Raw genomic sequence first — 70,334 nt, 5'->3', positions numbered from 1 at the left:
TATGTGTTTGAAGGAGGGGATCTGCTGTATGCCGACCAGTGCGGTGCCCGTACGGCACCGCACATCCCACGCACGCCCGACGCGGTTTACTGGCCCGGCCCAACAACATCAGGTAAACGATTTTCTTTTTTCGTTTCTTTTCTGTCTATTAATTTTTTACAATTTGAATATTTTTCTAATTTGAACAATTTTCTACTTTGAACAAATTTTAAATTTGAACAAATTTTAGATTTGAACATTTTTCAAATTGAACAAATTTTAAAATTGAACAAATTTTAAATTTGAACAAATTTTAAATTTGAACATTTTTAAATTTTAAACAATTTTTAATTTATTTTTCCCGAATTTGAAAAAAATTGAAAAATAAAGAAACAAAAAAGAAAATAGAAAAACAAACAAAAAAAGAAAAGAAAACGAATAAACAGAAAACGAAAACAAAATGGAAAAACGAAAATGGGCCGGGCCCTATACCCGACCAGGGTGTGCGGTGCTTGGTAAGCACCGACCTGGTCGGTGTATAGGATTCGCCCTGAAGGAGCGTAAAAAATGAGCTCCTTCCATGCACTGCCTCCCTAATACTGGGCCACCACTCGCGGCGGGGGTGTAGTGGCCCATTGGAAGGTTGAACGAGCCCACACACCCAACCAAGGGAAAAAAGGCTCGCTCAGATCCCTTCAGTCTTCTTCCTGCCGAGTCCCATCCCGTGCTTCTGCTGCCTTGCAGAACCTTCCGCCGACGATTCTCCAAGGGGGCTCGGGGTAGACCTCCCCAATCAACAATACATAGTGCTGGCGGCGCGTACCTGCTCCCGACCAGCGGCCCCCCTCTCCCTCAAATAAATAAGTATTAGTTGTTCTGATACTACTTTATAGTAATTTAGTGAAACTGATTTTACTGTCCAAAGTTTTCGTTATCCTTCCTGTGTATCTGTTGGTAGCATCTCATTTTTCGTCATGCTTATTTGGTTGGTCAAATTACTCAAGTCTTTCAGTATGTCATGTTTTGTTTTATTTTACGATTTTTCGGTTGCTTTCTGCTGGACAAGGGTTCTATAGGATTGGTTCTTATATTTTCTTTTTGCAATGATTGATGTTACATATTTGTTGTTAGAATTTGCCATGATCTTTATGTACTGCATGCATTGTGAACCTGGCAATAATTCCTTTGCACGTGAAAATAGGGTCAAATATAGCTTAGAGGGACTGGGAAAATGGTCATACGGGAAAATTGGATGGATTGGAGAGAGGTGTTGGTGGTGAGTGTTGAATGTCTGGTTGCTCTCACATTTCTAATTCTTCCCTATGTATATTATCATACTGAGTAGTTCTTGGGATGTTGTCAAAGGACTGTGTTATGTGTTGGTCTTCTCTTTCAACTTACTGGAAGAATATTTGTAACCTTGCCTGAGAAAAAAATAGTAGTTACCATGTATAATGTGTTTTGTTGTCTGGTAATCGAGGATTCGAGGCATGGCATAAAAGTTAGAGAATCTTACCTAGCCGGTAATATATCACTGACAACGTAGAAGAAGTGTTCTCTTCTGCATGTTCATGTTATCTCTTAAGGTCTGTTCTATGCCACGCTTGTAGATTGAATCTAGCATATTTATCTTACATCATTTCAAAATTTCAATTGTGGCATTACATTCAGATATGATGCTAAAAGTAAACCTGATCCTGTTCAATAGTCGCGAGGTAGGCACGTGCATAGGCAATTCCCTCCTCACCCCTGCGTCGATTTAACCCGATTGGAGGGAGTACTAGTATTAGTGCGATACCGACTTGAAAGTTTCCGTTTTGCGCTTTACTGCAGAAATATGTTTTTGCAAGATGCTTGCAACTAAATTTGTACCGATGGAAGTGTTAAACCACGCTACACAGCTTGGTGTTATCAGAAACCTATCCCGCTGCCAGTGGCGGAGCGTGACCGAAAGTAAAGCGGGGGCAAAATTTAATTTTCACCCCTAAAATTGTTGTAATTTTAACTTGTTCTGTTGACGATGTTCAAGAATGAAATTACACTTAATTTCTTGATTTAAATAGGTGTTAACATATCAATTAAGAGAAGACTATTTTACATACCGATGGCCAACAATTTTTTTTTTGAGGAAATGAGGACTATGTGGGATTTTATTAATTGTCAACAATAGTTATATAAATGAAGCTTGAGGATTCATTAACCAAATTATAAGAATCTTTACTTGAAGAACACTTTCTAGCAAAATCATGAGTAACTTTTTTGGCTTCGCTTGAGCAATGCTTGAACATGACATTTTCAATAAGCCATGCCAAATCAACACAATATATCTGCAGAAATAGCGGAGACTTCACCCCGCCACGCTTCGTCACCAAAGCATGCTTCAATTTTTTTTGTAAAGTCAAACTCCATTTGCACATTGTTACAGCCTAGGCAATTAGTTGTTTTATATGGGAATTGGCATAGTATGCAGATTCTGTTTTTATCAAGGAGAAAAAAAAACAAGAGGAAGCTAACCCCCATCAAGAAGAAACCCTCCAGAATAACTGAATAAGTCCGGCCCAAGCTATTAACCTATTGCCATCCGGCCCAGCAGGCTGATCTGGGCACACAGCCAACGAACTACACACCAGCCACCTAATACGCCCAGGCCTTTTTCACGTTGCTCGCTTTTACACAGGACTAGCAGAATGCCCGTGCGTTGCATCGGAAAACAAACACTCAAAAGCTCCATCAAACCATTCTATATTACGTTTTTTATGGGAAACTAACACTTTTTCCGATCTAAATTAATTGACTCAACTTTATTTAAATACGCATGTACCTAAAGCTAAAACACATCTACATACATCCGTATCTAGATAAAGTTGAAAATTTGAATTGGAGGGAATATTTTATTTTGCCTCATTCATATTGACAATGAAAATAAATTTCCCATTAACTAAAGTTTGGCTGGTTAATAAAAATACCCTAACATTAAGAGCTAGAGCATGAATCTATTGTTCATAAAAAATTCAATTAAATGTAGACAAAAGGTCAAGAAGTTTTAAAATTTCACTGAAATTATTTACGTTGGGCTTCCTAGGCTGGTTCACGGTTGGGACCTCCTGATTAAAATTAAATATTTTCCAAATGATTTGTATATTTTTAAATGTTTAGTTTAAATTAAGTAAGCAAGATTTAAAAAAATCTTGAGTAATCAAAAACCTTTTTTTAACCCCTAAGCTTGCTATGTTTTTCTCAAAATGAAAAATAAAAATAATTTTAAGAATATAAAGGGAGAAGCGCTCACTGTATGTTTGGATGGCTACCAAGTGCTGCCCTACCTATTTTTTGGAGTTGACTGAGAGCGTTGGCGCCCGTTTGGATTGAAGCCAAAACTTTCCATCTGCGCCAATAATTTGGTCGCCGCGTTCAGTTTTGTGGCCAACGCCTTGGCTAGCCAGCGGCGGCAAAAACCTGCGCCAATATATTGGCACGCCCCGATTTGGCAGGGCTCACACGGGCACAAACCAAACAGCCCCTAAACTTGCCGCCCTAGCAGCCTACCTAACCCAAGCGCGCCTCGGTCGTCTCTCCTCCAAGCGTCGGCCGGCCATCTCAGGCATCAAATCAAGGCCGCGCCTCCCGAACGGCCGTCACGCCACAGACCTTCTTGTGGAAGCGGGCGGCTGCTTGATTGATTTTCCTCTGATTTTGCTTTAGATTCCCCTTCCTTCCCTTTCCATATCAGGATGGAGATTTTGGTTGCGTGCTCGCTTCCCTTCCTTCGTATCAATCAATGGTACCTTCCTGATTTCCTTCTTCCATCTAATTCCTTTCTCATTGCATCCTTCCTTCTTTATTTCCCCTCCTTCCCCAAATTCTCCGGGACCTTGCTTTAATCCGGGTCTCCCAGCAGCGTCCAATTCATGGGCTCCATATTTAGAGATGCTTGTTGTTCCTAATCAGCTTGTTATAACCCAGAAAATTTAGGCATATAAATCAATGGAACTCGTTATATGCAAGCGAGGTGAGACTATTGATACAAAATTCCGTGCGTCAGCCAGCGCCGGCGCCCTGATATTTTGTCCAAAGAAGCCCAACACATCGAAGGAAATACAGGGCCGCAATGCAATTTATCACCGGCTGAGCTGGCGAAGTTTCCCCAACTGCGATGTTATCTGTCGAAACTGAACTTGTTCAGTAGATGGCGCGGCGGCTGGAATACCGGCGTCGACCACGAGCGAGCGGCGCGGCAAACGGGGAAGAAAAGGGGAAAGCAGAGGGGAGCTCACCCGCCTTCGATGGAGTGGACGAAGAGGGTTAGGGGCGGCCGGAGGCGAGGAAGAGGCGGCAGGTGCGCGCGGCGTCCGCGTCGGAGGAGCTGCAGGTTGAGCACGGACTTGTCGTCTCCGAGCGAGCCAGGGCGGGGGATTGGCGCACGAGGATGCGCCTCACTGCAGAGAACCAGGAGATGGCGGCGCTGGGCGCGGGCGCCAAAGGAAGGTCGCCAGCGTCGAACATCTGCAGCACCAAGGCAGTCCCGTGGCTCCTTTCTCTCTTTGCTCACCCTCCTCCTACTCTGCCCGCAAGCAATCCCAGGACATGGTCGAGGATCTGTTGGATGGGTGGCGAATCGGCGAGGCATGACCCTCCCGGCTAGGACCTCGGAGGCGCGGGTGCTCGCTGAAGCAGGACATGGGAGGGACGAGGAGCGCAATAGGGCACGGCCGGGCGGGACTGGCAGTTTTGTCCGACCTTGCATTCCGCGAGCCCGAGGGCTTCTCCTCGGTGGCCTCCTCAAGGCGCGCGTTGGCCTCGTCCCCCGCCGCCGCCTGGTCTCCCGTCGGGTTCGAGCTTCTCTAGGAGGAGGCTCCGTCGGCAGGGCACGGCGAGCAACGCTGCTGCACCGGGATGTGGCCGCGGCGAGCCCTGCGCCCTTGCATACGCTCGACGGCGTCGCGCACGGCCTTGGCAGGGCGAAGCCCGCCTGGGCAGCGGGCGGCGTTGACCCGCGGCAAGCAAGCTGCTGCGCCGGGATGTGGTCGCGGCGAGCGACGCTGCTGCGCCGGGATGTGGCCGCGGCGAGTTCTTCCGTGCGCCCGCGCCCTTGCAGACGGCGACTTCCGTGCGCCAGAGCCCCTGCAGACGCTCGACGACGTTGCGGCCGCGGCGAGTTCTTCCGTGCGCCCGCGCCCTTGCAGATGGCGAGTTCCGTGCGCCAGCGTGTGGAAATGGACGCGGTGGATGAGGAAAAGGAAAAAAACAGACCAACCGGTACCCTGGTATTAGTGTGTTATATGTGATTTGGTGAGAGGGTAACCTCTCTACGGGGCGACTAGGGTTTGTGGAGTTCGTGGCGGCGCCTGTCGATCTCACCGGCGGGAAGGCAAGAGTAGACCGGCTCCACATGTCGTCGGAGCGCGGGAAGGAGAAGGTAGCGGAGACCATGTCGCCAAGGGCGGCGCGGGCAAAGCTAGAGGAACAACTGGGGAAACTTGATATTACAGATGAAGAGGCGACTCCCCTGGTTTTGGATGATCGTGAGGAGGATGAGGTGCAGAAGTGGATGCTGGCGGGTAAGGTGCTGCATCGCAATGTTTTTCACATACAAACCATTGCTAGTGCTCTACGTCCTGCTTGGGGAAACCCTAAGGGTTTGGCCTTCCGATCAGTGGGGGCCAACATGTTTGTGGCTGAATTTTCCACTGCAAGAGATAGGGAGAGAGTTTGGGAGGGATCGCCATGGCATGTCAGCAATAATGCGGTGATTCTATCGGAATATGAAGAATGTATGAAGCCCTCCGAACTGAAGTTTGATAGGCTGTCAATTTGGGTTAGAGTTTTGAATCTGCCGTTTAACCTGCGGGAGAAGAAGTGGTGGTTGCCGATCGCGCAACAGATTGATAAGCAAGTTAAAGAGGTTCAGTTTGATCATACTGGTGGTTTCTTAAGGGCGAGAGTGACTGTTGCTATTGCTAATCCCTTGAGACGTTGGGTCCTGATTGAATCTGCAAGGAGGAAAGACATGGATTTGTATGAGATCCAGTATGAACATGCCCCGCATTTTTGCTTCTCCTGTGGCAGATTTGGACATTCGGACTTGGTATGTCCGACACCTGGCACTCGTGATCAGAATGGTGGTCTTCCCTTTGGGAAGGATTTGAGGGCACCAGATGTGTGGAAGAAAACGACTTATAGTGAAGGTTCCTCTGGTCAGGGATCTTTCAAGAATTACAAAGCTGAAACACGAAGCTCGAGTAATGCAGCAGAGAAGGGTCCAAAGGCGACTTCACCTCTGAAAAATAGTGTAAATAAGAGAAAAGCTGCAAATGCGAAGCTGGTTTATAGGAGAGTGGAAGGGCCATGCTTAGAGGCTGTAAGGGAGGAAGAGAACAATAGAGCACTGGTTCTTTTCTCAGATCCTGCTGAGGGTGTTCCCACAGCTGGGGAGGATGGTAAAGAGGGGGAGAGGAGTGCAAAAAAGAATAAGCCTACCCCACCTAATTCTGATAACTCGGCAGCGGCTGCAATGCAGCCCTGCCCGGGACAATGAGTTGCTTATCTTGGAACGGCAGGGGGCTTGGGAACCCCATGTCCGTTCGTGAGCTTCGCAATGTGCTGAAGCAGGAAGGGCCCTGTCTCCTATTTATTATGGAGACAAAAATTTCGGCGAAGAGAATGGAGGATCTGCAAGTCTCTTTGGGGTTTGGAGGTTGCTTCGCGGTTGATAGTGAGGGTTTGAGTGGAGGGATAGCTCTCTATTGGTCAGCAGAGATGGATGTTGACGTTAAAAACTTTAGTCCTTGCCATATTGATGCTATGGTGAAGAGGAATAATAGCAGTGATCTTATATGGAGATTAACTTGCTTCTATGGAGCTCCGAAGGCTGGCGATCGGCATCATAGTTGGAGAGCCTTGCGGAATCTGAATGCTGTTGAGCACCCGGCATGGTTGTGTGTTGGAGATTTCAATGAAACATTGTATGCGACTGAGCACTTCTCCAGGGCAGCAAGACCAGAGTGGCAAATGAGAGCATTTAGGGAGGTAGTAGAGGATTGCTCTTTCAATGACCTGGGATGGTCAGGTGTAGAGTATACATGGGATAATGGTCAAGCGGGTGAGGCGAATGTTAAAGCCCGGTTGGACAGAGCCTTTGGTGATGAGGCGTTTGTAAACAAATTTCCCCATTATAGAGTTCGACACATTGTCTCGACGGAATCCGACCATTGCTTTGTTCTTGTTCAGTTCAGAGAGGATGGGGTTGAGGAGAGAGCAAGAGGGAGAAAACAATTCAGATATGAAGATGTTTGGCAAACTCATGTCGAGTATGATCGGTTGATTCTTGATTCCTGGCAAAAAGGAGCAGGGATGCAAGGGTTGGAGGGTGTGGTACAAGCGCTAAAATCTGTCCAAGAAAAACTTAGTGTTTGGGGATCCAAGGAGTTTGGAGATTTGTCACGTAAAGTGAGAAAACTTCGAGAGCGATTGAACAATTTACGTCGTCGCTCAGTGGGACGTGGGCCGAATGAGGAGGAGAAAGCTATTGTTAAACAGCTCCGTGAGGCTCTTAGGCAGGAGGAAATTTGGATCCGACAGAGATCTAGAGTGCAATGGCTACGGGACGGTGACCGTAACACTGCTTATTTTCACGCTCAAGCTGCTCATCGTAAACGTATTAACAAAATTGAGAACCTACAGCGTGATGATGGTTCGAGTTGTGTAACTTGGGAAGATAATTGTATGGAGGTTCAAGGTTTCTACCAAAATCTGTACATGTCTCAAGGTTACAGGCAGATGAATGATCTAATTGATTTAGTCCCTGTAAGGGTATCTGATGCCATGAATGAGGGGCTGGATAAGACCTATACAGAGGAGGAAGTGAGATGTGCTCTTTTCCAAATGGCGCCATCAAAAGCTCCCGGGATTGATGGATTTACTGCAGGTTTTTTCCAAAGGCATTGGTTGGTTGTGAAGGATGATATTGTTCCGGCTATTCTGGGTTTTCTAAACGGTGGTGAGCTGCCTCCAAGGTTGAATGACACGTGCATCACTCTGATCCCTAAGGTACAACATCCACAAAAGATTTCTCAATATCGACCTATTTCTCTCTGTTCAGTTCTATACAAAATTGCTGCTAAATGTATTGCTAACCGAGCACGAGGTTTAATGGGTGAGATTATTGGAGAGGAGCAAAGTGCTTTTGTTCCAGGTCGCTTGATAACTGACAATGTACTAATTGCTTATGAGAGTGTACATGCGATGAAGAAAAGGAAGAAAGGGAAGAATTGTGTTTGTGCAGTAAAATTAGACATGATGAAGGCCTATGACCGAGTGGAATGGCATTATCTTCAGGCAATCATGATTAAACTTGGGTTTAGTACCAACTTTGTGAGATTGGTGATGAAATGTGTAACTTCGGTCAGATTTTCAGTGAGGGTGAACGGTGAACTGTTGCCATTCTTTGTACCAACCAGGGGACTTCGTCAAGGCGACCCCATGTCCCCGTACTTGTTCCTACTATGTGGGGAAGGTTTCACCTCTCTCTTGAATTTTTTTGGTGGTGCAAATATTGATAGAGGCATTAGAGTGAGTACTCGATCACCATGGGTGAATCATCTTCTTTTTGCGGACGACAGTCTAATCTTCTTGAAAGCAAAGGAAGGAAGTGTTCGGAGACTCAATGATATTTTAAGAATCTATGAGGATGGTTCTGGCCAGCGAGTGAATAGGGAGAAGAGTTCAGTTTATTTCTCTCCTAATACCCCTCTCACTGATCGGCAACATGTGAAGAACTTATTGGGCATTGCAATGGAAGCTTTTACTGAAAGATATTTGGGCCTTCCTACTGCTGTTGGTCGCATCACGAGTGGTACGTTCGATCATATTGGTGAGCATATACGGAGCAAGCTAAATGGTGGGTCTGAGCGCATGGTGTCCTGCGCCGGCCGGGAGATCTTTCTAAAAGCTGTGATTCAGGCGATTCCTACTTTTAGCATGGGTTGTTTTAAGCTGACCAAAAAAGTGTGCAAAACTATTATTTCTTATATGGCAAGGTATTGGTGGAGCAGCTCGATTGATCGGCGATCTATACACTGGATTGCATGGGATCAATTGGTCAAAACAAAGAGCCGGGGGGGCATGGGCTTTAGAGAGTTGGAGCTCTTTAATTTGGCTTTACTTGGAAAGCATGGATGGAGGCTTATGACTGATCCGGAATCTCTGTGTGGCCGGATTTTGAAAACAAAATATTTTCCAGATTCTGATTTTATGCAAGCGTCAGTTCCTGGGAGTGCGTCTGCTACCTGGCGTGCTATTGTGGCTGGGCGCGAGGCTTTATCTTTGGGCTTGATTAAGCGTATCGGGGATGGCACATCAGTGTCGATATGGACCGATAAGTGGATACCGGGAGTGCGATCGATGACACCGTCGGTGCACATTGGCAATACATCGTTGAATACTGTCTCAGAGCTGATTGACTTTGAAAACTGGACATGGAAGGATACGGTGATCAGAAATAATTTTATTGCCCCTGAAGCGGATGCTATAATGAATATCCCTTTGCGCTTAGGTGGTGGAGAAGATTTCTGGGCGTGGAATTTTGAAAAGTCGGGAAACTACACTGTTAAAACTTCGTATCGTGCTCTGATGACGCGGAACGAGCAGTCAGCTCTAGCGGAAGGGATGATTACGGGATCTTCAGTATGTGAAAAACAGTTGTGGGATCGACTTTGGAAGTTGAAGGTGGTGCCTAAAGTGAGGGTTTTTTGGTGGCGAGTTTTACGTGGTATCTTGCCAGTGGAACAGACGCTGCAGTACCGTCACATAACCACACTTGCGAGATGCAAAGTTTGCTTAGCTGCAGACGAAGATATGAGACATGCTTTATTAAGATGTACACATGCGATGAGGTTCTGGAGCGAGGCGAGAGTTTTACTCGATGTCAAAATTCCAGACTTGCATCCTGTTACTTGGGCAAAGGATGTTCTGATTGATCCGATTGTTCCAGAGGAGGATAGAGCAAAGGTGATTACTATAATGTGGGCGATATGGACGTCCAGGAATAATATCACACATGATCGGGCTGGTTTGAATCCTGTTCAGTCGATGAAGAGGATGAGGGATGATTTGGCTTTGCTAGAGATTCCGAGGCACCAGGCTCTTATACTACCAGGTTATGGGTGGCGACCACCAGATGACACCTGGGTGAAAATAAATACGGATGCAGGAGTATCTGTTGAAGATAGGAAGAGTGGAGCGGGGGGCATTGTTCGTAACCCATCCGGCTTCGTGGCAGCTTGGAGTAAGCCACTCCCAGGGATTACAAATCCGCTGATTGCTGAGGCTATGGCCCTTCGGGAGGGGGTTTTCTTCGCCAAGCTCAGGGGTTTTTCGCGAGTGATTATTGAAGTTGATTGCTTAGAGATTGTGAATCTCTGGAACTCGCGCGCTGGTTCTCGCGCAGTTGTTGCGCCGATTCTACAGGATATCGAAGGGCACTCTAGTTCTTTTGTTTCGTTTGTTATTCGTCATGTAATAAGATCGTCCAATACTGTCGCTCACCTCTGTGCCAAGCACGCTTGCACTTTGGAGTCGACGGATGCTTGGATGGATCATCCCCCTAGTTTTATTGTTGCCAGCCTTCAGGCAGACATTGTAAGTGCTGTTGATGAAGGTTAATAAAGCCCTGAGATTCTAAGCAAAAAAAAAAACGGTCCAATAAAAAGTTGGACGAAAAAAATCTGGCAGAAACCTTAGCTCCTTTATTATTAGGTATAGATTAGCCACTAGAAAACAAACGACGACTGACGTGGAGTATGGCCAGTACTATGTTTGCAAATTTGGAAGGGGGGGGTCGTAGCCCAGGTTCGCCTCCAAGGCGCTCCGCCAGTGCCGACGGCGTGTGTACACTGCGCGGGCTTAGACTGCCCGGACGCGTGCCTATCATTGTCATCGCTTGCACTCTTGCCGCCAATGAAGATGTCCAAATGGCTCAAGAAGACCGCCAACGACCACGAGGCTGGGTCGTCATCCCGCCGCCGCCAGGAGTTTCCGCCCCGCCGCAACCTTGCGTGCACCTGGAATCTGTTGTGCCTCCACGATCGGCATATTTCGTCGGGCCTCAAGTCGCGGCAGCGATGGCGCTCTAGTAGCCTCCCTAGCAACAGGAGCGCAAGAGGCACTATGTGCCTTTGTTGGAGTGCCAGCGATGGCGGGCGCATGTTGACGCATGCCTTCACCCATTGGCGGATCTAGGATTATAAATCAGGGTGGTCCATCTTGAAAAAAATATTTTTTGACACAAACAAACCAATATAAACATACTAGCATATAATGTGACAGTAACACTATGATATTACACATATATAGTAGTTCACAACATTTCACAATTCAGTTTGATTTTGCATAAAATAGACCTACATACCTTCAAAAGCTCAAAGAAAAGACTACTTTTGATGGGGCCTCCGCCTTGTCATGGCCATGAAAGTCTCAATTACATCTTCTTCATCCACTTTGGAGAAAGTATCTCTCTCAATGTATGTGACTAGACAATCATCCAAAAGACTATCGCCCATCTTATTTCTCAGCTTGCTCTTGACAAAACTCATTCCAGAAAATTGTTCAACATATTTTAGTATGTGGCTACACTTAACTGGACATCAATCCTAAATTCCTAATTGCTAAACAATCCATTATCCATCTTCCATCATTTTACATTTAGACCAGTGACAAAAATCTGAAATTACCTAAATGGTTGGAGGACGAACTGGGGGCTGCTCAGCTGCTGGCCTTCTCCACGCCGCCGGAGCAACGTAGCCGGGCCGGAACGAACGCCGGTCTCCGGCGCCGGCGGCCTCCCTGCTCGGCTGCTCTGCCTATGGTTCAGGGGAGGGGAATTGGGGAAGGGCGGCCGTGACTGGCTGTTGCGGCGGCGGCCGGATGAAGGTTGGCTGGAAGGTGGAGGCGAGCCGACGGCGAGGGCGCGAGGCGGGCGGGGCGGCGGGCACCTAGGGCGAGGTGGGGGCGCGGGGCAGCAGGGCGACGCAGTCTCGGCTCCGTGTCTCCCGTCGCTCGTCCAGTCCAGAAAGGCAAAAACGAATGGGTTTGGGGCTTTTCATTTTTTTTTTCCTACATGCTATATGGGCCGAATCAAAATTCCAGGGTGGTCCATGGACCACCCTGGCCACCCTCTAGATCCGCCAACGCCTTCACCGCGACGTCTGGTGCCAGTGCCGCTTGCGCCGATAGACTGAGCGACACTTAAGGAGGAGATGCACCACCACATCCAGTAGTTACCGCTGGCGCTGCAGTATGCACATGCCTACTTGTGCGCCGATTTCTAGCGCGCATTTCTAATGTGGAAGCACAAGATGCAGCGGGCAATCCGCGATGTGTGGGACTTTCAGCCCGGCGAGGACTACGGTATCCTTGCCACCACGACTGGCGAGGACAAGGAGGAACATGACGATGATGAGGAGGACTCCTGCTCAGGGCCTATGATGAGGCCACCATGGAGCAGTCCAGGGCCTAGGAGGAGACCAAGTGGTCCTAGCCTGGCCTGGACGAGGTCATCCAGCTCATGGCCATGGTGATGGATCACATAGCCTCCTTTCACCGCCACCACCGATGTCACCTGTGGAGAAAAGGCTGGTCCATTTGGTTGTTCGTACGGTTCTTAAAGCAGTGTCAGCCCCGAAAACTGTCGAATCTGCAGTTTTTCTCAGCCAGGCGCAGGAGCTCCACGGATGCAACCTGGTTACAAGTGGCTCGGGATTAAGTAAACATTGACCTAAACTGCCTTTCTGCACATGAATTTTCTTCTAAAGGTACGCAACTCTCTTATGGACTATATAAAAGAAAATACATCACCATTATCATAACAAACTTCTGCCGACAGCAGCACACTGCAGATATCATACAGTCAGAAATCAGAATATAACACTAACCGAACACTACACTGGGCATGTAGTACTACGGTAGTTAGAGGTGACTAGGTGACCACAGTTCTGACTGACGTCCAGGGAAAAAAGATGATGACGTCAACAAAGCAAACAGAAGAAAAGGTCAGTGGAAAGGATGCTTTTTTTCAAATGGGGGTTGCCGCATAGAAGGGGTCGTACACTCAGAACTCTTTTTGCACATAAGAATGTCGTTACGAGTCTGCGCAGCGAAATCTGGGAATGCATTCCGCATGCCAATATCCACCACCAAGAATCCAGCTGAAGCAAGGAGAGCATGAGACGTCTCTCCCAGCCTTTAATACATCCTACACCTTCTTCAGTTCTCTCGATCGGACCTGCACGTTGTCAAAAGGCGAGACAACCGTAGAAATTAACAGCATGCCGCTATATACCACTGTACCCTCCAATACAAAAGAAGAGTTCTGCTAAGAAGAGATGTGCTTAACTCAGATTGCTACCCTTTTCAGTCTCTGCTTCCTAATCCTGAGAAGATATGGCACCACCTTGACTTCAAGTGTGTTCTTGTTGTAGCCCTGTGGCCGTTGCTAGATCTGCAAAACAAGAAAACTATGCTGCAGTTGTAAACAAAATGACTATTATTTACTACTTTCTACATTATAATCTCTAATTCTGTATCCCATTCTTTGAATATTCCAGGCACCACATCTCTTCTCTTGGTAGTTTCAGCTTTTTTCCTTTTCTGTTTTCTTCAGTTCTTATTTAAAATGGGATTTCTGGCACCCTTCCTTCCCTAACCTGATGTTGGCTACAGAAACCTTGATCATTTTCATCCAACAACTAATCAGAAGGCTGCACCAATTGCCAAATATGTTCCTGTCTCCTTGGGTATGTACATTTTGTAAGTGATCCTAAATATCAGCACTTGTTCTCTGCAGCCTGACAGAGCCTCTTTTCCGGAGGTGATATCACACACATCTAGTTGAGGAGCTCACCACTGGAACATTGGAACATTACTATATCCAGGTTTGAAAGATAACCACAAGAACTTGACACCATGTACACCAGTCTAAAAAATATATAATTTCTAGAATCGTGAGGTGTGTAAATAGCGTAAGCTTAAAGTCCCACCTATGCACAACTAAACTAAACACGTCACTGCTAGCTGCTAGTTGCTTCACACAGTTCAGTAGTCCATTGGTTGAGAAGTTAGGTCAAACTAATGTGCTCAAAATACCCAATGAATGACAATTGGCATGATTAATCGATCTTCAACTTTCAAACTTGCGTGTGTTACATAAATAGAACTAACATGTTGCAACCATGAGATCTCACTGCATGACTGAAAGTTCTGCTGATATCTGCTGTGCATGCTACCTCCCACAACCTAAGGAGGATTTGCAACTTCATTGTTTTCTTCTAGAAGCGGTACTGACTATGTTCCGAATGACGTAATTAAGATGACAAACACACCATGTAGCATTGTTTGCCACAATAAGGTGCTAGAAGTTGAGAAAGCAATGGTGTTTGTAAGTACAGATAACTGTGATATACCAGAGAACCTATAGCCTCAGTTCTTACTTCAGAGAAGTTTTTGAAGGTGGGCTATAAGCACAATATTAACTCTAGTGAAAATGCGGAATATATAAAGGCTTAGTATTTAAATACCACATCTCCGTAAATTCTACAAACGTACAACAGCATCCGAAAATATGACGCCATATAGTGAAATCATAGGAGAGATATCCAGTCAAACAAATTTATAGGTAAAAGAACAATCAATTCTAACAAATCATATCCTACCATAAAACCAGATATTCTAACAGACATGCAATTGTTATCATGCTCATCCCTCAGTTTTACATTTTTCTTCAAGTGGCAGGTACTAGAAAAACAGTTTAATGTTGCATATATTTTGATACTTTTTTTTAATGTAACTAGAAACCTAGTACTTGACCCATCAAGTATCTATCTATTCAACCCCATTAACTGGTACTCAAGGATCAGCACCATGCAGGCAAAAATGTTAAATTTCTCAAGTTTCAGCGAACCAAGAACATCACACTGATATATAAAGAAACATGCAAGCTCAAATGACTAAGGCTCGTACATATATTCAATAATCCAAGATTATGCGCTCTTTGGAAATTTGCTATCTTGCAGGTAGTTGTACCTCTAGTTTCTCAAAGCATAACTACACCAGTACATTCATAAAATATGGTAAGGAGGCAGAAGGCATGACCTACATTTCTCAACTTCCTATGGGTGAATAACATCAAAGATGCCAAATTCAAAGGGTGTGAGCTTTCCTTCTTTCTCGTTTGTGTATCCCAATAATAACAGTTACCATAATAATCATATGATAGTACTTCACCTGAACTTTAGTATGCAAGCATTCTGTTATTTTCTGGTCCACCAAACTTGTGTGACAACAAAATTATAGTTTCATGACTTACCACTAGACCACTATAATATTCTTGGCATAGCACAGAAGCTAGGTTTCATGAGTCCTCGAGTTGCAACTTCGTGAACGAAGTCTCGTTCATTCAATCATCAGTTGTGCCAAGAAAATAGGTATATGCTCTCTTCTAGTGCTTCCTCCTTAACATTTTTTTGCTTCCTTAACTCTTATTTGGCAAGATTAAAAACATTTTTCCACCATGGATTTCTTGTGCTTCATTTTCCTGATCATCTTGCACTTACGTAGATGTATTTATCATTACAAATTACTTTGTGCTACTCAATATTTTGCTGATTGGTTAATGAGCATGCGGTAGTTGAAGCACATTGTATCAAACATCAATATGAATAGGATTAGAGAAAAGAAAAAGATGGTAAGGAGTTTGTTAGGTCAGGATGAAACAAAGTTGCTTCATGTCTTATTAATCATGCTATGCAACTTCTCTACACGGAAGAACAGACAACCATGTTGCGTAGCTTAAAACTCCACGGCTCCACCTCTTTTGCAACAACCAAGCCAACTGCAATTTCCATATCCAATTGAATTCTATCTGCTGCTGCATTCCTGTCGAGTCATCTTTTCCTCTTAGTATGTGCACTGCAAGTCTGCAAGTAATTACCATTTCTATTTTGGCTGAAGATTAGTTCACATCTAAGATGCTATTTGCCATTCTATTTCCTCTTGCATTTGATTCTCTGTCAAATTTGAGTTCTTCCAAACATTTATTTCTATGCTCATCAGTCTTCTATTGTGTTGGTTTTAGATTTGGATTGAAGGTGCCAGGCGCTGCATCGTCAAAATGATTGTTGGGGGTGACTATTTTCAAGGTTCACATGATCATAATCTCATGGCAGAATCTTTGATCCATGATTCTTCAAGAGCTCCTAGATGCAATGACAACACAAATATTGAGATACAGAAATACAAAGCGCCGTCGTTTGAAGTCCTTTCTGATTCAATTAATCTTTCCTCTGAAGCTGCAAGAGCAATCAACCACCTTCAGCATCAACTAGGAATAGATTTGGAGCAAGATATACCACCAATGGAAACTGCGGCGTGGGGTACTTCTATCTGCACTATGCAAGACCACATCATCAACCATCAGATTAGCGAAGATCCACAAGACATATTGGTGGAACAACAGATTCGACAGTATGATGCTGCACTTTATCCAAACAGTACTTACACACCAGCACCGGATCTCTTGAATCTACTCCATTGCACTGTGGCTCCAGGATTCCCTGCAACATCTGCCTTTGGTGATACAGGACTGAATGGTACCACCTATCTGGATCTTAATGGTGAGTTGACAGGAGTGGCAGCAATTCCCGACAGCGGCTTAATGTTCACTAGTGATTCAGCCTTGCAGTTAGGGTATCATGCTACCCAGTCTCATACACTAAAGGATATCTGCCACTCACTGCCGCAAACTTATGGGTTATTCCCCAATGAAGATGAAAAGGATGCCATGATTGGGGTTGGAAGTGTGGGAGATCTTTTTCAGGACATAGATGACAGGCCATTCGATACTGTACTAGAATGCAGAAGAGGAAAGGGTGAGTTTGCGAAGGGCAAAGGAAAAGCTAACTTTGCAACTGAGAGGGAGAGGAGGGAACAGCTAAATGTGAAGTACAAGACGTTAAGAACGCTCTTCCCCAACCCTACCAAGGTTTGTCTTGTTCATCATTTTGCAAATGTAGGTGATTTGATGATTCTCATCATTTTGCAAATGTAGCTAAATGTGAAGTGCTAGAAACTAACCACTCAAATGTTCAGTGAAATGCTAGATGTACAGAATACTTACAAGAAGCTATTACCTAAATTTTCAGAAATAGTTTCCAGTTTTCATTGGTTTTGGAAAGATAATTGAAATTCTAAATAACTATATCCATTTCTTCTCAATGTGGTAAGAAGCTAAAAAGTGCAACATTGAAATACAATGCAGTCTAATAAACCTGTGTTCTAGAAAAGATCAATTAGAACCCATTTGCACAACTGTTATCTGTCTAAAGTAGGTTCCAAGAAACATGAGTTAAGTGATATGCTTCTGCTGGACTCTTCGATCGAATACTTATCCAAGCTCTGTTGCTACATTATATTTAGTCTGATATGATATTCTAATAAACATGATTACCATGAAATATTCCTCTTTGTGGTGCTCTCTACATATACTTAATAGTGGCATATCTATTTATTTCCATCGAGCGAGTCAGTACCTTCTGAATTATGAGAGAGCAATGGAAGTAATCGATATTTCATATGTACTTTGAATTTTTTAGTAACCGTATATACTTTGATCTTTCATAAGACAATGCTGTCAGCCTCATCACATTACTCCAACAAAAGTATTCGCCTCTCTAGTGATTTAATCTCAACCAATTAGACAACACTTTTTGATTTACTCAATCAAAAGTAAACAACGTGACAGAAGCACAAAAATCTCCATTGTACGTGATGGGGCTGCTCATATATGTTTCATATGGGATTAATGTTCTATAGAACTTTTCTCTAGAATGACAGGGCCTCAATAGTAGGGGATGCCATTGAATACATAGATGAGCTGAATCGTACAGTGAAGGAACTGAAGATCCTAGTGGAGCAGAAGTGGCATGGAACTAATAGGAGAAAGATAATAAAGTTGGATGAAGAGGCAACTGCTGATGGAGAAAGCTCGTCGATGAGACCAATGAGGGATGAGCAAGACAATCAGCTCAATGGGGTCATAAGAAGCTCCTGGGTTCAGAGGAGGTCAAAGGAATGCCATGTTGATGTCCGCATAGTGGAAAATGAAGTAAACATCAAGCTCACTGAAAAGAAGAAGGCCAACTCCCTGCTTCATGCTGCAAAGGTTATTGATGAGTTCCATCTTGAGCTCATCCATGTGGTTGGAGGGACTATTGGAGATCACCACATATTCATGTTTAATACTAAGGTATTGACGGTATTCTTTATTTTAAACAACATAAGGAGCTACTATCCCAACATTGTCAATGATCATTGATAAGAATGTTCCATCGTCCACAATAATGCAGGTATCTGAAGGCTCCTCGGTTTATGCTTGCGCGGTGGCTAAGAGGCTCCTTCAAGCAGTGGATGCACAACACCAGGCCCTTAACATATTCAACTAAGCTTTGGCAATCATAGTAACTACTTGAAGAAGTCCCTAGTCTGCTACTCCCCTGGAGCAGCAACTTTCTGATTGTTCTCTCATTCGGCAAAAATATTAGATTGGGCTTGGAGAGAACTTTGTCTTTAGAATTAGATAGCTCGCAAAACTTAAGAATCTGGCCATGTCTGAACTGTTTACTGCTATCACTTATCTATCCTTGCTAGAAATGCTTTGATAATTTTATCTCGGTGTTTGCTTGCATTATCTCCTCTGCTCATTGCAATTGGAGTTGATATCAAACTCTAGTAGATGAAGATGTGATCAGGGCCGTACCTGAAAAATCGGAGGCCCGGTGCAAAACTAAAAAAAAACTTAGTTACCCAAACATACTTTTAATTTATGTTTTTACAAATTTTAAGACAAGTTAGCAAGTCATTTAATAATACTCCCACCATATCGGTTTACTATTCTTGTGTGGGTACCTAGGTCGCCAATTTAACTCATATAATATAAATTAATAATATAAAACTATATATATGTATTACACTGGGTATTTTCTAGGGCTCGATATTAGGCCAATGCAAATGCGACATCCGTTAGCCCAACATTACTTTAATATATTAAATCACACTTTTAAGATAAATGAGTCTACTAATTATACTTTAATACAATATAGTACACATTGGAGATCTCTCCTCATTAGAGTAGGTGAACAGAAGGCACCATGGTGAAACACAGGGAGCAATGGAGCATTAACATGCAATAACTTGAACTGGACCAAATAATTAAAGTCATCACCAGTGAGCTACAAGTCTGCTGACGGACGAAAGTTTGTATGGGGGTGCAGATTCCTAGAAAGGAGTAAGTGCTACATATTTTTATTGCCTACGCTTGATTATTTACATGTAATCTAAGGATTAACACAGCTAAGTTGCAAAAATTGGGGCCCTCAAATATTAGGAGGCCCTGTGCGAGTGCACACTCTGCACATGCTCCAGATACGGGCCTGGATGTGATTTACGTGTGTGGATAGCTTACTGTGTTCAGGTTCACAGAAAATGGCTTAGTGCATTCGCTGGTATCACAGCTTAGAGGGCTCTGCATGACTATCAAAACTTCACAAAAATCCTAAATCCGTGCGAAGATTTTACATGTTGGATCAAATTGTTAGGAAATCGACCCACACATTGTATTGCACATGCTAATTCTATATACAGGTCGATTGCTTTCCAACAGTTGTCCTACATACCTGAATCGTATTGTCGTAACAGAACCATGGTCTTTGGCTCTTTGCTACAAGACTACCTATCGACAAGAATCTTATATTTAGAATGTGATCTTACATTCTCAGTCCCATGCCGTGCCAGAGTTAGCCTACAAACAAACAAAAAATTCCCGATAAAGGGCGCGTTATTAAACTCATAAGTTAGTCAACTAGCAAATACACACCCAACAATGCAAATCTGTAACAATCCAACTCTGTGAGGAAAGGAGACACATCAAGAGCTTAGCATCGCTTACCTCACACCGATGTCGCCCCTCCATCCATGCCAAGGGAGACCGCTCTGGTTGACTCGTGCAATGCCCCGAACACCTCGCGTGCACGACACAACAACCCTGCGGCCACACGCCAGCGCCCGGCATAGGCTGCCACCCAGTCGCAGCCCACGCAGAATCAACACGGGCGCGATGCGATGCGGTCCGTGGTACTCTGCACCAGATCAGAATCAGATAACCGGATTGAGCATTTCCAAATTAGAACCATCTACTTGCGCACCACACTTTGCCGGTGAGATCTGCAGGGGTCGCGGGCACTCCCATTGCTTGCTTCGACAGCTCCCACACCGTCGAGGATGCTCGAGTGGGAGACTCGGAGAGCAACAGCCCTGGCTGGAAGGTGCTCGCGAGGGAGGATTGGGAATTTGGGAGGAAACAGTGCGGCACACTCAGTACTCGACTCGAGCCCTACGTACCTGTTCAAATGTGAGATCGAAGTACGTGCTGAGTTGAAATTACCTTATGATTCTTATTTTTAAGTGGCTGGATTTGAACGAGTTTTCTATTTTCAAAGTGAAATCAAACCAAATTATTTTTTTAGATCAAAGGCACTCAAGTGCCCGACTTTGAATTAACAAAGCCACCAACGGCGAGAATGATACAAAGTGCTGAACCCAGCTTACAGAACGACACCACACACCCACACGAACTACCAAAGAAGCTACATCCGGAAGCGCGACCAACAAGGTCAGCCAAAGCGCCTACGAGGACTCGGAGAAGAACTGGAGTCTACAGTGTCGGGCCGGAGCTCACTCGAGAGCGAGCCATTTTCACGCGCGCCTCAACAGAACTCCTCCGTCGCAAAGCTTGTGTGGTTTCCATGAAAGTGCGGAAGCTGGGTATCTCTTTAATATTAGTATAATTTTTTTTTTTGCGAGAAACATTAGTATAATTTATTGATCTCTAATAGGAGCCACGAAGGGTTGAACCGGCCGTTTTCATGGAGCCACTCTTCTCGCGTGATATTTCGAGAACGTGGGATGCAAGCGGCGGATGCACGATCTTTAAAAAATATTAGGGTGCTCGGTAAACTTGACATCCCACCACGTATATTTTACGACTAAACCGAGGGTGGCCTCTATCCCTAGCAAGGCGTTGGCGCGAGGATAATTGCAGCATGTCCAATGCATTTTAGCCCGCCTGCCCCAGGCTCCTCCGCCACTACTGCGCGCCGTCTTGGATACCGGCTATATCCTAGATCTTCCTCTTGATTTCGGTCGGTAGAAATACCCCAACGCCTTATGCATATGTTCCCCACCCGCGGGAGGCCACCGCTCACCTCATCGTCGAGTTCATGCATGTGGTCGTCGTCGCCATGGATCCCGCTCGAAGCTCGAGCATGCCGGCCAGCTAGGCTCCCTGCTATGTCCACGGTGGAGTAGAAGTTGCATGCGCCGCCCCGAATCTGAAGGAGTTATGCCCTAGAGGAAACAACAACAGCAGCAGCATCAGCAACAACAACAACAACAGCAGCAGCAGCAACAACAGCAGCAACAACAACAACAATAATAATAATAAGAGTTCTTTATTATCTATAACTTCATGTTTGTTATTAATTTTATCCTTAATGCTATAACGGTGGTGTTCCTCGAATTTGAGATTCGAAGAAAAGCTTAAATAATTCCTAGTTATGACTCTAATCCATGGTACTTCTTGATGGGTGTATGTGTGCAAGGTATGGTTAGCTGATCGGTATCATTGTCTCACTCACATGAACAATGAGGAGGACCGACGGTGTGTCGCCGCATGCGTCGTGAAAAGCACTTACATCCTCGAGAACGACAGGACCATGTGCAGGATGGAAGCGGTGGAGGCGCTTGCTCCGACGTGGTGGGAGAGCTTCCACTTCCGCCTGGTGGATGTGCTGAAGGAAGAATCCTTCACGCACAAGTGCGAGAAGCTAACCTTTGGCGCCATATAGGAGCATGTATGTACTATGTATAGGATATTTGTCTGCTACTTATGCAATGTTGCTTTACTTGTGTGTAGATATCCATGCTTTAACTTTTGTATGCCATAATTGTCTCCTAAAGATATTGGGAGCTTTCTATACTCTCTATTTTTGCACTTCACATTCAAAGACAAATTCAACCAAGTGCATACATTAGGGGGAGCTTGCTTAATATCTTCTATGGAAACAATTTTATAAGCTCATCATAATATCTGTATGCGAATCTAGCTCGGTTTGTCATTATTCACCAAAACAGGGGAAATTGCAAGGGCATTTTACCCTTGACCATTATTTTAGTTAATGATGACACCGAAGTTAAAGTGTGGACTAACGTTACCTATGAGTGTATATTCAGGTTTTAGTTCACAAGTGTTCTTGGAAGGTGGTTGGAGGCCCCCCATTTGCTATACAAGAGAAGTGTCGGTGTTTTGCTTCTCTTGATTTATGTTTGAGTCAGTAGGAAACAGTGCACTATTAAGATGGGTGGTCTCGATGAGATTGACAGGGATGTTGCAGTAGCCATACACACACATCCTACCCCCAAATATACCCATCACACAAAGTGGGAGAGATTAGTTTTTGGAAAAATACAGGTTGAAATACCTAAGCGCATACTGGCGTACAAACAGGCGGCACCGGCCTCACCGCTGAACGCATGGTGCTCGCCAGACCATACACCGGCGGCCGCTGGTTTCATACATAGAATCAAACTAGCTTCGGATCAACGTCTAAACCGGCGGTCGCCGAACATACCGGATTAGATCCTAGTGTAAGACCGATGCACCGAGGCAGTCTCGGCAGGCCACCGGTCGGCTGCAAGCCAAACCGACGTGGGAGCTGACGTCGTCGGTCTGTACGCCGACCAGTTCGACGGCTGGACCGGTACGCCGACCAACCACCGAATGCTGCGCAGGGGCTTCGTCCAAATGGCTACTTTTCTCGTTGGACTGTATATAGCCTTCTTCCAGCTTAAGAAGGTTAGGTCAACCATTCATTCGTATCATCGAGCTCTCTTTCTCTCACTCCATTGTTGAATACAAATTATTGAGGACCTCCCATTATACCCAATCAAAGGCAAATTCCTTTGGCAGAAAGCAAGAAGAGTACCTGATCTACGATCCCACCAAGCCAAACCCCCCCCCCCCCCCCCCCAGTTCATCGAGCAAGGTTCTTACTCTTGGGTTTTTGGGAAATACTAGGAGGCTAGGGTCACCTGGAAGCATCCGGGTTGTGGATTTGCTCCGAGAATTTTGTGAGTGTTTGGAGACTTCCTTAAAGTCTACCACGAGTAATCGAGCTATTCCTTCGTGGAGTAGGCTTCGGAGAAGAATGTGAGCCTTCATGGAGTTGGGAAGTCCTTTGTGGGATCCCACACCGCTCCAACGTGTCGTACTTTCCTCCCAAGGAAGGGAACACATGAATACATCTTCTACTCCGCGTGTTTTGGTTATTCCTAATCGATCTCTTTACTTGTGTTATTTATCTTTATGATAGCCTTCGTGCTTGGAGTTTTTATCTTGAATCATCATCTTCGTTGCCTCGCCTAGTTTGCATTAGGCACACTTACATTTCCTCAAAGCCTAAAATTGCAATATTTCGAAAATTTATAGAACCTATTCGCCCCCTTTAGGTTACCATCTCTATCCTTTCACTCCCATAAAATTATTTTCCAAAGAGAATAGCAGCGCTTCGTGCGAGTGATTGCTCGGGCGGTCGATTGCGAGGGAGAGGATTCGAATACTAGCCTCCTTTACCTAGGCCAAGCTTCCATGCTTCTTGAATACACAATGATCTCATCAACTAATTTTCAATCATGTAAAACTATAAATAAAACCGACGAATGTTTGCAATGAAAACGTATCACTGGCGGTGACTTTCGTGTTTTGTACCAGAGAGCAGAGAGATGATCTTTGTCCACATCGGGCCTCTTCCACTCAAAATAAAATAAAATAATTTAGCATCTGTAATCATGTGGCGGTGACTTTCGTGTTTTGTACCAGAGAGCAGAGAGATGATCTTTGTCCACATCGGGCCTCTTCCACTCAAAATAAAATAAAATAATTTAGCATCTGTAATCATGTGTTATGTTGCTCTCGGTATGCCGTAGATATGGATTAAATTAGAAGACCAAGTCCGGAAACAATTGTAACACTATTATAAGTGCCGTTGTCAACTGAAAAGAAGAATATACTGTTGCTAGTACACTATATTAGGTGCCAACAACAATAGAGAAGTGGATGTTTCCTTGAACATTAGCCTTGCTAATATCAGAACAACTAGAGTAAATATACGAGCATTTGACTGGATCTCGTAAACGCAAAAGAGTATTGCATTCTTTTCTTTTCGACCAGGAGCACATCCTATGCACCTAGGCCTAGTGGACTACTAACAGTCACAAGTTGCAAAAAGAAAATAGACCTAGTGGACTTGCATTACTTTGTTATACTGTGATCCAAATTCATATACTAAAGGGAGGTTAACTTCTGACTCCGCTACGCTTCGACCCAAGCCCATACGTCATGCCCTGCAGGGACGCCTCCCCCCCCCCCCCACCCCCCCACGGTACGGATCGTTGTCACCGCCTATATATACGTCTTGTAAGCCATCGGCTAGAATTTTATCAGATTATAAGATAACCCACGGCGTTTGTAAACACTCCCCGATATATTGAAGTTTTGCTATCTGCCGCCCGTGGTTTTTCCCCCTCTATGTTGGAGGGGTTTTCCACGTTAAAATCTTGTGTCTTCGCTACATTTTCTTTATCTTTTTCGTTATTTGCTTGTCGGGTTTATAATATGAACCGTTACAAGTGGCAAAAAGAAGAAGAAGAAAAAACCCGTTGCAAGTTGCAACTGACAGAAAGGAACATCAGCTGCCAGCCGAAACTGGGGCTATATATGTACCTCGGGTTTAAAAAAACACATCACAAATTACAATTTAAAGTTCCTCGGTTTTTGAAAAATCACAAATTACATTAAAATTCTACATTTAGACAATGATGTATTCTACCAACGTGTAAAATATCAACTCGAAATATCTTCTATTCTATTCCACAAAAGAAAAAACAATCTGCCAATTTTGGAGGTTTGAAAATTTGCACCGTCTCACTACTTCAGATCCTCCCGTTTGTTACTTTTACATAGCACAGAATACAAGAAATTTATAGTTGAGATTTTCCATCATCATTGGTAGTATATATCCTTGTCTATATCTAGGAACTTCGCAGAACCCTTTGAAACATTCAAATGCTACTTCCATTCGATCCATAATTCTTGCCGTGGTTTTATTTCAATTTAAATAAAAAACCAATTCGCAAAAAAAAACTATGCCAAAATATATGAAATAGAGGGAGTATTTTTGAATTTTTCAAACAGACCAGGTCCAAAGAGATGTCGAATCCACCTACATTTATACGAGTATATACAGGCACCTCGACTCGTAGACTTTCGTGGGAAAATACCGCAGGAGGCTGGAGCAGCACTACATCTGATCGATCCATAGTTTCCAGAGAGCAAGCTCTGCGGAATTGACCTATGGATTCAAACGTCGACCTCGCTGACCGCTTCGACATCTCCGGGCCGACTCACATCATGTCGAGAAGATCCGGCGTCCACCACTCTTCTGCCATGGTGATTGACTGGTATGTTTATATCCGATCCATCCATAATCTATGGTAACTCGATGTGCGGGAACTCGGGAAGGTATATACGTACGGAGTATGTGTGTGATATCATCGATCGTGTCACTCACATCACAGGAACAATGAGGAGGACCGCCGGTGCGTCGCCGCCTGCGTCGTGAAAGGCACCTACATCCTCGAGGACGACAGGACCATGTGCAGGATGCAGGCGGCGGAGGCGGAGGCGCTTGCTCCGGCGTGGTGGGAGAGCTTCCACTTCCGCCTCGTGGACGTGCTCAAGGAAGAATCCTTCAGGCGCAAGAGCGTGAAGCTAACCTTTGGCGCCATCTACGAGCATGTCCCCCCCGCCGGCGAACGCCGCGACCCTTGTGCACCACAGTACATCGTCGCCTTCCGAGGGACCATGCTGCCGCACCCCAAGGTGATACACGACGTGGTCCTCGACCTGCAGATCCTCGCCAACACCCTCGAGTACTCCAGGCGCTCCCACCGCGCGCACAAGGCCGTCGACAAGCTCCTCGGGACCATCGACAGCAGCGCCGTGTGGCTCGCGGGGCATTCTCTCGGCGCCTCGCTGGCGCTGGAGGTGGGGCGGACCATGATGGCCGAGCGGGGCTTCAACCTCTCGACTTTCCTATTCAACCCGCCGCATGTGTCGCCGGCTCCGGCGATCAACAAGATTCTCCCGTGCGAGGGGCTGAGGAAGGAAATCTACGCCAAGAGCGCCCGCGTCAAGGCCAGGCTCGGACAGTTCCTCAGCCCCCACCGGGAGCGCATGGAGGCGCTGTTCGAGCGGCTATCCCCGTGGGCGCCGAACCTGTACGTGCACGACATGGACGTCATCTGCCAGGGCTTCGTCCACTACTTCGAGCAGCGGCAGCAGCTGGAGGAGCGCTGCAGGTCGGCCACCACGCTGTCGTACCGTGACATGTTCTTCTCCACGATCGGCAAGGAAAAAGAGCGGCCGCACCTCCTGCCATCCGCGACACTGTGGAAGAACTCGAGCATGGACAGAGACGCGCACGGGATCCAGAAGTTGTTGGCCGCACACGAGCTCCAGCAGTGGTGGAAGCCGGACGGCGAGCTCAGGATGATCGCCACACGTTATAGCTTCGCTTGAGAATAGAAAACTTCTGCTACTGCTGTTCAACGCTTGTTTGTCAAATCACTACCGTACAGTACAACGTAACCAAACAAATTTGCATGTGCATAGAAATTGTTTTCAAATACCAATTAATCAATTGCTCAAGTTCGCGTACACGGCCATGTCATATCATCTGTGTCATAGGAGTGCAATGCAGGTAGAACTGGGCATTTTAGCGGTATGTTTGACCGGCAAAATTGTTAGTCTAACGTGGCTACTTGTCAAAAGTTTTGTATGTGTAAACGCCAAATAGAGTTTTCTTTTTGTGAAATTGATCTTTCTAGAATTGAGATTTTTTTTAAAAAAAATGGGTAATTATATTATTAATTTGGAACATTGTTGTGATCGATTACAATCTTTCATAATCATATCCAACACGCCGGGAGGAGCTGATCCTAACAACACCCCATTACATTTTCAACACGACTAAATCTAGCTAACTCATGATCCACTGTGTTGTCATCTCTTCTGATATTTCTGAATTTGACGGCTTCAAGCAAGGTGCGGAGTCGTTGTACATCAGAGGCAATGCTTTGGGAGCGATCATTTTTGTCATTACCAGCCTTGCCACTAGACTGGCATAGTCATACTCCACCAACAGTTTGGAATTTGTGACCGTGAGAGCATACTTTATATCCTCCTGACATGCAATAGCCTTAGCAGATTCTGCATTTGCATAATTTTGGATCAAAGCCCAGGCAGTAGAGGCTACCTGTCCCTTCTCATCTCGGATCACAGTGCCCCAAGAGGCTTCTCCTGTGTTATGAATGTAGCTAGCATCAACATTCAGACAATGCCAACCTAGAGGCTTCCATTCATCTGGTTTTATAATGTACTGTTTCATTGCCCGTATAATCTTCAGTTCATGGATCGGTATCTTTCCTTTCACATCCAGTTCCTCACGGCCTTCCCTAATATCAGTTAAAGTTCTCAAATAATTATCAAGGGATTCAGCTCATGATTTTATCCCACACTTACCCTCTCCAAAAATTATGGTGTTCCTTATATGCCAAGCTCTCCACCAAATTAACATAACTTTCGCCCTCATACTAGAACTGAGATTGCTCAGTACTTGCCTGAGTTAGCCAACTCCTCCTCCTTTGGGAGATCACATATCTCTTAGACTTGATCGAAGCGCTACAGGCTTTGTAGAACACATAGTAGCGTGATAACCATCCTCCTCTTCCATTTCACATGTTGTACACGTAGGGCCTGTCATCATGTTTCTTCTGCATTTGTTCTCTTGTACAACCAAAGCATTTGTTGCTAGCCTCCAATTGAAAATTCTGACTTTCTGAGGGACATTTGTCTTCCAAATAGCATTCCATATCGGGCGGTCTCCATCAGGTAGCTCACTCATCTGCCTTGTTGTATTGCTGCTTGGACTATTTAGGAGGCAAGCCTATATGCACTACATGCGCGAAAACTCCTAATTTTTCGTAATGCCAGGCAATGAAATCCTCGCCATTAGCTTGCGGAAGTCTGATTTGGAGTATTTCTCCCGCATCATATGAAGGGAAAATAGAACAAACTATCGTCTCATTCCACTGTTTTGTGCTTGGCACAATCAGGTCTAAGACCCATTTGAACCTCTGCCGATTGTCTCTCCTTGAGATCTTATATGACCAAATCAGCAAACATAATGCAACAACACAAACAAACAAATGTGTGCAGAGCGCATATGAAGATTGAAATCCCTTGATGTCAATTGCCAAAGAGAAGTGCTACAAAGTGAGGAGGGGGTACATAAGAACCAAAAAAAAAAAAGGAAACCCGGTTATGTATGTGAAATGACAATCGAGAAAAAAAATGCCGGATGGTCTCCTCCTGATCGATTAAGAAATGCACATAGTTGGCTAACATCCCAATTCCCCTTCACTAAACTAGCCATGAACCCGTGCATGCCCACGGGCTAGTTAAGATTGGCATGTCGAAATAGAAATTTATTCTCATTTATGCATACATTGTTACAATAAAAATTAACAAAATAGACAATAGAATTTCCAACTATTACAAAATATAACATACAAGAGTGCATTGTTAATTTTCCCACAACATTACACGTTTTCCCACAACAAAAGAAAGGATAATTTTTCCCATATTTCTAGCCAAATTATTTACACACATGTATGGTTGAACAATTATGTTGCACTAATACTATATTGCCCCATTGTATTTTTATTTAGGATTGGTTGTTATTAGATCATATGCACTCTAATTTTCATGAATTAATTGGACACTTGATTCATCCGTCATCAAAATTCCCAAAAATAACATGTATTATGTAAGACATACATAATCATAAATCATTGAGATAGTTGGTTATATAGTATTTCATGCTACACGTAGTTCATGAATATAACGTTAATATTTTATAGATTAAAATATATACCCAATTGTTCTGTATGCATTAGTTATGACTCTAAGAGACTCGGTTACTAAAAATGGGTCAATACGGGTAACATTGTCATTTATCATGTATTTCTTCTCTTTTCACTAATAAAGTGTGAGTCAAAATCTTGTATCCTGAAAATTTCATTGTCTAAAACCCAGTGAAACTAACTAATATTTTTCAGTTTGACACTAGGTGTGTACTCTCTTCTTCCCGAAATGTCATGTTCGCTTGACCTTTTCTATTTTCAACATACCATTTTGACTACGATTTTCATTTATAATACTTTCTTTGTTCACTAATGTAGGTCTTACATTAGTGAATGGAGGGGTATATCTACAAAATTAGCATAAAGATACATGAATGAAGTTACTGATCGTTACATTGATGTCCTTGTGAGGAATTCAGTTGACGATCCTCAATGGCATTTGACTTATGTTTACAGTGAACCAAAGGTAGAACAGAGACATAGTATGCAGACAAAAATATGTGATTTGCACAATCGCCTTGACCTCTCGTGGATGGTCGTGGGTGATTTTAATGAATGTATGTGGTGTTTTGAGCACCTATCATCTACCCATAGAGATGAACCTCAAATGATATCTTTTAGGGATACTCTCAAGGTATGCGGTCTGGTCAATTTGGAATTTTGTGGTGTACCCCACACATATGATAATAAACTGTCTGGTCGTGCAAATGTGAAGGTGAGACTCGACCATGTTAGTGCTTCTCATTCCTGACGAATTTTGTACCCATACTGCTCGGTTAAACATATTGTTACCCCATGCTCGGATTATGTGGCTCTACTAGTTAAAGGGGAAATGTAGGAAGCTCATGCCGGTGTGAGATAGAGCAAAACAATTGAAATTATGTGGGAACGGGATCCTACTCTACCAGCGATTTTCCAAATTTCTTGGGACTCGTTTGGGGCCATCAACGACCCAGGGAGACGTGGATAAAGACGTAGGAAGAACTATGTCTAAAATGCATGACTCGAGTAAGACCAAATTTGGTAGCGTGAGGCAGGAGCCTGCGAAGTCTAGAACTCGGCTGGAAGAGCTTATGAGCATGAACGCTGACAGACAAGATATAAGATGGGTAACATATCATATGAACGAACTATTATATAGAGAGGATATGTTGTGGTTACAAAGGTCCTGGTTGACATGGCTTAATTAAGGAGGGGGATAGAAATACAAAGTATTTTCATAGTAAGTCGGTATGGAGGGCAAGAAAAATTAAAATCCGCAAGCTGAACAGATGATAATGGAATTATACATGATGACATGGACACTATGCATAATATGACAAACGAGTATTTTCAGAACCTTTCATAGCGGATGTTGCCTTGGATCCCCCTCATCTGTGATAGATCCATTTGAGAGGTGTGTAACGGATGAAACAAATGACCGGTTATCTAAAGATTTTTCAGAGAAAGAGATCTGGGACGCACTCTTTCAAATCGGTGCCCTAAAAGCACCAGGGCCCGGTTCTCCAGCGAGATTTTTTCAGAGAAATTGGGGCGCATTAAAAAGAAAATAATTAGCGTGGTGCAAGAGTGATTGGGGGTCATGCCTAAAGGTTCCAATGATATACATCCATTGTCCTTATACCAAAATTTTCTAATCTATGCAAGATATCTGACTTTAGGCTAGTAAGTCTTTGTAATGTGGTGTATAAAGTGGTTTCAAAATGTTTGGTTAATAGATTGAAGCCTTTGTTGGATGATATCATCTCTCCCTCACAAAGCGCCTTTGTCCTTGGGAGAATGATTATGAACAATGCATTGTTGTCCTTCGAATGTATTCGTCATATAAAGCAAGAAAATGATCCAACAATAAGTTTGTGTGCTTATAAATTGGATCTATCAAAGTCATATGATAGGGTTGATTGGTCGTTTTTGAAGCAAGTGATGAAAAAGTTGGGTTTCTCACATCGATTCGTAGATTGGATAACAATGGGTGTTACTTCGGTGAGATACTGTGTCAAAGTCAATGAAACCCTCTTGGATTCGTTGGCACCGTCGCGTGGGCTACACCAAGGTGATCCATTATCCCCTTTCTTATTCCTCTTTATTGCTGATGGAATTTCATATCTTATGAAGAAAAGCATCAATGAGAATCCGCAATCTCCTATCAAGGTGTGTCGCCATGATTATAGGGTGTCACACCTCTTATTCGTGGATGACACTATATTATTCTTTAAGGCTAATCGAGATCAAGCTCAGTGTGTCAAGCAAACTTTGCACATGTATGCCCTATCTATTGGAGAACTTATGAACCCTTCAAAGTGCTTTATACTCTTCGGTGATGCATGCCTGGACCCTGGAGGACGTTAGAGAAGAGGTTCGGTATGTGCTTAATGTGACTTCACTTGTTTTTTAGGAGAAATATCTTGGCTTACCCACACCTGATAGTCGCATGTCAAGGGGAAAGCTTCAAACCTTCAAGCCCAATTGACAAAAGGTTAATAATGTGGGGAGATGGTAACTAAGGCCAGGCTGGAAGAGAGGTTTTTATCAAGTCAGTGGCCCAACATTACCCACTTATTTGATGGGGGTATTCAAATTCCCTTTCTCCGTGTGTGATGGTCTGACAAAACTTGTGAGAAATTTTTTATTGGGGAGCAAAGGAAGGAAAAATAAAAATGCATTGGCGTTCTTTGGAAAGTTTATAGAGACCAAAGTCACAAGGTGGACTTGGGTTTCAGGATTTTCCCAAGTTTAATGAAGCTTTATTCGCAAGGCGAGCATGGAGGCTTTTGACTAAACCTGATAGTTTATGTGCTAGAGTTTGAAAGACAAAATATTACCCAAACGAAAGGTTAGAAGATACGGTATTTAGCTCAAATCCTTTCTCTACCTAGAAAGCAATATCTCATGTACTTGATCTGGTGAAAAGGGGTTTAGTTGGTACGTTGGTAATGGCCAGAAGGATTTGGAGGGATTCTTGGATACTGAGACCGTCATCATTTAAATTGGTATCATCTAAAAGAAGATACAGAGCTTATTGATCAATTCGGTGAATGGAATATTGATTTACTGCAACAATATTTTGTACCAATGGACGTCTCGAAAGTGTTGAAATTATGGCCTTCGCCGAGTTTATAAGCGGATCAGCTTGCGTGGCCTCCTGAAAAACACGGCATGTTCACTGTTTGGAGTGCTTATGACCTAGCAATGGATGAAGTGTGGAGGTCTTCGACGGTTTCATCAAGCTCGATCTGTTCTTGATGGGAGAATAAAAGTTTGGGAACTTGTATGGAAAACCGGTGTACCTCCGAAAGTATAGCATTTTGCATGGAGTCTAGCCACCGAATCCTTACCAACATGGCGAAACAAAAGTGAACGAACGATAAAAGTTTCAGATCGTCCAGTTTGTGGTTCTTTAGGTGCAATCTTGGGGTGCAATTATGGTCATTTATGGCCAAAGTATGGGAGCTACCTCCGTTAGAAAATGTGACACACACATGTGTAGATTGGTTGCTTACCCTGTTTGGCAACATATCCAGGTCAAAGGTGTTGATGACATTATGGCGTTCGTGACATGTCTGTAATGAGATTTTCCATGATAAAAACCCACCTCCGCTTGAAGCATCTCTCGATGTTTCTCTTGAGCTATCTGGAATCGCTCTTGCAGATCAAAAACTACACAGGGAAAGATATATCAAAAGGCAAGTTCATTCTTGATAAGGAAGAAATGGAATTCCATAACTTCAAAGAACAGACTGTCGAACCTGAGTTACGGTGGACAACCCACCTTGATGGTTGGTGCAAGCTCAATACTGATGGATCATTTGCTATCGGGGGTGAGGCATGAGCTGGAATGCTGGTTAGAGATAGTAATTGGGGGATCATATTTTTGGCTTGTTGGCAATTATTTCACTACAGAGATGTGATTGGAACTGAACTTCATGCGGTGTTTGAAGAACTGCCATCGGTCTTACAATGGTGCAATGAGCCTTTGATTGTTGAGATGGATTGTGTGGAGCAAAAGGAAGTTGATCGGTTAGCTTATAGTCATATAGTAGAAGAGATAAAAACCTTATTAATGGTCACTACGCTAGAGAGAAGGTTCATACAGCAATATGGTTGAACTCTACTCCGGAGGGTTTTGTTAGCTTATGTGATTGAGATCGTAATCCGTGAATCATCTAAGTAATACAAGTTCTATTTGCAAAAACAAAAAGATATCTGGAATGAAACTATATTGCAAGAGAAGCATGTATATATCATTCATAGATGTCCAAATCATTTTCTATATGCACATCGTGTAATCAAAACCCTGTAAAATAAGTGTGTCTTACGTTTTGAACTAGAAATATTATTTCTTTTGGCAGGATATATCAAAAGGAGAGAAGAAAAAGAAACAAATGCTACGATGCAAAGCCCATACCAGCGAGGCGCCCCGGTTTTGGACTCTGCCGGCCCATATTATTCAAGCCTGCAGTATGTATACTTGCCCCACGCATTGGACCACCGAAACGGCAAGACCATTGTCAGTACTACTATTTCCCTTCGTTCTGTTTTCTCATAGCAGTCCGCACCGCAGACAGGGGAAAAACTGCAGAAAATCAAAACAAAGTGTTAGAATTCCTGGGCCGCTAGAACACCGCCACTTGGTCGGCGGCGGTCTCGCCGGCACACCCAGGTGAGGAGGAGGCGGTTGTCGGAGCGGGAGCGCGAAGCTTCTCCAAGCCGCCGGAACCCTAAATCCGGCGGAGGAGGCAGAGGGGAAGGGCGCAGCGCGCTCCTGGATGCGAACCTAGGGTTCCGTTTGGTGGGGTTGGTGGCCGGCATGGGTCGGAGCTCGGGGGGAGAGGGAGGGGCGGGAGGAGGAGAAGGGGAGGCGGATGGCGGTGGCATCGAGGATTGCTCGCCGGGGACCATCGTGTGGGTGCGGCGACGGAACGGCTCCTGGTGGCCTGGCAGGATACTCGGGCAGGACGAGCTTCCGGCGTCGCAGGTGGTGTCGCCCAGGACAGGGACTCCGGTCAAGCTACTCGGGCGCGAGGATGCAAGCATGTGAGTTTTCCTGTTATTCTCCCCTTCTCTAAGCTTTTGCCCTAATTTGTTGTGGTATGCTGCTGCTTAGTTATATTACTAGGTTAACACGTTTACCTAGGGGATTAAATACCCCGTGCTGTTGATCAGTGAAGGAGTTTCCGGTCAAGGAATAACATGGGAATACCTAATGGATCGCCGTACCAAACGCTATTAGATCAACAAATGTAATGTTGCAATAATTATGGCAACAGCTTCTGTTATGGACAACTTGACTTCCATATGTTAATGAATGAATCGTCCGTCGGTTGTTTTGGCAGTTACTCAGTGTAGACTCAGAAATAGTTAAACAAACAGAAAATTCACGATCGACCGGATCGCTTCTTAACCTAATAAAGGGCTAGGCTGATGTATATCATGTGTCGTGTGCATCATTATGTGAGTGGTTTATTATTTGTGTTGAAGGGGTGGATAAAAATGGCAGGGTAAGGATTAGTCACCGTTTAAGTTGTGTTACATATATGTATGTCCTTGTGGAGGGTAAATGTTCAATCATCCTCTAGGATGCACTCAATATATTCCATTTTTGCAAGAACGGTGAATTTACAATATGTTGTAACCTATTTGATACTGATTTACTATATAACGTATGATTTGCTGTAACCATGATGCATACATTATTATGCTACTCAATCTGTCATGTCAGTTTGAAGCAAGAGATGCCGCAGTCAGTTGAGGTGCAGACTATTTGTGTTTTAGTGTTACTGATAATTGTTCCCTCCCACTGATGATGATTTTCTCAACAGTTGTTAGATGTGCTTAGATTGACAGTTTGTATTGCCTTTTTCTTCCAGTGCGCAAAGTTAGACAGGCAGGATGATTAAGGTTATGAATTATGATATGTACTTCCTCTGTATTATACAAAGCAGAATAGTTATACTCCTTAGAAAAGCACTGTTTCCAAATCTTAACAGCTATGTCCCCAAAAAGCATCACTAAGTTTACTTTGTTATCTTTTGGCTGCTGCCATGGAATGACATGTAGCTGGTTTAAGAGATGTTTCACAGAAAACACACGTGACTAAAGTATGAAACGACAAGAGCATTCGCTGATTCAATTCTTCCATGCAAGTGGATATCACTAATGACTTAATGTATATTTAGTCTATTGGATTTGTGGTATATTAAATACTGTATTCTGATGAGATTCGTGAACTTATGTTGGAGCATGTATCCTTGTTGGAGTTGATTGTCCTTCAATATCTTTCCGCGTAAGATTATGATACGGCTCAGCTTGCACTGAGACGATTATAGGGGTATCCTTGACGTATCACCACACTCACCAAACAAGCAGTAGAACGAAGTAGAGAAAAAAAGGATTGTTGAACGAATTAGTAGACAGAAATAGAAGAACTAGGTAGGCAGCAAAAATCAAAGTGATTCTTTGGCCTTTGCAAAATCATGCAAGAAACGAAGCGTGCAGATTTTTTTTCCACTAAGGTTGCTCAACCAACCTCAGAGCCCAGATCGAAACCCTAAATATAAGAAGACGCAGAAGCTTGGCCACTCCCAGCATGTGCATTTTTTGGTTTACTCATAACCTTATGAAATATATGCCTAGCATGTCCATTTATATTGCGTAGCTAAACCCTCTTTAACTTCGCCAAAAGCTGGCCCTACTGGTAAAACTGAACACAATTTGTCAATTTGAGACAATCTCTAAAATAAGCTCTCTTTCCTTTTACATCTCAGCAAGACATATCTGATTTCGAAAATATTCGCCCAACTCAAATAGGTGCTAAAAATATCCTGGACACTTTCCTTTGGGCGCCAGTTCCTCTTTGGTGGGTCCCTGTTACTCGGCTTTACTAGGCCCTTGCCTGTGCTTGCCCGCTGCTTGCCTCACGCGTTGACCAACATGTGAGCGGCTGTGCATGGTCAAACATGTGTCCATCAACCTACTTAGTGCGGCTGTGACATAGTAAAACTACTTATTGGGCCGTGTCAGCTACCACACTTGCTTATTGGGCCTCTAGACTCTATTCATCCATGAAGGCATGGGCAGGTAACCCATCCCCAGAAGGCAGGCAGCTGCATGTGATGCACTGTATCTCTCTTTTTACATGAATACTGATCTGGAAATTTGTGTGATGCTTATATTCATAGATATGTAATATACGGAAAGTTTGAATTGCCTTGCGACTTGCCCAGGCTTTGGATAATTCTTAGGTCCGTCACTGCCATCAGGGCATGCAATTCAACCCTTGATTGGTTCGGTTGCCGTTATCATTCCAAAAAAATAGGCAACACAATTTGGTTGTATAATAACTTACCAGCAGTGGTGGAGCTTCCTTGAAGCAAAACCATGCCATGGCCCGCCCTGCCTAACAACATTTTCCCATATACCAGCGATTATTTAGTAGTAAAACACAATTAGTTCTGTCCAATTCCACAACTTCGTGTTGTTTTCTTCCTAAAAAAAGTCTTGGCCCGCCCTAAGCTTTCTGCCAAGCTCCGCTGCTGCTTACCAGATCTGATATTTGCTTCTAAATAGCTGCACACCATCTCTATCTTTCCAATTAGAAATCATTTCTTGCTTAACCTCATGCACATGCATGACTAAGCCTCTTCCCATATGCGTGGGCGCATGCATGTTTCTTTTCTATATGACCATGCTAGTCAAGTTCGGAGTCTCTGTCTTTGTCTGATTCTGGTGACATATACACAGTCGTGGTCAAGCTGGACTTCTCCATGTCCAGCAGATTGCACTCGCCCACCATCCTGACATGTATGCTCTCATGGGCTCATCATCTCATCACCCTCCTAATCAAAAAATTGAAAGAACTCTGGCTCATCGACGTCTTTGATTTTTAGGGTTCGCTTTTCAACATATTTGTGATGCACAAATAGCAGGCTTATATTGAGCATCAACAGCGACTGTCGTTGGGGTAAACATAGCCATATCAGATTACGTTTTTCTACAAGTTCCACTGTCCAATGTCTTGCTTAAATTATTTCATGTATGTAGTAGTTTGCCAATCACTGTAGTAGTGTGCTTAAATGATTTTCTTTAGTCTCTTATTCTTTATTCACTGATCCAAATCTGAGACCAGTTCTCCATCTGTGAGTAAGTACATAAGATGTTGAACTAGATTGCTAATCCTCAATGGTAACAGACAAACTGCTGCACATCATACTGAACATTACCTGATATAATTTATTTGGCTTTCAGTAGTACTGGTAGTTTGATTTCTGATGCTTACTTTGTAATGGTTCTTTTTTTCCTCTCTTATTTCAGAGACTGGTATAACCTTGAGAAATCAAAACGTGTTAAGGAATTTAGGTGTGGGGAGTTTGATGCTTGTATTGAGAAAGCAAAGTCCTGTCAACCTGTAAAGAGAAGAGAAAAATATGCTCGTAGAGAAGATGCTATTCTTCATGCTCTTGAATTGGAGAGAAAGCAGCTTGTATCGAAGTACCAGAATCAAGGTTTCAGGGGGAGGGAGTTCGATAAATTTGCTTCAGAATATTACTCAAAAAATAATGTGCAGGAACCTCCGTTGCATTTGCAAAGCTCAGCAACTCAACAGCGCGTAGATCTCAGCACCACTCGTTACAAAAGCAAAAAGAGTAACAAAGGGAAAGGTAATAACCCTGTTCCCCTTGGTGAAACAAAAGAGTGTGAGCAGAAGTTCATTTATGCTGGTTCAAAGAGAAACTTGTCAGGATCTCTTGTTTTGGAGGCTCCAGGGAACACTCTCAGTAATCACGTTAATGGGTATTCTCATCTTGGACATACGCAAGGAGGGCCAAGTATAGAGAGCGGCGAGGAAAATGCGGCCCTGAAAAGAAGAAGATTAGAGGAAGGCCTTTTTGAAGAATCTGTTGTAAAGAAGCATGATAGATGCAGGCCACTTGCTCAAGTTAAACAGAAGACTCATTCTTTTCTGTGCAATGATGATTTTGGAACTGTTGGAGTTGAAGGAGGGAAGGATCATCTGCCTGCTATCTGTCAGGACAAGAGAAGTGGCTCCACATACCCCTCTAGTGATTTTGGGGATGCACATAACCGTGACTCTTTTCTTGCTAAGCAAATAATTTTAACAGAAGCTCATCGTGAGACTGATAGTTACCCAAAGCAACAAGATACCATTCCCCAAGAGCAACCATTTCCCAACTTTGTTGAGAAGCATGAATCTGATTCCTCAGCGAGTGAATGCTCAGAAACTGAGACAGAAGATGATGCTGAACTTTTGCAAAGTAAGTGCCTCTGTTGCTGCACATTTTCTTTCAATTTGTATTTTTAAGGTGCAATATAAATAATCATACCCCTGCTTAGGGTGTGAACTATTGTTGCCTTATATAGTTATATTGTAGAAATGTTGATATTTTCCCTATAAAGTCAATTATTTATTGATCATGCAATCATGTAGTTCTGCCCGAGGGTGGAGTTGAATCGTTGCAAAAATTGAGGACAAGTCATCTCTACTTATGCTACTTATGTGTGCATTTCGTTTGTTTTGTTGGTGATCTTGCTTTCTTTCGTTTTTTTTTTGGTGATTTTCCTTTCTTGAAGTGTGTTGATTAAAATTGTTTTTTGAGATATGCTATAGGTATACTTGATCATTTTTATGTTTTACTACAATAAATAGAACCCTCACTTATGATAATTGATTCCAGTGACTTCTCTCACATTTGCATCTGGATATTTTTCCTTGTTTGATCATCACATCCCCTTTGTTGACATTATCTGCAGGGTATGCTAAGATACAATCGCCTGAAGCAGATGCATGTGATCCTAGTTCCCTCCACCCCCAGGCTTCTAATAAGTTAAGGCATGCAAATGATATCGACGACGATGTTGAGGTGGCCTTTTCTACTCATATTCCTCAACTAAATGTCTTAGAAGACGAGGATGGTTCTTCTGAGTTAGGTGTCTCCCAGTGGCATATGAAAGGTAAACGCAACCAGCGGAGTGCATTGAAGAGACCAATCGGTAAGGAAGATGAAAATTTGTCATTAGACAACTCCAATAGTTTCATGAAAGGGTCGCTGAAAATGGCCAATGAAGTTGACTCTAAAATGGAGAATATTGGTGCATCCAGCCATCAACCGTTCGGTCAATTTCTTTTGGAGAACCAAGATTTTGATTATGATTCTGATGAAACAGATTTTGTTGACAAGGCTGCGAGTTATCCGGAACTTGACACATATTATGGTAATGATTACCCCTCATCTTCGAGACCTACCAGAGATAATGGGCAAAGTTACACTTTCAATGACTCAGAAATTCCCTGCAAGGCTTCTCTGCTCAATAAAAATGACGATCAGATATACTCTCTTGGTCGGAAGGCATGCAGGGAAGGATCTTCACAGTATCAGCGAAATAATGGCTCACATCTTGGTTCCATCAGCCCGTTGTTCAATGTTGAGTTGAAGGTACAGGCTAACTATCAAGGCGAGCATGTCCCATTGGTTTCTCTAATGAGCAGACTGAACGGCAAAGCTATAGTTGGACACCCTATCATAGTCAATCAAATTGGAGACGGTTCAGCAGATAGTCTTGTTTTTGGCAGTGATCTTGTTCTGGAACAAAGTGCAGCAGTTGTACCTGCTTGGACAACAGGCAGAAGGACTGCTATGCCAAGAGTTCCACGTTCTAATTCATCACAAGCAACCTTGGATATGAAAGCTCCCTTTGACAGGTTTCAAGCTCCTCCCAGTCAGCAGGGAGTCAGGCTTGGTAAGAAAAACATCTCCAGTGTCAAGAGGCCATTTTTACAAAATTCTCAAAAGAAATCCGGAACCAAGAAAGGAAGCTCACCAAGCATAAAAAATAGAGCCCTTTCGCCCGTTTCCATTGGAAAAAAGCACCGCAGAGAAGGTGGCCAAGGGAAGGCACGTAGGCGCAGTGATATTCTGGGTGGTTTGTTAAAATCAGAAGGAGCAATTCCACTGGTCACATGCGTCCCTGTAAAGGTTGTGTTCAGCAGGATAATGGAAGCAGTTGGCAGGCCATCTCAATCTCTTCCTCACCGTGTGAGAAAGGCTGGTCCTGCCATAAGGGATCCACCATAGGTCATGGCTATGCTAGTACATATGGTTGGCATAGTCTGACCTGGCTCAGGCTTGCAGCTTTTGTATGTACATTATCTGGTACTGAAGTAGCAAACTGCTCATACATGAAAACTGCTGATCTCTGACTGTTCGGTGGCTGATGTAAAGATGGAGAACTGCTTATGTTTTGCAATCCGATGGATGTCCCTTGCAGAGTCGAGCCAATCACCTCCATGAAGAGGCTTCTTCAAAGGGGGGCAGCCAGAACGGTGGCCAGCATTTGGATTGGTGGTCAAAGTTCTAACTTCAGCATTTTATATCCCGTGTCTATATAGTTAGTCAGTCTTCATTGTTGCATACATAGCCAACAGTCGATAGGTTTTGTTGTGGTGCCATGTATATAGTGGCTCAGCTATATTCAGATCTTCACCTGTTTGTCCAGAAGCATATGTAGGTTACAGTTAGTCGATGCAGTAAACCAGAATACCTCAAATGTTACTATGAACATCTAGCTTAAAGTTACATGTTACAAAACCTGCACTGATGTGGTTTGGCTGTCGTGAACTGATAAGAGATAGCTGGCGTTTCTTTGTGTTCAATTGATGCGGTTCCTGCATGTATGCTATCTTGCATGTCTTATTTTTTGTGGAGCCGGTATTGTATATGTTTGTACCATGAAAGTTTTTTATGCTGTACTGCGACTATTGGCAGTGCTGCGAATCTGGAAGCTGTGTTTCAAGCTGTAAACTATGCAACAGACGAACCAGTTCGCTACCACCTCCCGCAGTTTCCCTGGGGATGCTGGGTTTGTTTTGTTCTCGCTGCAATCCAACTGAAAAGCGGACCCGACGCACCTCACCTCGTCTTGTCCGGCGCTGCTTCTCACGGACATCATCTCACCTAGTCACCTCCGTGACGGGCATGTTCCCATCACCTCCCTCACCGTCAGCCCTCCACTCTCCACCCATCGCATTCTCCCATCACCTCCCCATCTACAACAATGGCGGCCGGCGGGGGGAATCTCGGCAGCTGTCTCAGCCATGGACCACTGGCACCCTCCCAGCGCCGGCTCCCAACTTCCTAGACCCAGTCGCCCAGCGCCCCGAGCAACGCGACCCTCGCCGGAGTCGCCGTGCCTGACACCATGGCGTTGACTGGTGAGGTAGTCTGAAACCCTAAAATTATCATCGCTATATTTTGAATCTGCTACTTGCTTCTCCTGCGGTCTCTGCTTGTGTTGAATTGCCTGAATGGTTGGCAAGGACAGTCCCACAAAAAAAAGGGCAGGGACAGTGGATACTAAATTAGTACTGTATCGAGGTTCAATCTCCACGCTTGTTTCTGTAGAGTAAGAATGGCGATTGACTATTGTTTGGGTGCAGAGAATGAGACATTGGCTGAAATTGGTGAGTCCAAACTACCACCGGACAAAAAGAAAAGTACAGTATTACTCGTAGATCTGCATACTTAGTTTCATCTGAACTTCAGCTAGCCTGTGTGAGGTGGTGAAATTAATGAATCAATTTTTATCCATGAGCTGCATGTAGACAGTGGTGATGATATTTCGTTTGGGCACCAATGTACACATACATAGACAATAGCGTTTTAAAGCATCCCCTCTCGGATCCAGTGTTTTGCTTGAAGCAGGAACTTGGCTTCAGAAAAAATCCGTCAAAACAAAAAAAAAAAAACTTGGCTTCACAAAAAGAAAAGAAAATGAGACAGGGGTTAAGTCCGTTGTTGGTGGGATAAATATCGCTTTGACCACATGGGAGCTTGCACAATTCCCCAACTGCACGTCCCCATCTTTAGCTGAGAGCCTGAGACCGGCTTGTGTAGAGTCTGGAATAAATCTCCTGGTACTGAAGAAAATATACTAGTACATTAATACGAGAAAGCGATGCACCAGTATGCTCTACAAAATGTACCAGAGAACCACGAGAAATTGTTTGTTAGTGGCTACTGTTCTTAGTCTCCCCACTTGGATTCTTGAGATACAGTCTTTATAAATAACGTTGTGTTTGCTGTGGCCCATTGTTTCTTTCCAAAGACCAATGGAGACGAAATTTCTTCACTCGTCTCTTCTGCCATTGCTCCTCCTCCTCCTCTCATGCTTCTTTCATACATCCTTTGTTCATTCCATGGGATCAAGTACCCATGGCTCCAGGTGCCCCGGTTCCAACATCTCCATCCCCTATCCTTTCGGTGTTCCTGGCCAAATCCCCTCCCCAGCCCAAGGGTTCCAGATCACATGTGGTTCATTAGGTCCGATGCTGCCCATCGGCAACAACGTGTTCACTATTCTCAACATCTCGTTGCTGGATGGTTCTGTGAGCATCATGGCTAGTGCCGCTTCTCGTTCTCCGCGGTGCGGAGGGAACTATGCTAGCTTTAGCCTTGACAGGACCAACTTCACATTCTCTGATACAAGAAACAAGTTTACAGCCGTGGGCTGTAATATGGTGGCCATGCTGCTGAATGGTAGTAGCAGTTACAGCGGTGGCTGCGCTTCTTTTTGCTCTACAAATAATAGCATCGTCAATGGTGCTTGCTCTGGTGTGGCTTGCTGCCAAGCACCGGTGCCCAAAGGGTTAAAGGAGCTGTCCTTAGAATTCACGAGCATACCTACTAGGCTCAACAAGGGCAACAGTACTTCAGCATGTGCCGAGGCGTTCATCGTGGAGCAGAACTCCTATGTTTTCTCTACCGCTAACCTGAATATCTCAAGTAACAGCTCGCAATACCGGCCTGTTGTTCTCGAGTGGTCCATAGATGGTGGAAGCTGTGAGGAGGCAGCAAAACACTCTGCATCATATGCCTGCAAGGAGAATTCTTACTGCTATAACTCTTCCAACGGAATTGGATATCGCTGCAATTGTACCAAGGGATTTCAGGGGAACCCTTACCTGCAAGCGCCGGGTGGATGCCAAGGTAATGAACACTTCCCTGCTTATATATCTGGGTTTTCTTGTTATCTCCAATTTTTTTGTGAAATAAATTGTCAGTAAGAACTAGCCACATCTGATTCCTATTTGGTTACACGTGACTGCTGTCAAGATATCGATGAGTGCATCGGAAGGCCATGCACACATAGTTGCATCAACATGGAGGGAGGTTTCAACTGTACTTGCCCATCAGGGATGAGTGGTGACGGCCTTAAGAATGGAAGTGGCTGCAATGGAATTGGCACTCTGCAGATTTCAATAGGCAAGTTTCTGAAGCCCATCTCTCTTTTTCGTCATATGATGGATTTGATCATTATACAGGAGGCATGTTGAGCTAGATTAATGCTTAAGCAAATAAATAATTCTCCGAGTTTTACTATGTGTTTGCTGTTTGCAGTTGCGGGACTAGCTCTGCTACTTCTTCTCCTTATTCTCGGCTTCTGGACCCACTGGCTTGTTAAGAAGAGAAAGGTTGCAAAGAAAAGACAGAGATATTTTATGCAGAATGGTGGCATTTTGTTGAAGCAGCAGATGCTTTCTCGGAGGGCACCTCTGCGGATATTTACCTCAGGTGAGCTTGACAAAGCAACCAACAAATTCAGTGATAACAATATTGTTGGTAGAGGTGGGTTCGGAACAGTCTACAAAGGTATACTGTCAGATCAAATGGTTGTAGCAGTCAAGAGGTCGCAGCGAGTTGATCAGAGCCAGGTGGAACAATTCGTGAATGAGCTGGTCATTCTTTCACAAGTGACCCACAAGAATGTGGTTCAGCTACTAGGCTGCTGTCTTGAGGCAGAGGTTCCTTTATTGGTTTATGAATTTATCACCAACGGGGCCCTTTTTCATCATCTTCACAATACATCGGTCCCAATGTCATGGGAGGATCGCCTAAGGATTGCAGTTGAAACTGCATCAGCACTTGCATACTTGCACTTAGCTGCAAAGACGCCAATCATTCACAGAGATGTCAAGTCATCAAACATACTTCTTGACGGGAGCTTCACCGCAAAGGTCTCTGATTTTGGTGCCTCAAGGCCAATTCCCCAGAATCAGACCCATGTGACGACCTTAGTGCAGGGAACACTAGGGTACATGGACCCTGAGTACTTCCAGACAAGCCAGCTGACTGAGAAAAGTGACGTGTACAGCTTTGGTGTGGTGCTTATCGAGCTATTGACAAGGCAGAAACCAATATATGATGGCCAGATGGACGAGGTGAAAAGCCTAGCAATGTATTTTAGCACGTTGTTCCACGAGAATCGGTTGCTGGAAATTGTAGATTCTCAAGTGGCTGAGGAAGCTGGAATGAGACATGTTAAAACTGTCGCGCAGTTGGCTTTAAGATGCTTAAGGTTGAAAGGTGAAGAGAGGCCAAGGATGATAGAGGTTGCAGTTGAACTTGAAGCGCTGAGAAGGCTGATGAAACAGCACTATGTCCTGAAGGGTGAAGAAGAGCCTGTGCTTTGGGAGTCGAGGTGCCACAGGGAGATGAATTTATGCGCGCAATCGAGTTTTATCCATGATGGCACTGTCAAGGATGAAAGCATGGAGATCATTCTACTTCCATCTGGTGATCTGTCTTGTTAGGTCCTCCATACTAATGATCGGGTCCCCTTTGTATGTAGATGGCATGCAATCAGGTAGAAAGAAACCCAGAGTGGGGTTATATTAGTGAGGCTGTCCACGTTTCATTCATCCTATTTGTTCGAGCCATTCGTACGTGAAGAAACTTTATTGACTCGGCTCAAGTTCCCACTTGTAGTGTACCAAATCTTCGTATGTTAATCAGAATATCCATTTCGTCTTTGCGTTCTGCGGCATTGTCAATGAGGACTTCAGCTTGAAAGTAAAATGGGTTCGGAAGGCTACCATAAGAGGATCTGTCTACTTTGATATGCTTTGCATGACAATGAGATTGTAACTTTTTTTTTCTGGAACACACGCCTAGACGTGTGTCTTTGTATATTAGAAAAAAACCATCAAGAGAAGAAGGCAAAAAACAAAGAAACAAAAAAACTTACATGAGAAAAAATTTCCTCCCCCTCGCGTCGCTCCCCCAGGCGACGCCAGGGGTTAACCTAACGCCGCCGCCGACCCTCCCCGCCCGTGCCTACCCTGCCGCCGCCGGCCACCGGACTCCTCCCCGGCGGTGGCGGCACCCCGCTGCCGAAGGTGGTTGGGGGAGTTCGGTGCGCGTGGTGGAGACCGGCTAGTGGGGGCGTTCGCGGTCGGGCATATGGAAGCCGAGCCGGCGGGCTCGGGTGGGGGCTGTGGTGGCGGCCGCTTGTCGGCGCCGTGGTGGCCGTGGCTGCTCGGCTGGCGGTCGTCCTCGGCGCGGGGCCTTGCGGGGCGGCCGGGTCTGCGTCCCTGCAGATCGAGATCCGCTCGATTTGGGGCGTGAAGGTCGCCGTTGCTCAAGGAGGCCAGGGCGGCGGCCCTGGGACGCCGTGGTGGCGTGGTGGGTCGGGGTGGTGCCCCCGACAGCGTGCAGCCGGTAGGGGCGGCCGGTCTGCAACTCCGGCGGCTGACCGGAGAAAAGGATGCTAGGGCGGCGGCCCCGGGCTTGCACGGTTGTCTCATCGACGACCTGTTGCGGTGCTGCAGTGCCTGCGCCGCACGTTTGTTGTTGGCCACGGTGGTGGCGGTGAGCCGTGGTTGAGGATGGCGGCGCGGCGGCGCCGCTTTGGTGGGCGGAGCGCTGGATCCTGCTGATCTGGTGCCTCGTAGTCGGTGGCAGGCTGACCAGAGGGGTCGCCTTGCTGCGCGTGTATGCCGGAGCGGCGGCTCCGGGAGCTACATGTTTGTGATGCTATGCCTCTTGCCGTGTGGGTGGCAGGGCATGCTTCCGTGGGCGTGGTCGTCGTCCCTCTCGCCCGTGGTCTTCCTCGTAGGGCGGCATGGTCTGTCTTCGTGATGGTCCAGTGGTGGTGGCTGTCGTGGCCCTCCGAACGAAAGTCTTGCACCGACCAAGTCAGTGCTGACAACGGCGGCGCTTGCGGGCACCGTTTTCCTCCTTGGGGGCGTTGTTGTGGAGTCCCGACACCCTACTACCCTCACTCCGGGGTGAAAACTCAAATCCTGCACGGATTGGACGATGGCGGCATCTTTTGACGTCGTATCCTCCTTGGAGGCGTCATTTTTTGGAGTGTTGGGTGCCTTTCCCTCTTGGGTTTGTGCTACTGGTTGGGTCGGCGTCTTCGGGTGTTGTCGGCGTGCGAGTGTCGCCGGTTTGTTTCTTGCGGCATGCCTCACCCTACGAAGCTTGAAAGGCCTAGCCGTTCCTTTCGGCTTTGACTTCCTTTCCGGGGCCGTAAACCGGGCGGTCGTAGTGCTCGCCGTTGCCGTCGTGCTGGTGTCGTCTGGTGGCGCTCCAGGCCTAGTCCAGCTAGGTAGTGAGGCCTTGTGTTGGGTTTTTGCCAGTTCTCCTTGAAAACTGTGCCGTTGGTTTTCCTTGTCTGGTTTCCCTATAAACCGGGCAACGTGTGTTGTGTTTGTATCGGTTTTCGGCCAGTTTTCCTTATAAACTGGCAAATTTTCCTCTTCTTTATGAAAAGGCAGAGCTCCGCCGCTTGCTCCAAAAAAACAAACAAACAAAGAAACAAGAGAAGAACCCAAATGAGATTGTAACTTGTTTGCTACCTTCCCTGGCATCTCCAGTATAGGAGAAGGTGTAATTCTTTCACGGGATGGTTAGAGGCTTGGAATGGGGCAAGGATGGACAATGCATAAACTTCAAATCGACATGCATTTTAATCTGTTGGAGTCTCCGGAAGCAGAGGGACGCTGGAGTTCTTCAAATAGATATGAAACTCTAGAGACCTTCAGATTGCAGGGAGGGATTAGCTCAGGTTATTAGCTCGAGTTTGTGACCTGGGACTACTGTGTTCACAGTAGTATCACCTCAGGATCTTGTAAAAACTATTCCGCCGTCTATAAAAATTCGGTATATGTCTTTGGCATACTCTGGAAAAAACAATCCATGTGATACGGAGTAGATGACAAAGGAAAACCCATCCTAAGGGCATCTCCCCGGCGGTTTGCATCGGTCCGAATGGTCGAAATCGTCCCAGCGGCCATTTGCGTCGGGGTGGCTCCAGCGGCACGACGCATAATTTTTTTTTCCATTCATGAAGCCATAATTTACATTTTAATAAAAAACATAAAAAGGCCATAAAGGCGTGGTAAAAGTAGGTGCTGCCTACTTCTCGTCGTCGTTGACGAGGTCAATGAACTCCGGTGTCGGCCATGGAAGCTCGTACGAGGAGGTACCGCCGCATGGGCCGGAGGCTGTGGCCAGGGATCCCACGCCGGAGCAGCAGATAGAGCGCAGTCGTTGGAACTCGTCGGCGTGGCCGGAGGAGTCGCTGGCCTCCCCTGCGCGAGCGCTGACTCGCAGAGCTGGATTGCGAGCCCGTCCCACAAAGCGAGGTCGTTGAGCTCGTCCTGCTCGCTGTTGGCCAGTGCCATGGCAATGGCCTCCTCCTCGGAATGTTCGGTGGCTGGGTCTCCGGATCCGACGCCGGCCCGCCGACGTCGTGGTCGTAGTCTGCCATGTCCACGTCCTCGTCCTCGTCCTCCTGGTCGTTCTCTTCTTCTGCGGCGATCTCGCGGTCGAAGTAGTCTACGTCGCCGAGGTAGCCAGCGCGGCGGCACGCGTTGAACTCCCACGTCCCGAATGAAATCCAGTTGTAGGAATTCAGCGCACGTCTGATCCTCCCGCAGATCCGGCGGCAAGATCGCTCGGCGGCGGCGCACCTCATCCCGCCGCTCTCGGCCCTCGCGCGGCACGAGGGGGTGGGGGGGGGGGGGCACGCGCCTCGAGTTGAGGTACCAGCCCCCTCCCGGCAAGTTCACGTCTGGCCATGGTACCGGCCGGTTTTCCTCCCATAGCTGCCGCACGAAGTCGACGCGGACGTACCGGCCGACTCGTGCCTTCTTGCTGGACCGCGAGCCGCTAGCCTCGTGGTCGTTCTTGGTCTTGCGGAACGGCCATCATTTCTTCCCCATGGCGTCGGTGGGGTGGATACTGTGGGATCTGGCAATGGTTTGGTCGGGGAAATGCCCGCCAGCTGCGTCCCTTTAAGAGGCTCGGACGCCATCTCGCCTTCAATGGCCTGCCACTGCAACACCACCTAGCTGCGCACGTTCGCAGAAGCCGAGGCGCGCCATTAACGCGCCCTGCAAAGGCTGCAGCGCGCCGTCCGCATGTAATGCCGCGGAAGACGAAACAGTTGTGCCCCTGCCAGGCGGGCCTGTGCAAGGACCGAGCGGACATTTTGCGCGTCCACGCAGCGTCCGCAGAGACGCCTGACGCATATTTGGGCCAGGTTTGCATCTCCGCGGACGGCCCGGTCACTTTGCGTCGCTCCGCTGGAGGTGGTGTCAGATGCATTTTCGATCACAGCGGACACAAACGGTCGCAAACGGTCGCTCAACGTCCGTTTACGTCGCGTCGCTCGAGATGCCCTAAGTCCTGGCAAGTGACAACTATTTGGTCTCTAGATGGCACCTGTAATGGTTGACAGGATGGCACTCTGCAAGGAATGGAGACGCCTGCTAAATCAGTGCGTGCCAGCGTCTGTCAAAGTCAAACCGTCGAAAAAGTTTGGAAACAATGTCGACTTTCCATGGACGAATGGCTGGCCGGCTGGGACTATCGTGAGTCGTGACAGGCGGCGACGACCCAGAAAAGATGGCACCCGCAACACACTATCACCACAGTCCACAGACCACAGGGTTGGCTGGCTCGTCGCTTTGGACGTTGCCTGGGAGGAGGGGTGTGCGACGAACATTATGTTTGAGGTCGCTACATGCCGGGCTAGCTAGATCGCCTAATCTGTGGAGAGAATATGGCTTGACCTTGACCACGTCATAGTGGAGATTGGAGAAGCCATGTTGGAACTTGGAACCTGTGTGGTCCATTGACCACACAAGATTTTGGAAAATACTATAAAATTAGTAAAAACACATGTATTTGACATCACAGACTTGACATGACAACAAAGACTTTTTTTAGACTTCAGAGAGCTTTATTCAAACACAAAGATGGGCCAGTAAATTGGCTGCTCTAGGTACATGGTGGATGACAAAAGAAAGAAAATTACAAGCTAACTCTCCAATCTCCGAAAGACAAAGACTTGCACTTCTAGCACCGCCATCATGTATAATATATTGCACATGACTGTGGCGCGCGTGTAGGTAAGTATCTCGATAGCATGCCCCAGGCAGAACGTTAGTACTTCCCGGATGTGATTTTGGAGGCAGTGGGTCTTTTTTTGTTTGTTTCTCCCCCTATAATCAAGAAAGTCTTTTCGGCCATGCATCTGCGCTATTCTTAGGGTCTATAAAAAGGGCCTATTTTCTGTTTTGAATTGAGAAGGTTAGAAGAAGCAAGTTGGAACGGAACTACCAAAAGGAGGAAAAAATAACCCTCATTTAGAGCGTCTTTCTTAGATAGACAGAATTTGCCGTACCCTCTTAGCCATCTCGCCTCATAGACCCTTTTCATAGTCCTAGCGTTTCTAGTTCCGGCTAACCAAGGTACGAAAGGAAGCAGTCTCGACCGAGACCTAAAAGCGCACCGTCGAACTGGCATTCGAGATACCCAAAGAAAAGGAAGTGAGTGCACGCTTTCCTCTAAACTGAGGTCTAGCCAGTCAATCATCAGAAGAATTAGGATCATTCTGGAAAGAATGAAGATAAGTAAATGGAATGCTTTCATAAAAAATCTCGCATAATCGAGAATGAAGTGCGTTGCATATAAAAATATCATCGATGGGGACCAAGACAAACTTGCGCAAGTATGGAGCCAGAATTTTGTTCCTATTCTAAAAGGTAGCAGGTGGCCAACCATAACTTTGTACTCAAAGCGGCCATGGCGAGTTTACCGTTTCTATCGGAAAAGAAGTTACAAAAGGCCGCTTGGTACTCATTGTTAGAGATTATGAGCTATCGGTTGAAGTAGATTCTTCTTTTCTCTCAAAAACCTGCTTCCCAACTGTACAAGTTTCTTCCAAAGCATACGACTTTCTAGATGTATATGACAATCTCTAGACAAATGGATCTTATATATGCCTAAGTCATGCAGCTTATGATTGTACTTCTGCAGCTGCATGAGAAACTTTTCACTAGAGTTTAAATCCCAGATTTGACAGTTTGGTGTCTCATAAAGGCGGAATATTCTTCAGTGGAGGCGACGTTCCCATCGATAGCAAGCGACTGTGGTGACTTCGTCAATCTCAAGACCCGCCAGATCAGTTCTTCGACGCAGTCTCTTGGAGGTGTTCATAGGGGTAGGGTGTGTGTGCGTGTGTGTGTTCATAGGGGTGAATGCGTGCACGTATGTGTGAGCGTCTTTGATTGTTCTGTGTTAAAAAAAAACTTTCCATGGAGGACATACATGACTGACACGATGAAACACTTCCCGTTTTAGGCGGAGCTTGCTTTGGCACTCCGATATTAATTCATCTGGAACCTCTATTTAAGAACAAATGAAATATACCATTTTTTCTTTTTTCTTTTCCACAATTAGATAGTGGGCATAAATCTCATGATAAGTCCCGGAAGATTCATTTTGAACTCTAATAGGAACTTCTCTTGACCCAATGGTGTGTTGGAAATATAAGATCCCTAAGGTGCTTAAAAGTTGTGTACTCTCTCTATTTTCCTTAAGAGACTTGTGAGTTGGCCCAAAACATCTGGGAAGGTTTTTGATGCCTTACCACACATCGTTACCACCAACCATTTCACTCGAATTTGTAGCTTTGCTACCTTCGCAACTGGAGGCAATGAAGATTGCATGGACAGAAAGATACTGTGAGGGTTGAAAAAATCAAATAAGAAAAATTTCGCCTAGGGTAATATAATAACATTTTTCTCGCTTGGAACTTGGAAGTTGGAACAAACCAACATTTTCCTCCTCTTGGATTCCCCGAAGAAAGAAAAACATATCGCCTCCTTGGGCTTCACAAGTCCCTGGGTCACGGGCCTCAACTCCGTGACAGGCCTAAACTGAAGCTCAGCTACTAGTCGTGACAACTTCGTCTCTATTCCATTTCGGCCCGAAGCCCCTCAGTCCTTCCGCTTCTGCCATCTCCTGCTCCTCCTCTGTCACAACACAATGTGTGGCAGGGCAGGTCGCGTGCCTAAGCCAGCCGCGGCGCCCTTCCGGCAGCCGCAATGCCTCGACCGCCCTCCCCTTCTCGCCAGTGGTTTGCCCGACGCCATTGGACGGACTGGATTCCGGGTGGGCGACGAGGAAGCGGCTAGCCTCGGCCGTCGGCCACGACCGTGAAGCTCGGGAGATCGGCTCACCGTGCCGTCGCGGACCGAGACCCGGGGCGACAAAATGTAGCACCAAACAACGCGAATCCTGGGGTCGCCGTGCCTGGCGCCATGGCAGCAAGGTAAGGGTCTAGAACCCTAGGATTTTGATCCCTATGTTTTCACTATTGCTGTACAGTACTAGTACTCGTGCTTGACTGCTTGGTTTAAGCCCGATTCAGATCAAATTAGTCGATCATATCTATTTCGATTCACGCAATCTTGGTGCACCGTTCCCGTTTCAGTCATGTTCCTAGGGTGCCTTATCCCCCCTGATTTGTACTGAAATCTTGGAACAGTTTGGAGACGGATGCGCGATAGAATGCAGAGGCCAGGGTGGGTCGCTTGAATGGCAATATGTTAACAATCATGATATTTGGCTTGAAATATCGATCAAACTAGGAGGATCTAGTAACTTAGTTGGGGAAAGGAATTGTATTATTCGTAGCCTGCATACTTCCATCTAAGATTCAGGTGGACTATGCTTTAGGTCCCGTTTGGAGTAGGTGTAAACATTGTGTGGCCTTGCACCCATTCCAAACAGCCCCTAAAGTGGTAAAACTATACCCATGAAGCCATGGGCAGTGATCGGTATGTGTGGAAATCACCAACATATGTGTACACTAGAGTAACTGATTGTGTGTATAATGTCCATCCTTAAGCTAGGCATCAAGTGCTAATAAGAATTGGAATAATGCAAGCCAATGCATTAAATTCAAATCGCTGCATACTTTTTTCGCAACCATGGACAAACTGCACAACGAAAACCTAATCCTGAGTGGGGCTAACTAGGTGCGTGTGAGTAGGTTTTTACGGGCACTCCTCCTTCCACTGGTTTTGCATACATGTCGATGTCGGACAGGCGAGGGAGGTTTTTTAATGCTTGATTTAGATCAAAATGAATGAACAGTTGCCATACCATTCAAATTTGTAGATCTCAAAAGTAGAATTGGATCTGACCCCACAGTTGAGACAAGGATTTCTCCCGTTGTGATTGTTGACCTAAATAAGTAAATAGTGATTCCTCTGAGCTATACAACATTTCTGAATTATTACATTGCACATTGTCTGTGAGGTTACATGAAATATTATGAGAAGCGTCATCTTGGTGTGTGAGAAGAAGCTCTCATTTCAGCCTCCATGCTCAGTGTACTTCCTTCTGAGTAGTGCAGGCTGGAAATCGAGCTTGCCTTACATAGAAGGTGCTCTTGTTCATTGTTTTCTGGTACAGGTACATCGTTTCTTCTAATAGTTTTCTCCTTGGTGAATGACCTTCTTAGCTGATCTAAAACTGATGCCACCTCCTTCATAATGGGTCGTTCTTGTCCATTCATATTTAAACATCTCACAGAGAGCTGCGCAACTGCATAAAGTTGCTCTTCACCTGCTTCTGCCAAAATGTGGGGCTCTATCTCCTTAAGTAGCCGCTCTTCATTAAATAGAATCACCATATGCATGGCTAAGTTGCACGATTCCTCTGGCCTGCCGACAGAAATAGGCTTCTGCCTTGTCAAGAGCTCTGCAAGAACTACTCCAAAACTGTAGACATCACTCTTCTCTGTGAGCAATCCACTTTGGAAATATTCAGGATCAAGGTATCCTATTGTCCCTTGTATAAGGGTGGTAACATGAGTTTGATCAAATGGAACTGATCTTGATGCACCAAAGTCTGATATTTTAGCCACAAAGTTCTCGTCCAACAGTATGTTGCTTGATTTGATGTCTCTGTGAATGATTGGTATAGAAGATGTGGAGTGCAGGTAGGCAAGTGCTTCTGCTGTTTCTGCAGCTATCCTTAAGGTATCTTCCCATGTTAAGGAGACAAGTGCACTTTTGTTGTGAATGTGCTGGAAGAGTGTTCCATTGGGTATGAACTCATACACTAACAATGGAACTTGTGTCTCCAGACAGCATCCCAAAAGCTTGACAACATTTGGGTGATCGGTCTGTGATAAGAGTGTAATCTCATTGACAAACTGCTCCACCTGGCTCTCATCAAACACCCTAGACTTTTTTACGGCAACCACAACCTCATATTGAAGAATACCCTTATACACTGTCCCATATGCACCTCGGCCAAGGATTCGTGTCTCACTATAATTGTTAGTAGCAGTCTTGAGCTCTTCCGCACTGAATATCCTTGCTGATGAGTCCTTTTCTTGAGATGTGATTGCTGAAAATCTCTGCTGCAACAGTAAGCCTCCATTCTTACGGAATAACTCAGCTCTGTTTCTTTGCACATTTCTTCTCTTCATGCCCCAGTAGTAGCACATAGATGTGGTAGTAATTGTAACCACAAGGGCAAGGCCAATACCTGCAAATATTGGATGAAAGTCTTCGTTCACATGTGAAAGTAACATGTAAACAATGCTGACAGGTGCTGAGTTACTTCTGACTACGCTCATGAAGATGCAATACTGACCTATCTCTTTTAACATTAGCGAAGATGTGTTTTCCAGGTAGCCTTCTTGTGTGGTCATAAATCATGAACACTCTATATGCATACTTGTGTAATGCTTAATGCCTGGTGTTCCCTGGTTATCCATATATAAGCCATCTTAAGATCAATATATAGGGACACAGATGTTGGGAGCTCAGGTTACCCTACCCTACACACTTTATTAGAAAATATTGTGTTTGCAAGTTTTTCTCAGAAAAAAAAATGCATGTAGATGTCTAATACTCTATGCACATACGAATTTGGTGAAAAGAAGTTATTTTGTGGTTTGCACTCAAATGAGAAGGGTGAGGGCTAAAAGGACAATTTGCATACACCAAAATTTTATTTTATAACTCTAAATTGCGAAAAAAGGTTGCATGAAATTTTGCAGATGCAGTGTTCACATATCTGCTTGTGTGAGTTTTCTCCACAGATTTTTTTGACTATTTTTCTTGGGCCAGGTACGAATTAGCGTACATATAAATGCTCTATACTACTGTACATCAGTACAGGAGCATTGCCTAACTGCTATACTTGGGAATTGCCTCACTAGAATAGGAAGTAAAAGAAAAAGATAATGATCAAATTTACTATGCCAAATGTGTGGAGTAAGTTACCCAAAGCAGTATTTATAGGGAAGTGGTTGTTTTCGTTTTGACAGCCACTTCCCGTTTTCTGGCCATCACCATTCATGCCTAGAGGGCAATTGCACACAACAGCCCCTTGCGCATCACTGCAATATTTCAAGTACGTGCAGGGGTTCTTTTCAGGATGATTGCACACATCCAAACCTAATAGATAGCCATAGATCGTCAGTAAAACTAATTAATCCTCTTGTGGGACCGGTTAGCAAAAAGTATTTTTTATCATACCTTGTGGTTGTTGAATAGGGGAACCTGCATTCGAAGAGAATGGTGATTATTAGATCTTCTGACAGTACTAACTGTAACCTGGAAATATCCATGGCTATATCAGTCTTGTCGCTTTAGAAACTAAAGTACTTCTACCATATGATAGACATATTTTATAATATATACCTACAGCTTGGAGTCATGAAAGTTTGCTTAAGAAAATGTGAAAGGTAGAAGTAAATTGGATAGGATAGGATGGCTGCTAGATGGTACTCTATGTGTTTTCTTTTTGATATTAGTTTAGGATGCATACAATCAACTTTTAAAAATCTGCAGCTAATATGCACGAAACTATTTGGATTCATGCGCAAATGTGATAAGTACATTTGTCAGAGATACTTTTAGTTCCCTAACTCTTATAAAAGATAATGGTCAAAAGTAATACATTGGAGACTGCATCCATGTCCAAAACATGTAAAAAGAAACAGTGATAGTGCATAACAGTAGCTGAGTTGTAGCTTTTGATACTGTGTGAATTGTTAAGTACATTCAGGCCATATACCTTTAGGGTGGTTTTTCTAAATACAAAGTTAGACATTTTATATTTAACTGTCAAATGTTCCTAGACATTAAGACATTACCAAATGGAACATTGCAGCCTGTCCCTGCCCTGTGGCCGTCACCGGTGTAGTTCTGGGGACATGAGCAAGTAAAACCTCCTTTGGTGTTGTTGCAGAGTTCTGGATAGGTGCAATCATTGTTGTCGTTCCGGCATTCGTTGATATCTAAACCAGCATTGAAACACTTCATTTCAGAAATCAGAGAGGCATATTTCTATTCATAAAAGCAGGTACAATTTTCTCTGTTGTTCTGTACAAGTGACAATTGAACTAGTGACCTATTCACCATAATCATTCTTGAACTAGTGACCTATTCACCATAATCATTCTTTCGACAAACCAGACTGTAATTAATTGACATGTCTTTTTACTTCACCTTCATTCCAAAGAAAATCGGACATCTGAAAGGTCATAGCCTAAACGCCCCCTTTAGGGAACTTGATGGAAGCACATAAGAAGGAATAATAGCAACAAAAATTGCAGAAGGCTTTTCTCCTCTACCAACAAGCAAATTCCATGGCATATGAGGTTTCCACATGCACCCACAAGCAGGCACAAGTATTCATTTCATTATTGTCATTGTTATTTTCCTCTGGTAACATAGTGTCAAGTTTAGCGTTCTTATTGGATTCAAAGATATCATTTGGGTGATTTCTTTTTCAATAAAGGGAATATATTAATATCACGAAGATACCAATTACACCCAATCTATGCAACAACATAATACCCTAATGGTAGTATGGATGCACACATCCAAAAAAAAAGGAAAAAAAAAGAAATAAAAGTACCACTGCGGTATTCCAACCCTAGCAGCAACAATACAACCACCACTTAGACAACACCTAAACTCCGGCTCTCCAAAATCGATGCCTCCAAGAAGGAAACAGTGCACAAGCGCCATCGTCGTCCGATCAAAGATGTTAGCTTTTCACCATGAAGATAGTCTGATAGTGCCCGCTCTCAATAACAATATCTTCAACAAGGCCACTATTAGGCACAACCAATTGAGGCAGACCTTGGATTTTCACCCTGAAAGATAAGACTCTGATCACTTCATCGTCTCCTCGACTCCGATCCTTCAACCGCGATTCATCAGCGCCGCAAATTTGGGAAAGCGATGTTGTTAGGAGTAATCTTGTCAATGTAGTTGGCTAGCAGAAGGAGCTAGCTTAGTTATGAAGTATCCAGGGTTTGTAGAGAGAAATCTAGAATTAGGAATGTTCTAGAGTGAGACATTTAGTAGTATGAAATATCTAGAGCTTGTAGAGTATTCTAGAAATATGGTGTAGGGTTTGGATTGTGCCACATGTCAACAATCTAAAGGGTCATGTACAAGTATAAATAGTGGTACCACCCCTCCCATGCAAGTAAGCTTGGTACAATAAAGATATATCTTACAAACCTTCCTACTAGTAGAAGCCATGTGTGTACTTGCGTGTGAAGCACAAGCTTCCTAGTAGTATAAGCCCTGCGTGTGTACGTGTGTGTGAAGCACGTCAAAACAGAGCTGTGTGTGAAGCACATCTGTTTAGCTGGAGAGGGAGTTATAGGTGAGAGCTAGTAGATAGCATAGCCCAACAATTGGTATCAGAGCTTCAAGATCCGAGGCGGTGGCGACAGACTCCATGCGAGGTGGAGTACGACGACACAAGGTGGAGCTCCCCGTCGGTGTCACTCCGCTAGCAGTTGGCGGTGTGATGCCACTAGAAGGAGATGACAGTGTGATAATACCGCTAGGTGCCGATAGAGATGGTGTGATGCCATCATCATTATGGAGAGTTGGTGCGAAGCCAACAAAATGCTGCGGCATGAAGCTTTGGCAAGGCAACATGGTGAAGGTGTTGCAAGGGTGTCATCAGCGACAAGATGGTGGTGTGATGCTATCATCTTCAGGAGGATCGGTGCGATGCCGACGGCGTGGTGTGATGCCATAGTCATCATGGAGAGAGTTGGTGTGAAGCCAAAAAATGTTGCAGTGTGATGCTATTGTCATCATGAAGAGAGTTGGTGTGAAGCCAAAAAAATGTTGCAGTGTGATGCTGGAGCAAGATGCCGTGGGGACCGGCACTTTGAGGGTGTCATCCAGGACAAGATGAAATCGGAGTGTGCATAGGCGGTGGTGTGATACCATCATCGTAGAGGGCGTCGGTGTGAGGTCGACCACAACGGTGTGATGTCGTTGCCTCAAGAAAAGTTGGTGTGAAGCCAATGATGGTGGTGTGATGCCATTGTCAAGTGAAAGAGTCGGTGTGAGGTTGAGCCTATGCTATTGGCTCATGGAAGGTCGGTGTGAAACCAAATCAGTGGTGTGATGCCATTTTATATGGAGTCAGTGTGAGGCTGATAAGCAAGGTGTGACGTCAAGCTTGACGTGAGGCGGTGCGAGGCCGTCACAAGATAAAGTGCATGGTCCAGGTGATCTGAATTAGGGGATATAATTGATATGGCAAGATTACGGGGGAGATTGCTAGGAGTAATCTTGTCAATGTAGTTGACTAGCAGAAGGAGCTAGCTTAGTCATGAAGTATCTAAGGTTTGTAAAGAAAAAACTAGAATTAGGAATATTCTAGAGTGAGATATTTAGTAGTGTGAAATATCTAGAGCTTGTAGGGTATTCTAGAAATATGGTGTAGGGTTTGGATTATGCCACATGGCAACAATCTTAAATGTCATGTATAAGTATAAATAGGGGTACCACCCCTCCCATGCAAGTAAGCTTGGTACACTTGAGATATCTAACAAAGCTTCCTATAGAAGCCATGTGTGTACTTGTGCGTGTGAAGCACAAGCTTTCTAGTAGTATAAGCCCTGCGTGTGTACGTGTGTGAAGCACATCAAAACCAAAACAAAGTTGTGTGTGAAGCACATCTGTTTAGCTAGAGAGGGAGTCATGGGTGAGAGCTAGTAGATAGCATAGCCCCAACAGATGCGTCGATGTGGATGTTGCGTGTCCGGCCGTGCATGCAGCGGGCTCACTTGGAAGCGACTCGACGGCAGAAGGCTGATCGGCGGCATCGTTTGTCATCAAGACCGTCGCTGACCAGTGCGCCCGCTGCCTCAACTTCTTGTCGTCTTAGCTTCTATGCCAGCATTGATGGCCATCAGTACTTAAGCAACGGTTGTGCCCACATTTTCTCCCCCACTCCGACCGCCGCCACCATTGCCAGTTCTGCATGCACGATCTCGCCCACGATGAAGCTGCCCCGCTGGATGAAGAAAACCGCCAACGACCACGAGGCTGGTTCCTCGTTGGCCGGCGGCGCCAGGACTCTCCGCCCCGGCGGAACCTTGCGCGCGCCCGCCTCAACCCCCGCAGCCACATCTCTTTGTAGGTCCGCAGGCAGCGGCGGTGCAGGCTCCTCCATAGTGTCAGGGCCGCAACTGGCGGTATGTGCCAGGCGGTGGGCGCAGGGCGACCCCTGCCGCCACCGTGACGTCTCCCTCCCGCATGGGTGGCACCTCAACAGGGCAGGCTCTCTGTTCCGCCTCCTCCTACGGATAGGCAAGCCTTGCGCGAGGAGATGCACCGGCGGATCGAGTGGCTGCCGCCAGCGATGCAGCATGAGGCGGTGTACCATCGAGAAGATTTCTGGCGCGCCTTCCTCGCCTGGGAGCACGAGGCGCGCCGGATGATCCGCAATCGCCGGAGTTTCATGCCCGGCGACGATGCTACCGAAAGCAAAGGCGAGGTCTTCTACGACTAGGAGGACGACGAGATGGAGGACGTGACTCCAGCCGCCATCAAGCTGGAGGCGCTCGTCCCCAAGGGCTATGATGAGGATGCGGCCATGGCCGCCGCCCTAGAAGCATCCAAGGCCGACGAGGAGGCGGCTAGAGGATGTCGTCCAGCTCTCGCAAATGGTGGTGGAGCATGTAGCCTTGCTGCCGCCGCCGCCACCGCTTCTGCCGCACGCGCCACCATAGGCCGCGTGGAACGGCCGGGAGGTTCCACTGCCTCCTCCGTATGCGCCACCGGCAACACCACCGCAGTACACACCGTCTCCTCAGTACACGCCTCCTCCTCTGCACTACGCGCTGCCTCCTCTGCAATATGCGCCCCCGCCCTTCGTCAACCTCGTCTCTGACGACGAAGAAGACAGCATCCATTGACTTTAGTTTAGAGTTTACTTTTAAACTATGTAAAATATGTTTGAATCAATAAAATTTTAATCAAGTTTTCACGCGCTGTGTCTCCTGTGCGCGGGCCAACTAGCCAGCGGACCAAATGGGCCGCGCTGCTGCGCGCAGTGTCCGGGCCGGCTGGACCGCGAGACATTCGTGGACCAACCCAAACGGACATAAACAGACTGTTTGGGTCGCCGATTTGGGTCGGCCCGCTGGAGATGCGCTTAGTGTTTTAGAGTAAATGGCATGATGGTGGATAATTGATAAGAAAAAATATCTTCAAATGTGCTATTCAGCTGCTGTCTGGTGTACGTAGGAAGTGAGAATTTCTATTCCTTTTCAGGATTACAGATGGATGTATATAAAGATTATATGAATGGCGATTCTTGGAGCAGTGGATTCATGCACGATATTGATTGATACGACAGTGGCTTTATCTCCGTAGCTGATCTAAGAAAACACTTTTGCAGTTCAGCTTTTCTTGCCTAGATTTCAGTCTCTTCATCAGCTTGTGCTGACAAAGATAAAATGGAACCAGGTGATTGCCCAGTTTTTCTGAAAAAAACTTATTTGTTAACCTACTTAGGCTAAACTACAAGATCTTAGGTGAAGACCAACTATTTCTTAGACAATTGTGAATTCTAACTATTGTGTCCTTTCATATGAAATTGCAGGTTTTATTCAAGATTGTAGGTCATGGATATATATATATCTATGGTGGATAAAGAAATATTTACCTGCACATCCATTCTCAATGTATGGATTCCCACTGTATCCCGCATTGCACTTGCAGAGATAGCCCGCTCCACGGGGTGCATCGATACATCCACTCATATTGTTGCAGTACAGCGACCCCATATTGTAGGCCTGGTCGCATGTGCCACCCCCAATTGCCCAATCCAAGATCATCCTGCGGTCTCTAGATGGCAACAGCAGGTCCTTCAGCGGCCTCTGCCCACTGTCTGTGCCATCCATGAAGTCTAAATCGTCTTGGTGAAGGAAGAAGGCAGCGCTGCAATTGCCATTCTCGTTGCCAGTGACTTGACCTGATGTCTTGTCGAGCGTCAAGGTGAACTCTTGAGGGGCGTCCATTGGCACGGGGGCTTCGCAGCAGGCTACACCGTAAAGGCAATTGACGGCATTAGAGTTCCCATTGCACCAGGAGGAGCAGCTGGTTTGCCGAGGGTTGTCACCAAGCACCGAGTCACTGAAGTTCGCAACTAGCTTGTAGTTGCATCCAGTGGCCACCAGCCTATTGTTCTTGGAGAAGGAGAACGGTGTCCCTTGCAAGCTAAAATTGCCGGTTCCAGTGGTTTGCGTTGACTTCCCGCTGCGGTCATAGCACACTTGGCGGATTGCCCCGGCGAAGATGACAACAAAGCCTCCGTCGAGTGACACATCCTGTATTTTGTAGCTATTGTTGCCGACCTGCAGCATGGCTTCATTCTTTTGGCTGCATGTTACCTCGAAGCCGGGTAGGGAGCCTCTGGCACCAAATGGATGCGGAACATTCTTGCACGTTATGTTCCGCTTCAGCTCCAGCGGCGACTGTGGCGACAACGCCAGTCCCCGCGAGAGTGCTCCCTGGGGCATCACTGATAAGAGGAAGAGCACGAGCGGGCGTAGCTGCCATCCAGCCACGGCAAACGCACCTCGTCTGCTCCATCTTCCGCAAGACATGACGTCTCTTCCTCTCTTGCTTGTGCACGGGCACGGTGAGCTTGCTATGCTTTGTTCGAATGTCGACCTTTCATTTAGTTTTCCTGGTATTTATGGCCTCACGTTCCCTTGGAGATTTTGTGAAAAAACCCTCAACTTATGTGTACGATGCAGAACAAACAGACTTCTCCCGGTCTTCTTCCCTCCTGATTCATGCCCGACTTCCTTTGTAATTAGAATTTATACCCTTGCCTTTTTGAATGTGGGCGAATCATGCGTATAGTTTGATGGTTCATCTCTCAGGTTCCCTGCTTCTGAATAATTTCGTTCTGCGTGCGCTGTTATGCAATTTTACAGTCTTCTAAAAAGGTCATTGTCACTCAGGAAGGAAATGGAGTCATTTGTAAATTGTACCCCAGCCACGGGTATGATCGGCCCGGTTTGTCCAAGTCAACTAGTCAATGCACAATGTTGGAACGGACGCCAATTTTCCATCCAGTGGGTCTACCAGACTTACTATAAGCAGGAGGTGACAACTGAGAAAAAGATGGCACCCGCAACATCATGTCATTAACTCATTATTCAGGTCTACCGTTCGTCACGGGGCTCGTCGCTTACTTGGAGATGCTTCGGAGAAGGGATGCTCTCTCATCAGCAGATCAGTCATCATCAGTGGGTCGCAGAACCTGTGGAAAATGGCTTGACCGACGACACGCATCTACGTGTACACGCCGCTACGGCGCATCACAACGATCAAGTCACTAGTGCGTCTCTTTGACAAACGCCAATACCACAAGCGAAGACTGAATGCCAGTGAAAAGACGTAAATGGACGCTAGAAATAAACCGACGGATTTTGCAAAGTTTGTTGGAGTTACGCGTATGAAGATCCAGTTGTACTCGAACTCGTCGTATATAACGGTATAAAGCCTTTCATAATGGATTGGCGCTTAGCATGTGTTAGATTATACAAGCATATTTAACCACACACATCAGACTAAGCACATGCATCAGATCTGAACATGAAACAAGTAGCATTATAAGGTAGGAGAGGAAAAACACGTACATCGTAATTGAAAAGATCGCACCAGCAGCACCACCATGGAAATTGTTGATGTCGCTCATGGTATAGTTGGATTTATCGAGAAAGCAGTCGAACCGGTGAAGAAAAGCACGAACAACAACGAGATCACGTAAGCAAAATACCTAAAATATGACGCTAAGAAATACACATTGTGAAAAGTCTAAGAATTCAGCGTGCAAGACTTGATGCAATTGCAGTTGCCGTGGGGCACCAGGCTATCGAACATGGGCGTGTTAAAACATTGGGCAAGTCTTGTGGTTCATTTTTAATAAATTTCAAATCTCATGTGTGTCGCAGTACATGTTGGTGGGAGCTTATCTGAGTAACAATAGTGGGGCTGTTTTTGCTCAAAACAAAAAAGTTGGGGCTGCTAACCTTAATTCCACATTAGAAGTTGCAAGAGAGTTAGATCTCCTTACAAGGGGAGTTCCACCACTTGGGAAACGAGTGAGAAAAGAAGTAGTACATGTGTGGTCTTCTACCGCTTTCCATGCCACACTCGTGTTTAGTGTTTCATATTTTGAGCCTTGAGCCGATAAATGTCATGCCGACCTACGCCACAGGACACTCCGTGACCGAGTTAGGGTTTCACCCCTCTTTCTACTTATGTCGCCATCATAATCCGCCCCATCCTGATCACCTGTCATGTGTGGAAACATGGACATCAAAGATATTGATACCCATTTTAGATATTCGATAGTGGGCGACAATAAAGCTCTAGATCATCATCACTGCAAACACACAAAGGATTTACCCAGCTTCAGGCCGCTCGGAGGCTAACGGCCCTAGTTCTTGCTTATTGTATTGCTTGTCGAAGGCGTGGTTATTACACAGTGTTCTCCCCTTGCAGGGAATCCTAGACAAGGGAGCTTGCTAGCCTATTACTTGATTCTCTTTCTTCTCCTCTGGTGGCGGTCCTCCTTTTATAGCTTGAAGCGGATACCACAATGGCTGATAAGATGTTGCCCCTAACACTACAACAGGGAGTTGCGATGAGGTAAAGTTGTTTATTACACGACAAATGGGTTGCAACTATCAAGTGACGAGGGCCTTCCCTCGTCCCGTCCCATCTTTTGACCTTGGCCCTTTTTCTGGGATGCTTTTTGTTCCCGCGATATGTCCTTCTGTGCCATGCCAGGCTCCTTGGGGGCCCTCTGCACCGGCCTACGCACAAGTGATGGGGAACCAAACTAAAGGGTACCCCGAGAAGCGCAAAGGCTAGGCAGGAGGCTAAGGCTATGCATACCTTCACCGGGTTCCCGAAAGCCGGCCCAAGAACGAACGAATTTCTCTCTCCGACTTTCCTAAGGGGCACATCACATGACAGAGGGAGGAAGAAGACATGACAATGTGTCGCTCACATCACCGCATCGTGTGGAGGTGACAAGACCGAAGAGGGCCTTACCGCCTTCATCGGTCATGTCCTCGACAATCAGGTACGGGGTAGGATTCCCCATACCGAGGGTGTTGTCGTGACGCCAACGTGACCTGACCACTATGCTTGAGGTACGATGACATCATCAGGGTGTCGGTCCTTCACAAGCGATGCCATCCCTAAATAGGTCCCTCTACCACAGAGGGAGAGACTAAGGAGAACGAACTTGAACACTACCTAAGCAATCTCACATTACAACCCCTAGGAGCTGAAGTTGCCCACGCTTGAGCTCCCTCATCTCCTGCACTCGAAGATAAACGATGCAAAGAGATCTTTTCATTTTCCACCTTTCATAGCCTTGTCTTTCCCAGAAGGGAAGAACATGCACCAACCGACTTCCCATCGGAAGCCAGCATCCCCTCGAAACTCACCAGCACCTCACACATCAATACAAACCACCACCAGAAGGAAGTAGGGTTGTTATCAATGATCTATTCTCGGGGCCTAAACTTGTATGTCTCGTGTGTGCCTGAGGTTTTTGCTACATGGAATCGTTGTCACAAGTCCCCACCTATATACGAACTTACGACCGGGAATCGAAACCCGATGATTGCCGCACCACGTAGGGGCTTAGTGTTCCACCAATACTTGGATGTATATGTCTTTCACACTCATCACCCGCGACAAACACTCCATCGTGCGCCGATCCCGCCTCATCGCAGGAATTTGCAGGAAGCTCCAGGCCGGGCTCGCCCTAGTATTCCTCAACCTCCTTCATCCAGGATGGTAGGGAAAGTAGCAGAAGCCCTAGCGGTAGGCATGATCGATGAGTAACTACCACGTCACTTGCCTCCCCAAAACCCCCAGTCCGGAAAGAAGAACTACCGTGAATCGCCCATCAGGATGAATGGCCTGGGTAGCCGAGATACGGCTCACCCGGGTTCTCTTCGACGGCGGTAGTGGCCTCAACCTGCTCCATCAACTTGCATTCGATCTCCTAGGTTTCCGCTGTCTAACGTTCACTCCTAGTAGTGCATGACGATCCATGGGTGGTTCCCAGAGTGGTTGTCCCAACGCAGGTACGAGTGTCCTTGAGGGTCGGCTTTGGCGGCTTAGGGAACACTAGAAACCATCACCTTTGAGGTGGTGGACTTCAACGTACACTAAAACGCCGTTCTAGGGTGCCCAGCGCTCGTGAAGTTTGAGGCCATCCCTCGATACGTTCACCTTAGCCTAGAGATGCCTAGGCCGGGAGGCCTCCTCATAAGGAAGCGGCCCAGCCCAAGGCGTGAGAGAAATCTAGCACACTCCCGTCCGCCGTGCTAGGAGGGAGAAGAGCCCCTCTCTGTCTACGTCAGTCGCCTAATCCAGGAGGATCATTGGTGGTTGTCGGAGCAAGAAGACATCATACCGTCTCAAGCTGTGTAGGGTTCTGTAATAGAAAACAAAAAAATTCCTTTGACAAAATAACATAACCAAGATCTAGTCTATGGAGGTGCAAACTAATGAAGGGGTTCGATGTTCATACACTTGAAGACCGAAAGTGTTACGTTCACAATGAAAATTGTCAACGAAGATGTACATCAACGCCTATCTCAAGATCGAGTAGAAGTACAAAGGATGAAGGGCCCCAAATGTTGCGGCTCCACAGTCCTACACACGTATGGTGTATAGACGTCCCCCATGCTCTGGTCCAGCGGAGCAGCGGAAGAAGAATATCCAGACCGATGTTCCAGCGACACAACAGTGTGCATATGGTGTAGAGATCTCCCGAATGCATGTTTCTAACTCGGGAACACGCGCGTGAGGAGAGATATGGCAAAGGACAAGCAGATGAACGAGGAAGATCCAAGGGGGCGTTCCTTATATGAGGGGATGGGGTGAGGAGGTGGTGCCTCCAAGCCGTCGCCGCCCCACTCCATGCGCCGCAGCCGGGCCCCTAGGGTTTGGGTGGCCAACTTCCCTTCGGGCTCGGCTGGCCCCCCTTCTTGGGCTGCCCAATGGTGGCCCAATTAGAGGGTTTACCTATTTTATTTACATTTTCAATATTTAATTCATCTAATTAGATAATAAAACATATTGTTAACCTCCAAACAATTCATTGACCCTGGAACTTATTCCGATACCTCTACCGAACAATTCCAGTGTTCTCTCTCTTTTCTACAATGATTCTGGATATATCTCACAACGTCGTATACCTGTAAGTGTGCCACCCTACGGGTTCAGCAATTCCCAGACATGATCGAGACGACTCTCGATCAATGACCATCAGGGGGTTTGATACCTTCGATCCGGATTACGGATTGTTGTATGATAAGATTTTTTCCTAGAAGACCTAGGTTTAATCAAACCTTGGGAAGCACTGCTAAAATGGTGTAAAGGAAACGTCTAAAAGACTTTCTAGTTTATTTTATTTTCGGTTTACCGGACCTTTCTAGTTTACTTTTAAGGGGGTTGTGTTCAATGATGGAAATAGGCCAGGGCTAAGGTTTCTCCTGCAGGTATGCATACATATATAATTGAAGCACATATGTGTAACAAATAAAATAGAGATAAGAGCTCTGTGAGTAGCACATCCGTAAATACTCTTGCCCCTAAAGGCAGAGGTGACAAGAGCCTCTTGGTCCAACCACTGTCCTCACAGCCGCAAGCAACAATAGTTATTACGTATATGAATACAGACCAAAGCCTTAAGCTAGATGATTGTGCCATGATCCCGAATGAATCACTAAACATGTACCGTTACTTTCCCCTTTTTGTCACTGAGGTTACACGGTAGCACGCCATTCTCCACTCATCCCACCTCTTCCCTTGATCAATCTGAAGGATATGGGTACCTATAGATCATCGAAATGAGGCAAAGAGATAAAGATACAAGATTGCAAAACTCCTATTCAATCCTTACGCACATAATAAGATTAGATGCACATAAACGCTCGAGATTCACCCCAACCCATAGCCCGTGAGGACTACTCACACATAATATCAAGATCAATAACAAAGATAGAAATCATCGTGCAAAATACTTAGATTGAAATCACAATATTCTTAAAATGGTCGCCATTTCTCAAGGAGATCTCTATTACAATGGTGATGGCTATGGCTATGGAAGAGATTGGAGATGGGATGGATGAACTATGGTGGTGGATCTCCTTCGGTGTGGTGCAGATGGATCTAACAGATGGCGGTTCTGTTTGGTGACGAATGGCTCTCCTTTTGGCGTTGGTCCCTTCACGAAACTTATATAGTTTGACCTTAGGAAGGTTGCGGCGCACGGTACGGGTGGACGGTACGGGCGGGGCTTGCCCGTTAAAACTCCTAGAACCGCCTCTCCGAGCGTAGTCAACTTTGCCATGGTCCTGACGCGATTTTCTTTAGTAATTGCAGGTCCATTTGTCATTATGACGTGATTTTCTAGACATCATCCAAAAATAGAAGAGATTGCACATATTTGCATTAATTAGTCATTAGTGGCAAGTTGAGAGGTAAACTTAGTCAATTTCTTGACTTAGCTAAGGGTTAAATGCGAGAAAAAGTGGCATATTTCACAGCCATCAACTTTCCCAAGCTTAAACTTGATCGTCATCGAGCAAGAAACAAATAACCATAAGGAACTTGGCATTAAACCAAAATAACAAGAAAGCAAATCACTTACAAGTGGTAGCCTTATAAGTCCAACACTTCACCCATTTGAAAGCTTAGCATAGTTAGAGAAGTGCCAAGAATGCAATACAAACATTGGTAACTCGATACAATAACAATAAAGATTATAAGTATGAATAACTAGTTGTGTAAACAATCACTCTAGTTTAAGTAGTTAACTCTCAGTTTGCCAAGAAACACTTGAAGTTTATTATTATCAAATTAAGTATGAGCATTCATGTCAAAAGTGGTATAAGCAATGAAGTATCTTAATTACGCCCACATTAATCGATCAAGGCTATCAAAACACTTTACTATCCATTCATTGTCTTTCAAAAATATTCATCTAATAGCAGCGGGTTTATGCCAAGACTTTAGAAGTGAAACTTTTGGATTCCTTTGACAGTTTCCAAGAAAAAGCCATGAATGAACTTTTAGTAAGAATTGCGACATTCATGGGGCTAGGGGTGCTAGCATCCAAAGAGTGGGCACAACAGTCATGCTGACACGCGTAAATCAATATCATACATTAATTCATATGTTGACATGCGTAAAGCAATATCTCATATTGATTATAGCTTGGCATGCATCTCAACTACTACTAAGTTTCAATTCCATCAAACAACTCCTATCAAGAGTGCTATCAAGTCTATCCTAACATCTATGGAGTTAAGTATATTTAAAGTTAAACCCTTAAGACAATTGGTCATCATACAAGTCATAATTTTAGACTTCTTTTTATTGTACTTGTTTGGAATATTATTTTTAAGGCAAGACTCGGTTAACTAAATGTACTAGAGTAAGAGCTTTCACAATTAATTAAACATTCAAATAAAAAATCTACTCCAATTGCTTCAAATCACTCCCACTTTGTAACATCCCAAATTTTCAAACAAAGAAGAAAATGATTTTGGGATTTCTATTTCCGTGCCCCCGGTTCCTTAGTTGTGCTCAGTTTTCCACAGCTCCTTAGTTTTTCCTCAGTTTTCCCCAAGACCTTGTCTGAAACCATCACAGGTGTTGTAACGGCCGGTTGCCCGACGGTTGACAGTTATCTTCTGACTAGTGGGGCCACGTAGAGCCTGCAAATACACGTCAGACTATCCATCTTTGTTTGACCGTAAGCATCGCTGTATCCCTGACCAAAACGCACACGAGTGGGGCTTCGATATATCGAATGACAAGTGGGCCATGGCGCTGATACAAGGGGTAATACACGGGTAGGAATAGATTTTTAATGGAGCTCTACAGCGATGGCACAGAGGAGGTAGCCCGCGGGGTGCCGAGATGAGATCGACGTCCACAAAGAACTGCATGAGGCGAGACCAGACGCATTAGATAGATATGAACTAGACGCGTTTAACCATGCAAAGAAGAGAAGAAATGGTCGACGACATCGACGACTACCTCAAAACTTTGACTGACCGTGTCCGACACGAACGCCAGCAATGTAGAGAAAACTAGTGGCTCTCCTTTCTGGCGTGTATAGATGGGTGCTAGAAGAGTGTGGTGGCGAAGGGAAAGACCTCGCGGTGGTCTGTGGCGTCCAGCATAGCGGGGCGGCGTGGCCGTGCCCACAGCGGCGTGCATGCATGTTCGGCATTGGCATCAGCATGTACATTCGGCATTGGCCTCGGCGGTATCTCTGGTGTGTCAGTGATCGAATGAGGGGACGGGATTGAGGGTGCATCCCAACGGTGACCTAGCAGTGGCGGCGAGCATAGCCGTTCTGACCATGCCGATATCGGCATAGGCATCGTTTGGAGGCTGTGGTGCTCGAATCAAGGTGGGATTTGTTTCTTGTACGCCAAAAGTGATTTGAAACAAGTTTCGTGTTGAAGGTTAGGTAACGAAAGTTTGTAACTAAGCCCAAAATTATACTAGCGCCATGGTGAGGTTCTTTTTGATAGAGCTATACGGTTGGGAAAACTTTTTTGACACTATTTAGATAGGGTTCCTTGTTGTTACACGTATGTCATCATGTATGGAAAATTTGGGGTCATTTGGAGATGTTCGAAAAAATCACTTTGCTTAAACACATGCCATTTCGTCTCACTGAAACCAGCTTTTCTAACAAGGTGATTTATGCTACCTTCTCTAAATGACCTCAAATTTCATACAGCTGATCTTCTATACATAGATAGATAGATTTTTTCATTTTTATATTTTTCGAACTTTTTATTTCCCTTTATAATACCCAATTGATTTTCAGGTCAAAACCTCGAAAAACAGCATCATGTATGGCATCATTTTCACCCTAAATTTCAAATTTTGTGAAACTTTCCCTTTTATATATTCCTTGTTGTTATAGATATGGCATAATGTATGCCAAATTTGGTTAGGTCTCACTGAAACCAGCTTTTGTAACAAGTTAGGTTTTTTCGACCTTCTCAAAAGGGATTTTTTCTACCTTCTCTAAATGACCTCAAAAATCATACGGACGATCTTCTATACAAAGATAGGTAGATTGTTTCGTTTTTACATTTTTTTGAACTTTTATTTCCCTTTATAATACCCATTTGTTTTCAGGTCAAAACCTCGAAAGTTAACATAAGTAGATGGTGAACCCTTCCAAACTTCAAATACAGAGATAGATAGATTGGTTCGTTTATCATTTTTACCGTGAATAGTAATGGCTACAAGAAATCGGTGATGGTTTATCATTTTTTGTGTGAAAATTAATGGATACAACAAATCAGTGATGATTTATCATTTTTTTTCTTGAAAATTAATGGCTACAACAAATCGGTGATGGTTTATCATTTTTTTCGTGAAAATTAATGGCTACAACAAATCGGTGATGGTTTATCATTTTTTGCGTGAAAATTAATGGCTACAACAAATCGGTGATGCTTTATCATTTTTTCGTGAAAAGTAATGCCTAAATGAGTTTATAATTTTTAGCGCGTGAAAATGAATACAGAAAACCACCCTTTAGCATACTTAGAGAGTGGAAGGTAACCGCCGACAGAGAGAGAGAGAGGGGTTATCCTGCCCGTTAGATCATACGATCAACGGTCGACGGGCACGATCCGCGTGACATGGGCTAGACCAATCAGGGCAATGTTGCACATGTGAG

At 45.2% G+C, this 70,334-nt stretch overlaps 5 protein-coding genes and 2 long non-coding RNA genes across 8 annotated transcripts; 5 read left to right on the top strand and 2 right to left on the bottom strand.

The window, feature by feature from the left end:
* Nucleotides 1-12,810: 12,810 nt before the first annotated feature.
* Nucleotides 12,811-20,456, bottom strand: LOC127336365 (uncharacterized). The gene is made up of 4 exons (XR_007873266.2): nucleotides 20,226-20,456; nucleotides 19,970-20,159; nucleotides 19,792-19,822; nucleotides 12,811-13,471 (listed from the first exon to the last, which is right to left on the bottom strand). It is a non-coding gene; the product is annotated as an uncharacterized lncRNA (long non-coding RNA).
* Nucleotides 16,106-18,623, top strand: LOC127336364 (transcription factor EAT1-like). Its single transcript, XM_051363172.1, has 3 exons — nucleotides 16,106-17,008; nucleotides 17,852-18,271; nucleotides 18,372-18,623. The coding sequence occupies exons 1-3, from the start codon at nucleotides 16,139-16,141 to the stop codon at nucleotides 18,465-18,467; spliced, it is 1,386 nt and encodes a 461-aa protein (XP_051219132.1). The 5' UTR covers nucleotides 16,106-16,138; the 3' UTR covers nucleotides 18,468-18,623.
* Nucleotides 20,457-25,482: 5,026 nt separating the features above from the next.
* On the top strand, nucleotides 25,483-26,792 carry LOC127330704 (GDSL esterase/lipase At4g10955-like). The gene is made up of 2 exons (XM_051356829.2): nucleotides 25,483-25,596; nucleotides 25,714-26,792. Exons 1-2 carry the CDS (start codon nucleotides 25,490-25,492, stop codon nucleotides 26,714-26,716), a joined length of 1,110 nt encoding a protein of 369 aa, XP_051212789.1. The 5' UTR covers nucleotides 25,483-25,489; the 3' UTR covers nucleotides 26,717-26,792.
* A 6,833-nt stretch (nucleotides 26,793-33,625) lies between these two features.
* On the top strand, nucleotides 33,626-40,726 carry LOC127336366 (uncharacterized). 2 transcript variants are annotated; one of them, XM_071826717.1, is made up of 4 exons: nucleotides 33,626-34,155; nucleotides 37,432-38,393; nucleotides 38,890-38,938; nucleotides 38,975-40,726. In XM_071826717.1, the coding sequence occupies exons 1-4, from the start codon at nucleotides 33,929-33,931 to the stop codon at nucleotides 40,209-40,211; spliced, it is 2,475 nt and encodes an 824-aa protein (XP_071682818.1). In that variant the 5' UTR covers nucleotides 33,626-33,928; the 3' UTR covers nucleotides 40,212-40,726. The 2 variants fall into 2 exon arrangements, with proteins under 2 accessions (XP_071682818.1, XP_051219133.1); XM_051363173.2 differs by having other exon boundaries at nucleotides 38,890-40,726.
* A 400-nt stretch (nucleotides 40,727-41,126) lies between these two features.
* On the top strand, nucleotides 41,127-44,951 carry LOC127336368 (wall-associated receptor kinase 17). Its single transcript, XM_051363176.2, has 3 exons — nucleotides 41,127-43,121; nucleotides 43,248-43,397; nucleotides 43,533-44,951. The coding sequence occupies exons 1-3, from the start codon at nucleotides 42,245-42,247 to the stop codon at nucleotides 44,723-44,725; spliced, it is 2,220 nt and encodes a 739-aa protein (XP_051219136.1). The 5' UTR covers nucleotides 41,127-42,244; the 3' UTR covers nucleotides 44,726-44,951.
* A 6,278-nt stretch (nucleotides 44,952-51,229) lies between these two features.
* Nucleotides 51,230-60,325, top strand: LOC127336370 (uncharacterized). The gene is made up of 3 exons (XR_007873267.2): nucleotides 51,230-51,543; nucleotides 59,840-60,034; nucleotides 60,171-60,325. It is a non-coding gene; the product is annotated as an uncharacterized lncRNA (long non-coding RNA).
* LOC127336367 (wall-associated receptor kinase 17-like) lies at nucleotides 52,388-61,224 on the bottom strand. Its single transcript, XM_051363175.2, has 5 exons — nucleotides 60,234-61,224; nucleotides 55,393-55,536; nucleotides 54,773-54,796; nucleotides 54,518-54,691; nucleotides 52,388-53,774 (listed from the first exon to the last, which is right to left on the bottom strand). The coding sequence occupies exons 1-5, from the start codon at nucleotides 61,174-61,176 to the stop codon at nucleotides 52,561-52,563; spliced, it is 2,499 nt and encodes an 832-aa protein (XP_051219135.1). The 5' UTR covers nucleotides 61,177-61,224; the 3' UTR covers nucleotides 52,388-52,560.
* Nucleotides 61,225-70,334: the final 9,110 nt, after the last annotated feature.

Source organism: Lolium perenne, chromosome 2, assembly GCF_019359855.2.
Source record: "Lolium perenne isolate Kyuss_39 chromosome 2, Kyuss_2.0, whole genome shotgun sequence".
Lineage (NCBI taxonomy): Eukaryota > Viridiplantae > Streptophyta > Magnoliopsida > Poales > Poaceae > Lolium > Lolium perenne.
The sequence above is the reverse complement of the archived record's forward strand: the minus strand, read 5'-3'. Positions and strand labels throughout refer to the sequence as shown.

Coding starts and splice junctions, on each gene's coding strand:
- LOC127336367 (XM_051363175.2), bottom strand. CDS start 61,176: ATGTCTTGCGGAAGATGGAGCAGACGAGGTGCGTTTGCCGTGGCTGGA. Junction 54,797..55,392: donor AGGCTGCAATGTTCCATTTG/GTAATGTCTTAA, acceptor CTTCGAATGCAG/GTTCCCCTATTCAACAACCA. Junction 53,775..54,517: donor CCCTATAAATACTGCTTTGG/GTAACTTACTCC, acceptor CAATATTTGCAG/GTATTGGCCTTGCCCTTGTG.
- LOC127336364 (XM_051363172.1), top strand. CDS start 16,139: ATGATTGTTGGGGGTGACTATTTTCAAGGTTCACATGATCATAATCTC. Junction 17,009..17,851: donor TCTTCCCCAACCCTACCAAG/GTTTGTCTTGTT, acceptor ACTTTTCTCTAG/AATGACAGGGCCTCAATAGT. Junction 18,272..18,371: donor TATTCATGTTTAATACTAAG/GTATTGACGGTA, acceptor ACAATAATGCAG/GTATCTGAAGGCTCCTCGGT.
- LOC127336368 (XM_051363176.2), top strand. CDS start 42,245: ATGGAGACGAAATTTCTTCACTCGTCTCTTCTGCCATTGCTCCTCCTC. Junction 43,122..43,247: donor AGCGCCGGGTGGATGCCAAG/GTAATGAACACT, acceptor ACTGCTGTCAAG/ATATCGATGAGTGCATCGGA. Junction 43,398..43,532: donor CACTCTGCAGATTTCAATAG/GCAAGTTTCTGA, acceptor TGCTGTTTGCAG/TTGCGGGACTAGCTCTGCTA.
- LOC127336366 (XM_051363173.2), top strand. CDS start 33,929: ATGGGTCGGAGCTCGGGGGGAGAGGGAGGGGCGGGAGGAGGAGAAGGG. Junction 34,156..37,431: donor GGGCGCGAGGATGCAAGCAT/GTGAGTTTTCCT, acceptor CTCTTATTTCAG/AGACTGGTATAACCTTGAGA. Junction 38,394..38,889: donor TGATGCTGAACTTTTGCAAA/GTAAGTGCCTCT, acceptor CATTATCTGCAG/GGTATGCTAAGATACAATCG.
- LOC127330704 (XM_051356829.2), top strand. CDS start 25,490: ATGGATTCAAACGTCGACCTCGCTGACCGCTTCGACATCTCCGGGCCG. Junction 25,597..25,713: donor TCTGCCATGGTGATTGACTG/GTATGTTTATAT, acceptor CTCACATCACAG/GAACAATGAGGAGGACCGCC.